Below are 64,897 nucleotides of genomic sequence, written 5' to 3'. Positions count from 1 at the left end.
AAATATAATAATAACAGAATCAGACCATAATCTTGGTCTTCATACCTTAACACTTTCCTAATTGTGTTTTTAGGGCTATAAAAAATATTTAATTTACAATTAAAGTCTTGGTCTAGTAGCACTCAAGCATTTGGCTCATTAATTGGTGCATGATCCCCGAATAGAGTTCGAATCTCCTTTTTTCCAATTATAAAAAAGTCATTATCACACTGGCTAATGGAGGTGTAATTGTCACCATCTTAGACTTAGACAAATTTCTTCATCTCCTGCTTTTCCCTTTTCCCCGTTCTTATTATCCAATATATCTAAAACTGAATCCTGAAACAGTGTCTTCCCTTTACCCCTTTGTTTATTCACATGGTTAACCAAGATATTGAACCTGAAAACTTGCTTATGGAAAGGTTTGAGGACTGCAATAAGATAGCACTTTTTGCCTTCAGTCAATCACTTTGCGAGCCAAATGAGTTTAGTCTCTCATGACTATCTTTTGATAGGAATGAGCAATTGGATGAACTGGCCTATCATAATTAAGAATTAAATGAACCAAATATGTTTAGAACTGATTAAATATAAAAGAGGATTGAACCGATCAAATATTAAATTGATTTAGTTGATTCGATTTTAAATGAAAAGAATTAAAATTTTATCCATTTTTTTTTTGTAAATTGTAATATTAAAATTTATAAATTTCATCTATAATTATAAAATATACAAATATCTAAACATAAAAAAAGAAAAAACATAACATTTATCCTTTTACTTATATAATTATTTCCTTCTACATAAATCATCAAACTTAAGGGCAAGTAGCACTAAAACTTTCCTTGTGATTTAGTTTTAGGAGTTTAGGATACATGATCCGCACTGTCAATGGCTTTTTGTGCAGTCTTCTTTACAAGTGCACAGGTTTCTGATGCCCAAACCAAGTCAATGTGCTATGAAAAATCTATTACAAATAAGTAAGAGACTTGGAATAGCATACGGGTAGCTGAGGTTAATAAAATCACTTTTCGAAAAGAACATAACATTCAAGATTCAACATACCAAAGATAAAAAAATTAACATCCACAAAATAAAACCGTCTAATGCAAGACAACCAACCATCGCACATCAACTTGAATCTCATCCACATAGGCTATCTAACAATTGAAAGAATATAAAAGATATAATTATTTATATTATTTGGTCTTTTTAGTCGATTCAATTCAAAAGATTTAAAATAGAGAATCGATCAAATAAACTAATTAGACCAAACTTTTTGAACCAATGAACGTAATGGATCAATTGGATCAAACCATTTGATCTCAATTGTATTCAATTCGATTGAGTCATTGGTCTGGTTTAATTTTGCTCAAACTTATCTTTCGATGGGGAGTAAATATGGGTCAAATTTAATTATAAAAATGCTATGTGAGTTAAAATTATAAAATTTTAAGCCTAATTGATTAACTTATCTTCCTTTGTGAGGTCCATAAGAAGAAAACTGACTTGTCTAACAAGGTAAAGTCACATCAATTTCCACGAATCAATTAGTAAATTTTTAAGAATATACTAATATTATTAACTCAGTCTAATAATTTTTATAATCACTTTTGACGAAGACTAGGCTTGCTTTTAAGTTTAAATTCCACTATTTTCTTCTTTAATCACTAACCTATAGTCATCTATGTAGGTCTTGCCGGCACCTGAGTTCATGACAATTTTACAACCAGGAAGTCCTCGTCACCTACCACCAATAGATTAGAACATTTAAAGCAAAATGTAAGTCTTTGGAATAGATAAATCTTGGTCCATTTATCCATGCCGAAAGGAATACCCTTGGACAACCAGCACCAAGTAAAGGAATGGCCCTTCTTTGCTTTTAATTTTCGTCCACCATTGTTTTCCTCTTCAATCACCTACAAAGCCTAATTATAAGGCTAATTATCTCCCATATTTTATAAGAGTTGATGAGCAACTTGATTATTTGCAAATGTAAAACTATTCTCAATTGTTATAGGAAGAAGATAGAATTAGGATTAACACTTTATAGAATTAGGGCTCGAAAGTGGTGTTTACTTGGCTAACTAAGATGGGTCGGCGTTCATGGAAATGGTAGCAAACCTTCAACGAAATTGACAGCTATCTCAAGGAAGTGGGACAGTTTGAATTTATTCATACTTAGAGGGAAGGAAACATGTTGAGAAATTCTTTAACAAAGTTTGGTGTTGATAGGGAGAATATGTTTCTTGCACGGTGGTGTCTTTTTTTCATTTTCTTCCTAATTTTTAATGACGTATTTGGATTATGTGGATGAGGTGCTAATTTTCCAGTATATAAACATTTTATATATGGCTTGCAATAGATACTATTTTATGATGGAGCAAAAAAAAAAAACATTTTTTATTGAATGAAATTGAGATAATGGGAAAGGATTGGGCTAACCACGGTGGGATACCATCTATCCCTTTTATCTCTTGCTTAATTACTCCTATTTAGCCATAAGAAAATTGACATAATGGAAAAGGATTGATTGGAGAATAGTAGATAAGCTACTGATCAATATGATTATGTAATTTGTAAATGAATTCAATGAGATGATAAGCATTAATATCCACAAAAAATATTAAGCATAATATCTAAAAAAATCCTTAAAGTATTCAAAAAAATTCAAATAATCGTTTATTCTTTTATTACGTTTAATCAAATTGTTATATTTTTATTTTGAATCAAATAAACTCTTATCACTAATGGTTATAAATCCTATATATAAGATCGACTTCCTTTTTTTCTTCTTAATATTTAAACTCATAAAGTCTTAGACCGTGTGGAAATAGGTGTGATTGTCTTAATCATGATTTTTTGTTCTTGATGAGATTATATTTATAAGTAAAATTAAAATTATAATCAAACAATCATCACTAAAAATTAAATAATTATTACACCTAATACTATAAGAAACCAATGTATCAACAAACAAACAAATTGATTAAAAAGAAATCTAATTTGTCTTTCTATGTGAGTACACTAGAAATTAAAAAGAAAAAAGAAAACTGACTTATCAAACACTTTGTGATCACACCAATTTCCACGAACCAACTGGTACTTATATTATTAACTCCATCTGCTAGTTTTAATTTATAGTATATAATTTTTATCCTTTTTCCACGCTACAAATTCCTGCAAAAGGAACCTTTTGACGAAGACTGGGCATTCTAGGCTTGCTTTTAGGTTTAAATTCCACTATTTTCTTCTTCAATCAATTGGCTGTAGTTATCTATGGAGACCTTGCTGGGACCTGAGTTCATGACAATTTTATAACCAGGAAGTCCTAATCACCTACCACCAAATGGATTAGAACCTATAAATTAAAAACAAAAAACTATAAATAGATTAGAATATATAAATCTTGGTCCCTTTTCCATGCCGAAAGGATTGCCTTTCGACAACCTGCACTAAGTAAAGGTATGGACCTTTTTTGGTTTTAATTTTCCCCCACCATTATTTTCGTCTTCAATCACATACAAAGCCTAATTATAAGGCTAATTATTTCCCATATTTTATAAAAGCTGACGAGCAACTTAATTATATGCAGATGTAAAAATATTCTCAATTGTTAAGAGGAAGAAGATAGAATTAGGATTAACATTTTATAGTAAATGAAATTGAGATAATGGAAAAGGATTGGGCTAGACACGGTGGGATACCATCTATCTCTTCTATCTCTTGTTTAATTACTCCTATTTAGCCATAAGAAATGGAAATAATGAAAATTATTTTACGCTCCACATCAATACCATGTCTGCATTATGTGAACATAAAATAACTAGTGACATTTTGACTAATGAAAATTAGTCCACCATTAATTATAAAGATTTGTTTGATCTAAAATGAAAACACAAGGGTTTAGTTGAACTCAATAAAAGAATAAAAATTTATTTAAATTTTTTTAACAAATTTAGGAGCTTTTTTGAAAATTAAGTTAAAATATTAATAGTAACAAGCACTTAATTTGCATTTTCAAAAAGAACCAAGAACTTAATTTGCTATAGAAAGCTTAGTCCAAAATAAATGTATACAGTTTCTACTAAGGCAAATCACTGCAAAAGAAAGAAATACATGTAAAGTAACAAATACACAGGAGCAATGTGTGAGAAAATCAAACAAGATCAAAAGAAAATCATTACACTAATACGTAGAAAATCATATAGGCCTAGGCTTGAGTATTTGCAAACAGAGATTGACACCATTTGTACAGGGATCAAACTAAAAGGAACTATGAACCCTTCTATTGGCATCTTACAAATAGCGAAATAAGCCACACCTTCAGACAGTTACACACATTTCAGTTGTAGTCCCGGAGGCCTGAAAAATCACCTTCAGTTGTAGTCCCAGCTACACCTGAAAATAATACAACCATATCAAAGCTAAATCAATTTTTTTTTCAAAAGAAAAAGAGAAAGTAAATGTGATAAAAAGTTTTTACCTTCCTGAACTTATTGAAAGACTGGTACCTCTCAGGTTCGAATTCTCCTCTCCAACCTTGCCTTCTGTAAAACAAATCTAACGTACAGCCAGTCTTTCATGTTGTCCAAGAAACGGAAGTAGGAGTGCCTCCAGGAACGCTTGAACAATAAGGCACCACAAATACCCCAAAAACCCACGATAAAACCAAGTCCCATCCCAGCATAAAACCATTTTCTGAATTCATCAAAATCATCCTGACCTCTTCTTGGTTGACCTTGAGGTGTTTCCGCTGATCCTGAGCAATTTGGTGTAACTGGAGGTCCACAAAGTCCGTGATTATGGGAAAATGTTGAAGGATCAAAGAGTTGTATCTGAGTTCCTGTTGGAATTTTTCCCGATAAATAATTATAGGATAAGTCCAAGGTAGACAAAAATGTTAACTCAGACAAGCTTGATGGGATGCCTCCAGAAAAATTGTTTCTTGACAAATCAAGAGCTTGTAATTGTCTCAATTGCCCAATCTTCCCAGGGATTTTGCCACTCAAAAAATTTCTTGATAAATTCAATGCAACCAATTGTCGGAGACTAGTTAGTTCTTTAGGAATCTCTCCTGTTAATCTATTATTTGAAAGATCAATGGCTAATAATAGTCCAAGAATTTTTGCATACTTTTGCTTCTTTCCTTTCCATGTAAACAGTGCCTCATCAACATAGTTGACATCAATAAAAACTGAATTAGGATCCAATTTTCTTGAAATGGAATGCTCAATTGTTCTGCTTAAGTTCATGTCTTGAGCCATAGAAGTGAATTTATTGAGACATCGTGGTAGGGTACCAGATAATTTGTTTACAGAGAGATCCAAGATTTGAATATTATTCAAGCCACAAATTTGATGAGGTATCGTTCCATTAAATTTATTGGTTTGGAGGCTTAGAAAAATCAATGATGAGAAACTTTCCCCCATCCACTCAGGTATATTTCCTGATAATTTGTTATCACTGAAGTCCAAAAATTTCAAGCCCCAACAATTCCCTAAGGATGAAGGAAATGGTCCTGAGAAGCTATTGCTGCGTAAACTGAGCATTTGAAGACTAATAAGTGATCCAATCGATCTTGGAATTGAGCCTGACAAATTGTTCTCAGCCAAATTCAAAGCTTTAAGTGAGTCCTGCCATCTTGCCAAGCAATCGGGAACCACTCCAGAAAATAGGTTATTTGAGAGATCAAGCAAGTTCAATACTCTAGCAGGAATGTGGCAAATTGAATTGATTGAACCAGAAAATTTATTTTTGGAAAGGTTCAAGGTAACCAACAAATTTGTCATTTGTGGCAATGGACCTGTTAAATTATTAGAGCTTAAGTCAAGAAAAAGGATAGCAATCCTGTTATTCGGCAAAGTACCGCTGATCTGGTTGAAAGACAGATTTACGCTGCGCGTGCCAAATGAAAATACGTTCCAAAACCAACTTGGAATGGAATCCGAAATCTCTGCAGCAGAAATATCAATTTCAATACATGCATTTTGAGACCGAAGCCATTGCGGGAAAAAAGGCCCTAACTTGAAAGAGCGAAGGAATATAAGACTCAGTTGAAAAGGAGGAATCCAATCGGACTTGAATTTCAAAGTCAAAGAAGAATCAGATAAGTCCAACTTCCGTAAGTTGCTGAGATTTGAGAAATGTGCTTCCGAAATTACAACTTTATCAAAAGAATTCCCGGATAGCTCTAGAGTCGTGAGGTTGGACATTTGTCCGATTCCTTGGCTTATGGTTCCATTCAAACGGTTGTATCCAAGGCCTAGTTCTTTCAAGGATGATAACTTTGTGATTTCATTAGGCACTGACCCCGTAAATTGATTCTCAGTTAAATCCAAATTCTCTAGAAAGTGTATTGTGCATAAAGATGTACTTTGAAGAAATCCAAATACATCTCCACCGAGGTTGTTGGATTGCAAGTCTAATGAATGCAAAGTACAGATATTCCATATAAATAATGGAATTCCACCTTGAAGCAGATTGCGGCTTAGAGTAAGTTCTCTAATAGCAACCAAGTTCTCAAAAGTTTCAGGAATTGAACCTGTCAACTGATTTGATGAGAGATCAAGAGCGTCCAATCTCGAAAGGTTTCCTAGCTGAGAGGGAATTGGTCCAGTAAATTGAGATTCAGAGAGATCCAGATGGACCAATTTTGTAAGAGAACCAATGAATTCGGGAATGCGGCTTAGAGTAAGTGCTCTCATGGCAACCAAGTTCCCAAAAGTTTCAGGAATCGAACCTATAAACTGATTCGATGAGAGATCAAGACTGACCAATTTCGAAAGGTTTCCTAACTGAAAAGGTATTGGTCCAGTAAGCTGAGATTCAGAGAGATTGAGAATGGTCAATTTTGTAAGAGAACCAATGAACTCGGGAATTGAACTTCCCAACTGATTTGATGAGAGATCAAGAGTGACCAATCTCGAAAGGTTTCCTAGCTTAGAAGGAATTGGTCCAATAAAACGAGAATTAGAGAGAGCAAGATAGGTCAATTCTGTAAGAGAACCAATGAATTCGGGAATGCGACACCAAAAATAATTGAAACTGAGATCTAAGTGATTCAAATAACGCAATTTAAGCAATGAAGGACTAATTGTACCTTTTACAGACCCAATGAGGTAAGACAGATCGAGCTTTATGACATGGCCGGTATTGTTGCAGCACTCAACACCAATCCATGTACAGCAATCTCTTTCGTCATTCTCACTTCCCCACGAAGAGATACCGAAATCCATGACCGATTCAGCTGCAAGGCTTTGCTTAAAGTCGAGCAGTGCTTGCCTCTCACTCTCTTTGCATTGAACTAAAACGTCAGCTTTTGTGGATTTCTGAAGGAGGAAGACAAGTGCCAGAAATAAAACTAGGAGGAGATGAATGGAGTACTTATCACCTGACATTATAATCGTCCTGCCTGCCTTACAACGATTATGTCTTGTGTTTGAGTGCTGAGAGTTTAGACAACCCCCTCTTTATCACAAATTGTTAAGTGTTTTGTTGTGGAAAGCAATATGTTGTGGAAACCACGGTCTTCATACCTTTAACACTTTCCTAATCGTGTTTTTAGGGCCATAAAAAATATTTAATTTACAACATTGAAGGTCTTGGTCTAGTAATAATTATTAAGTACTGTAATAAAAACGAGTAAAGTCATTATCACACTGGCTAACGGAGGTGTCATTGTCACCATCATAGACTTGGACAATTTTCTTCATTTCCTGCTTTTCCCTTTTCCCCATTCATATTATCCAATATATCTAAGAAACAGTGTTTCCCCTTTGCTCCTGAGATTGGTCTTGGTGTAAGTGGCAGGATATTGGACTATGCGGTTCTAACGAAATTTCATTTCCTTTTGGCCAAGGAAAATTCATTTAGGGACTCTGTTTTTACTGCTTTTCTTTCCTTTTTTTCAAGTTCAAACTTGCAATGTTAGCAATAGGGGATGGATAGTTTGCTTTTCAGTCATTTTTTTTCTTTTCATTTTCTCTTTTTTACATTTTAAAAGAAATCAAAATTACTTTTCGAACAAAAATATATGTGATGTCTATTTTAATATAATAATGTGATCGCATCAGTATAAAAACAAACCACAACATACATGTCTGAAATGTCGAATTAATTTTTCTAAATTTGTAATCGCAGCAACATACAAAAATTAATACCTTGTTTTTATTACGTAATAAGCACAGCAATCCATGTCAAATTTTAAATTAATTATGTTAAGATAGTTTAAACAAGAATCATGTTCAACTTTGTCTGACTTCAAATGGTAAAAGAGATAAATCAATTATTGTTAGACAGTCATTAATCCATAAGTTAATTATTTTGTTGTGGTGGAAAGCAGTATGTAAGATAGACTTTCTTTTTGTTCTTAATATTTAAACTCATAATTTTGTTTTGTAGTACTATAAAGTAAATAATTGTTACACCTAATTATGGTCTAAGGACCAATGAATCAACTATCAAATTGATTAAATATTGGATCAAATGGGCAAATTAATTGTGCCTCCCGTTTTGCTTTTAATTTGTCTCAACCTTTTTCATCTTCAATCAATCACTTTACAAGGCGAATGTGTTTAATCTCTCGTGACTATGTTACAAATTTAACAGTAAAAAGGTTGTATGACTTGTCTAACACGATGTGATCACATCATCAATCTCTTTGCACCTTATAACGTTAGCAGTTGTGTGTTTCTCTAGAAGAAAAATTAAAATGCCTATGGATACTGCTTAAGTTTGAATGTTAGGGGATGCTTGTTTTCATTAAATATCTAAGAGGAGACTTTGAAATTGACTGGAGAATAGTAGATGATCAGCTACTGATCAATACGATCTGCTAGACTAGTTGTGCCTTTGTTAAGTAAATGAATTAAATGATACCATATGCATCAACATTTACAGAAAGCATGACAAACTATCTTCAGCAGTAGTTCCAACCACACCTGAGAACAAAAAAATAATATAGAATTCTATTATTTTACGGAAGCATAATTTGCTACATGTGTAAAGTCATGCTAAAGGAAAGTTAATGTCATAAGCATTTTTCCTTCTTCAACTTATTGAAAGAGGGGTACCTTTTAGGTTTGAATTCTCCTCTCCAGCCTTGCTTTCTGCAGAACAAATGTAGCGTAGAGCTCATCTTTCACCTTGTCCAAGATACGACAATACGAATGCCTCCGCGAACGCTTCAACAAGAAAGCACCACAAAATCCCCAAAAACCCACCACAAATCCAAGTCCCATGCCAGCACAAAACCATTTCATAAATTCGTCAAAATCATCTTCATCACTTTCCAGTTATAGTATTATAGGCCCAAGTCCTAACAAAACTCTACCTCTGGTTGTCTAATACAACTAGAAAAGTTAACAAGAGATTTAAATAAAATAAATGTTTTATTCTTAATTAGAACATGACTATTCCAAAGTCTTAATACAAGTAAATTAAATAAAAAAAATTTTATTATAAGGAAAATATTAAAATTATAATATAACTATAATTCCTATGTAAGACTCCTAACTAAATAAGGAAAATATTAAAATTATGAATATGCCCATTTATGACTTTTGGGATTTTGTTTTGATTTCTGACACTCAGCCTGCTCTAAGATATTGTTTGCTAGACGTTCTATGTCAGCCCCCTCCTCTTGAGAAAAACTCGACCTCGAGTTAACTTGTATATTTGGAAACAACGGTTCATTTGATGAATGAAATGGGTAAATATCCACCACGTTGAATGTTTTGGAAATTCCAATTGTGTCTGGTAAATCCACAACATATGCATTGTCATTGATCTTCTTCAAAATTTGGTATGGTCCATACTTCTTAGGCTGTAACTTGCTATAAGTCCTTACTAGAAACCTTTCCTTTTGCAAAACACCATCACCTAATCTCCCATTTCAAAAATCTATTTTTTGCGGTGTAGATCTGCAGCTTTCTTGTACATTAGCATGCTCTAATTTCTGTTTCACCTCTGCTTGAACATCTTGCAACTGATTAGCCATATTTTTCATAGCTACATTAAATCCAGGAACTTTAGGCCACTCAACCAAGTCAAGAGCATGTTATGGTGACTTTGTGTACACAATAGAAAATGGAGATTTTTCTATGGCACTATGAACGGCACTATTATAAGCAAACTTTGCTTGTGCCAATGCGAAGTCCCATTGCTTCAGTCTATCACCACAAATACTGCGAATCAGATTGCCAAGGGTTTTGTTCACCGATTTAGTTTGGCCATCAGTTTGTGGATGTGCTGTGCTATTGTAATTCAAGGATGAATCAAATATATTCCACAAAGTCCTCCAAAAATGACCAAGAAACTTGCTGTCTCTATCTGAAGTGATAGTTTTAGGCACACCATGTAGACAAACAACCTTCTTGAAAAACAATTTGGCTATTCCACTTGCATCTGAAGTCTTCTTGTAAGGGATAAAGTGGGCTATTTTAGAAAACCTATCCATAATAACAAAAACAAAATCCATGCCCCTTTGCGTTCGAGGCAAACCAAGCACAAAATCCATAAATAAATCCTGCCAAATATTTTTTGAAATAGGTAAAGGCATATACAAACCAGTATTTTGGGACTATCCCTTTGCGATTTGGCTTATGTAACATCGCTGCACAAATCTTGTTACATCCCTTCTCAGATGTGGACAATAATGTCTTTCTCCAACAACAGTAATCATATTATCACAACTTAAATGACCAGCAAGACCTCCATTATGCAAGTCTCTAATCAACTTTTCTCTCAATGAAGATCTAGGAATACAAAGCTAGTTGCCTCGCATTAAAAAACCATCATGAACGTAAAAGTCCCCAATAGGTTGATTTGTGATACACTTTTCCCATGTATCATGAAAATACTCATCTATATGATATAATTCCTTGACTGTATCAAAACCCACAACTTCTTGTCTCATTGTCACTAGCAGATCTGCATGTCTATTCAATGCATCTGCTACTTTATTCTGTACTCCAGCCTTGTGCTTTAGCTTGAAAGGAAACTTCTGAAAAAATTGAAACCACTTGGCATGTATGTCTTTACTAATCCGTTTTTGATTATTCAAGTACTTCAATGCCTCATGATCTGAGTATAAAACAAATTCTAGTCCAACCAAGTAATGCTCCCAATTTTTCAAAGCATGCACAATAGAACAAAATTCTTTGTAATACGTGGTCCACTTGCGCCTTGCATCACTGAGCTTCTCACTGAAATAAGCTACTAGTTTCTTTTTTTTGTGAAAGAATAACTCCTATTCCCACACCACTAGCATCACATTAAACTTCAAATAATGTATCAAAATCTAGTAATGCTAAAACAGGAGCGGTACATAACTTTTCCTTTAGCATAGCAAAACTAGTTGCAACTTTTTCTTCTCACTGGAACTTCCCCTTTTTTAGGCATTCTGTAATAGGTGCTACAATACTATTGAAATTTCTAATAAAACACCTATAGAATGTTGCCAACCCATGAAAACTTCTAACTTTTGTTATTGTTTTTAAGGTAGGCCATTCTCTAATAGCTTGAATCTTCTCTTCATCAACTTGAATTCCATCTACACTAACTACATAGCCAAAGAACAATAACTTATTTATGATAAAGTTGTATTTCTTCAAGTTCACATATAACTTATTTTTCTGTAAGATCGTTAATACTTCGCGTAAGTGCAAAAGGTGCTCTTATTCTGATCTACTATAAATTAGGATATCATCAAAATAACCCACCATGAATTTTCCAATAAAAGGTTTCAGTACCTGATTCATTTATCGCATAAAGGTACTAGGCACGTTGGTCAACCTGAATGGCATCACGAGCCACTCATACAACCCTTTCTTTGTCTTAAAAGTTGTTTTCCACTCATCCCCAAGTCCAATTCGAATTTGGTGGTATCCACTACAAAGATCAATTTTTGTGAACACCTTAACCCCATGTAACCTATCAAGTATGTCATTTAGCCTAAGAATTGGGAACTTGTATCCAATAGTAATTTTGTTGATGGAGAATCTGATAGCCTTTAGACCGCGTGGACTCTTCTTCGATCTCATCAAGCATCATCTAGTCCTTTTTGTGTTTTTACGGCTTTTCTTTCTTTTTTTTCAAGTTCAAACTTGCAATTTTAGCAATAGTGAATGGATAGTTTGCTTTCCAGTCAATTTTTTTTCTTTTGATTTCCTCTTTTTTACATTATAAAAGAAATCAAAATTACTTTTCTACCTCAAATAATATAAGGTCTTAATCAAGATCTTTTTTTTTTCTAGATGAGATTATTTTTATGAGTGAAAATTAAAGTTTTAATCAAACAATCATCAATAAAAATTAAATAATTATTACATCTAATACAATAAGAAACCAATGAATCAACTAACAAATTGATTACCCATTATAAATAGGGACCATATTGCCCAGACATGATAGGACTCTTTTTTGGTCTTTGAGATGAAGTTTCAGGGGCACACATTAGTTTTCTTAGGGTGGAATCAACATCATAATTATCTAAAAAGTAAGAAAATAGTAAAAAGAGAAGAATAAATAAAATAAAATACAAATTAATCCCATTTCTTTTCTCAATTTCCATAAACACTCACATTTATTATTGTCAGACAGCTAAGAAATTATTTTCGTTTTAATTACTTTATATCCTAATAACAGCAATAAGCCCCTAAAGTCTACACCTACTAATAGACCTTGTTGGGTGTTGAGTCCTTCAATAATACCTTTTAGTTTTTGGGTCCTTGTTCCATGCCCAAAGGAAATTACCTGACGATTACCTCTAATTAAGGAATGTGACTATTTTGCGTTTAATTGGTATGCTCCATCATTGCCTCTTCAATCAATTACTTTGCAAGCCGAATGAGGCTAATCTATCATGACTATGAAAGAGGAGTAATTTTGTCAAATTTAAGGTAAAATTTATATTATTTTAACTCTAATTTGTCTTTTTATGCCGGGTACATCAAAAATCTAACACGATGCTCGCACTGATTTTCACCGCCACCAACAACCCTTGCATTCCTTAGAGAATGAAATTCTTAATCTCATAGAGACTTACAAGAGTAATATTGTAAGCACCTTTAACTAGGTAATAACCACATTAATTATCAAGAGAACCAAACTCAATGATAAACAGATTGATGCAAACAGGGATGGTTTGTCTAAAGGTCTCTCTGCCTTTTTGTAAAAGCCATATTTAAACTCATAATGGTGTTTTCTAGTGCTGTAATCTAACAAAGGAAGTCTTGGACAAGTGTTTTTGTTGTCTTTTTATATATAATAAATTGTTATCCTTTGAGCAAAAATAGAAAAGAAATTGTTATTCTTTTTCTTATCTTATTAAATTAACCTTTTAACAATGACTAGATTTACTTTTTAATTTTAATAATTTAATTTGATTCCCCCACGATTTTCTTCTTCAATCTCGTATGAAGCACGAAAAAAGGTGTGATCACACCAATTTCCACAAGTCCATTGGTAAGTCTTTAAGATTAACTCCATCTCCTGGTTTTTTCTTTTCCTAAACAAATAAAGGAACTAATGAAAAGAGAAAGAAACCATAATAAGGCTAATGAATAGCAAAGTCTTTTCTTGTCTCTAAGCATTTTCCTATACAGCAAGGCTTTCCTTAAAGTCAAGCAGCGCTTGCCTCTCACTCTCTTTCATACTTTACTAATCGTGTTTTTAGTGCTAAAAAAATATTTAATTTACCATTAAAGTCTTCATCTACCGATATTTACCTTTAGACGACCAGCACGAAGGCATGGGCTTTTCTTGCTATGAATTTTTTTTCTCCACCACTACTTTCTTCTTCGACCACTTACAAAGCTAAATTAGGAGGGTAGTCTTCTATGTAGGGCGTTCTGGGATTTGATTATTCTTTTTTATATTAATATAATTTATAAAAAACTGACTTGTCTAACACGGTTTGATCACACCAGTTTCCACGAGTAACAAGGCTACTGAATGGCAAAGTCTTTTATTATATCTTGAAAAAGAGAAACTTATATTATTAACTCCATGGGAATAGTGAAAAAGAGAAACCATAATAAGGCTACTGAATGGCAAAGTCTTTTATTATATCTTGAGTAATTTCCTATATATACAACAAGGCTGACTTAAAGTCTTGGTATTGATTTGTTTGTTTAGCAGCATCGAATTTGATTTTTATTTCTAGTTCTAAATGGAAATTCATTAGATCTTGAATAGGAATATAGCATGCTGGAAGGAATAGTCTTCATCTGCCTTCTCGATCCTTAATGAAAATGTTAAAGTACATCTTTAAAAAATTTAGTGAATTAGAACATTTTAACTTAATTTACCGTCTCTTCTTATGTTATCCTGTACTACTACCATCTTGCAAGATAGTTTTTGTAATTCATTTTTTTAATAAAATTTCCATTTACCTTAAAAAAATGTATTAATGTCAGAAAAATTGTAAAGATCATGTCACTACACAGAGCAGGACCCCAAATGGCATAAACTTCCCTGGACGAAAAATTTCCTAAAACCTAATTTAATTTATCAGTTTCTCTTTACATGTTATCAAGCCAATGAATTTACAATTATGAACTCGAGAATCCATCTTAAAATATGAAGCCACCGCCATCTTAATTTGGCTAAATCTTAAAAATATTACATATGAAATAAAAAAAGGAAAAAATTGAAATAACCTGGCCAAAAATCAAGTCTTTATCTTGGAAATATAATTTGTCTTATTATGATAACATCGGCAGGTATATCCAGAAATATATTCTTATACATCTTAAGGGAACATGCACCATACATCTTAAGGGAACATGCACCGTCTTTTCTTGGTCTTTACCTGTAAACCACGGTCTTCATACTTTAACACTTTACTAATCGTGTTTTGTAATACCCCAACCCAAAATTAAGCGTTTGTTGAAATGTTTTCAGGCAGTCTTCGGTTTGAAAATTAAGTTTCAAAAGAGCTGTGTGTATGGGATGGGAATTCAACAGAGCTTGGTAAACCAATGGGCGGATTTGGTTAACTGTAAAGTTGGCAGCCTTCCATCTTCTTATCTTGGGTTGCTTTTGGGGCCTGCATCTCATTCAACTAGCTTATGACAGCCTGTCATTCAAAGATTTGAAAGCAAGTTATCTACTTGGAAAGCTAAGACTTTTGTCTATGGAAGGTAGGCTAAGTCTTTTAAGATCAGTCTTAACTTGCCTATACTTTTTATGTCGCTCTTCCAAATGCCAAAAAAGTCAACTGCGGGATTGAAAAAATTCAAAGAAGATTTTTATGGGGCGGTCCAATCTGGTGCGTCGACTCCATCATGTTAGTTGGAATTCGATCTGCAATTACCGTGATTTAGGAGGTCTTGGTTTGGCTGACATTGAGGAAAAAAACAAGAGTGGCTATGGTATTATGGAAATGAATTGAAAGGTTTTTGGAGGTGTATTATGGATGAAAAAGGAGAAATTTTTTTTTAGTCCTTAAAAATAACGTGTTTTTGTAAATAACCCTCAAGATAATTTTAACTATTTTTAGCCACCAGAATAGATTTTGGGACAAAAATGCCCTTAATAAGCCATCTTCGTTTGCGTGCACTCTCAAACAGGCAGAAAATTGGAAAAGATAAATATGCAAAGAATTTTGTGAACATCTAATTTTGTGCAAAACATCCATTTTTTTTGTTTACGAAGGCTGTGCAAAACAAAATAATATTACATGAGATGGTTTTCAGATATTTGGGACATGGCATTCAGATAATAGGAGAAGAGTAATATTAAATCGAACGAGAAACTGGTCGTGATGAATGGAAAGCTTGGCTAATGATGTGAAACCAGAAATCCTTGATACGGTGGTGAATTGAAAGGAGAAATATGTGAATCCAAAGCAGAAAATGGTCCTGGTATAGCAGGCCATATGTGAGATGGTTATGGCAAGGTAGGGTTTAAAGTTTGTGAAACGTCATGTTGGGAATGTGTGACATGGTTGTGACACGCCAGCGTTCAGAGTTGGTGAGATACCATAGAGGAAATCTGTGATACGCCAGAGTTAAGAGTTGGTGGCATGCCATGGTGGGAATCTGTGACACGTCAGCATTTAGAGTTGGTGAGACGCCATGGAAGGAATCTGTGACACGCCAAAGTTCAGAGTTGGTGACACGACATGGAAGGAATCTGTGACACGCCAGCGTTCAAAGTTTGTGAGATGCCATAGAGAGAATTTGTGACATGCCAGAGTTCAGAGTTGGTGACACGCCATTGAGGGAAACTATAACAAGCCAGAGTTCAGAGTTGGTGACACCCATGTTTAGAGTGTGTGACAAGGCATTGCTTGAACAACTGACACGCCATGGTTTAGAGTGTGTGACACAACATTGCTTGAAAAGCTGACACGCCATGGTTTAGAGTGTGTGACAAGGCATTGCTTGAACAACTGACAAGTCATGGTTTGAAATAGAGAGAGGGAACAGAAAAGCGGGCAATTAACATGGTAATCGTTTGGACTTCCACTAAATTAATTTCCCTTAGTGAAACGAATAAAAAAGAATATTATAAGGCCATTTTTCATTTTAAACAGTTATTTTTCAGAATTTCTAATATCTGTGTGATTCATTTCTCATTCCTGCCGGTACTGGAGTGTTCAAGAAGGCTCTTTGCAAGCGTAACAACACCACAGCACCAGCAACAATGTTAACTTTAAGTGAAGAGGTCAGTGAGTCTCAAATTAAACATTCTTGTGTTCGTTAATTTTTTGCTTTTTTACTGGGTTTGCTTGATATGTTCGTGTTTTTTGTTTTGTTTTGTAAATGTTTAGACTGTGTTCTTGCTGGTTTAATGGTTTTTGGGGTTAAGTCGTAGTGGTGTTAGGGGGTTTTGGTGTTTACCGTGTCACGTCATTGTTATTATAGTTAGTTATTGGCGTGTCAACGTTAGCGTGTGATAACATTTGACTTGATATGCATGGCGTGTCACAACATTTGACTTGTTATGCATGACGTGTCACAAGATTTTACTTGTTATGCATGACGTGTCACAATATTTTACTTGTTATGCATGGCATGTCACAACATTTTGCTTGTTATTCATGGTGTTTCACAACATTTATTCCTTATTTATGTCTTCAGTATACTTGTTACACATTACAGCTTAACTCATTGGTGCATTTGTGCCATGTTTTGCAGATCCAGCGTAGACAGTACGAGGATCTTGACAGTTTGCTGATCGTGCCGAAGGAGAAATGGGCGTTCAACGTCGTAATTAACACCCATTGTAAATTATGTAAAAACGCTTCTTCGATCTCTGAGATGAAGTTTCATGGGCACACATTAGTTTTCTTAGGGGTGGATTGAATATTATAATTATGTAAAAAGTAAGAAATCGCAAAAGAGAAGAAAAAAATAAAATAATATACAAATTAATCACATTCTTTTCTCATTTTCCAGAAACGTACACATCTGTTATTATGAGACAACTGAGAAATTATTCGCATTTTAATTAGTTTTATATATAATGAATCATTATCCATTTATGATCCTATTAAATTAATCTTTAATGACAACCAGACCTGCTTTTTTATTTTTATATATAATTAATTTGATTCCCCCATTGTTTTCGTCTTCAATCTGGTATGATGCACGAAAAAGTTAATTATATCTATGTAGACTTTGTTGGGTCCTTCAATTCTTGAAAAAAAAAATTTCTAATATATCCGATCCTGACTAATTAAGAATATGGGTCTGTTTTGCATTCAATTTAATTCTTCTTGGAATGAGTTTAATCTCTCGTGACTATCATAGTTTGAAATGGTTGAAATTGCATGAACAAAAATGACAATGATAGGGAGTAATTTTGGGTCAAATTTAACGGTAAAAATGTTATATGAGTTAAAACTATAAAATCTTAAAATTAATTAACCTATTCGTCTTTCTTTGTGAGGTCCATCAGAAAGAAGAAAACTGATTTGTGTAATACGGTGTGGTCACACCAATTTCCACGAGTCTATTGGTGAGTCTTTAAGAATACACTTTATTCTTTTTCTAAATCAATAATATAACTTATATTATTAATTCCATCTTCTAATTTTTCCTTTTCGGGAGTAAATTCCTAAACAAATAAAGGAAATAGTGGCAAGAGATACCAAAATAAGGCTACTGAATGGCAAAGTCTTTTCTTGTCTCTGAGTAATTTCCTTTACAGCATGGGCTTTGCTTAAAGTTGAGCAGCGCTTGCCTCTCACTCTCTTTACACCGTCTTTTCTTAGAATGTTTTTTTCTTGATCCTAACCTGTAAACCACGGTCTTCATACTTGAACACTTTACTAATCGTGTTTTTAGTGCGAATCAAAATATATTTAATTTACCATTAAAGCCTTCATCTACCAATAATTTACCTTTTGACGACCAGCACTGACTAAGGAATGGGCATTTTTTGCTATGAATTTTTTTTTTCTCCACTACTATTTTCTTCTTCAATCACTTACAAAGCCAAATTATGAGGTTAATCTTCTGTGTAGGGCGTTTTGAGATTTGTTTACTCTTTTTTATATTGATATAACTTATACAAACAATGTAAACAATTTACAATTATTACATGAGAAAATAAAAATGAAGTATTCAATCATTAGAGTATGATCTTCTGCTCAATGAGTGAGACATGAATTTCCTTTTCTTAAATTTAAAAAAAAATCAAAGTAGGATTAATATTTGTTTTGAAAATAGAGGAGTGAATACTGAAGTTGCAGTAAATGGAGAGATTGTATTCAGTATAGAATTTACTGAATTTGCTCTTTTTTTTATTAGCATATAGTTGTTCTTATTTTCGCTGGTTCGTCATCTTTTGCGTTTGTGATAAGTTTAACTTGATTTTAACAAGGAATAAAATTTTGATACTATGATCAATTTGTTGCATTTTGAAAGACAAAATAGAGGAAGGGAACCCAGTCTCCACTCCATCAGTTCAACAAATTAAGCTAAAGCTACCCCTTGATTGCTTTTCAAACCCTTGACTGGAGAATAATAGATGAGCTACTCATCAATATATATAATCGGATAGATTAATTAAGTAGGCCTCTGTTAAGTTAAAAAAAAAAAGAAATTGTAATGTAAATGAATTAAATGGGACCATAAGCACCAACATCCAAAAAAATGTTAGTAGTAATAGGCACTTAATTTGCTGGAGCAAGCTTAGTCCATAATAGATGCATACATTGTCAAATAAGGCAAATCAATCCAGAAAGACAGAAGTATCAACAATAACTAAGCAGCAATATGAGAGAAAATACTTCAATTTCATGAACAGCAACTCCTCAATCAAACAAGGTGAATAAGAGAAAGCCATAAGTCTAGGCTTGATTAATCGCTAACAGAGGTTGACAATATTTGTACAGAGATCAAACTGAAAGGAATCTTACAAATAGCGAAATAAGTACACCCCTCAAACCGTTACACACTTTTCTTCAAAAATTTATTGATTTACTTTTGTTCCTCACAACCATGAGGAACTAGCTTCAGCTGTAGTTCCAACCATACCTGAGAACAAAAGAATAATATAGAATTTTATTATTTTATGGGAGCATAATTTGCTACCTGTGTAAAGTCATGCTAATTATGAGATTAAAGAATAAAAAAAAAGAAAGAGAAAATAAATGTCATAAGCATTTTACCTTCTTGAACTTATTGAAAGAGTTGTACCTTTTAGGTCTGAATTCTCCTCTCCAACCTTGCTTTCTGCAGAGCATATGTAACATAGAGCCAATCTTTCACCTTGTCCAAGAAACGGAAATAGGAATGCCTCCACGAACTCTTCAACAAGAAAGCACCACAAAATCCCCAAAAACCCACTACAAATCCAAGTCCCATGCCAGCATAAAACCATTTCATGGATTCATCAGAATCATCGTGACCTCTTTCCAGTTGACCTCGAGGTGTTTCCATTGAGCAATTTGGTGTAACTGGAGGACCGCAAAGTCCGTTGTTGTGGGAAAATGTTGAAGGATCAAAGAGTTGTAGTTGAGATCCTGCTGGAATTTTCCCTGACAAATAATTATAGGGCAAGTCCAAGCTACCCGAAAATGTTAACTCAGACAAGCTTGATGGGATGCTACCTGAAAATTTGTTTCTTGACAGATCAAGCGATTGCAATTGTCTTAATTGCCCAATCTTTTGAGGGATTTTGCCAGTTAAAAGGTTCCTTGATAAGTTCAATGCAACCAACTCTTGAAGACTAGTTATTTCTTCAGGAATCTCTCCTATTAATTTATTACTGGAGAGATCGATGACTAATAAAAGTCCAAGAATTTTTGCATACATCTGCTTTGTTCCTTTCCATACAAGCAACGCCTCGTCAATATAGTTGAGCACAATGGACCTGCCCAAATATATTCCACCTTGTTTAAGACGATGTACATTAAGGACATGCTCAATGGTTTGATCTAACTTCACCTTTTGGACCATAAAAGTGAAATTATTGAGACATCGTGGTATGGTACCTGAGATTTTATTTACAGAGAGGTCCAAGATTCGAATATATTTCAATCTACAAAGTTGATTGGGGATCTTCTGGTTGAATTGATTGTTTTGAAGGCTAAGAAAAACCAGCGATGATAAACTTTGACCAATCCAAAAGGAAATTGTTCCTGATAATCTATTATTACTTAGATCCAAAAATTTGAGCTTTACACAATTCTGTAAAGATGAAGGTAAATTTCCCGAGAATCTATTACCATGTAAATTGAGCATTTCAAGAAAAGCCAAGGATCCCAAAGAGCTTGGAATTGGGCCTGAGAAATTGTTTTCAGCCAAATTCAAAGCTATTAAATTTGGGAATTGTGCAAAACAGTCAGGAACCACCCCAGAATATTGATTATTTGAGAGATCTACCAATTTCAAATCTTCGGTATAGGAAAAACTGCACATTGAAGAGATTGAACCGAAAAACTTGTTTTTGGAGAGGATTAAGGACTGTAAACCATATGAGAAACCAACTGGAGGAAGTGGCAAACTGTCGTATGTTCTTTGATTAGAGGTATTTGGCAAAGTGTCATGGATCTGGTTAAAAGAGAGGTTTAAGTATTCTACTCTGCCAAGTAAGTCCCAAAACCAAATGGGAAGGGAATCCGATATTTTAGCATCAGAGATATCAAGGACAAAGACTTCAGCTTGAGTCTGAAGCCATTCTGGGAAACGAGGCCCTAACTTGCAAGAGCTAAGGAGTATAACATTCAAACTAAAAGGAGGGATCCAGTCAGAGTTGAATTTTAAGGTCAGCGAACTGTAGGATAAGTCTAACTCCCTTAATTTGGTGAGATTTGAGCAATGAGCTTCGGAGATCACAATATTATCAAAAGAATTCCCAGCAAGCCGTAAAACACTAAGTTCGGACTGTTGTCCAATGCTTTCGCTTATGGTTCCATTTAAAAGGTTGTACCCAAGATCTATTTCAATTAAGGATGACAGATTTGCCATTTCATTCAGCACAGAACTCGTCAGTTGATTCTCAGCTAATCTCAACTGCTGGATCGAGTCACTTTTGCATAAAGATGTATTCTGAATAAATCCGAAGGCACTGAGATGGTTGGACTCCATTTCTAAAGTAACCAAACTACACATACTCCAAAAAGATCTATATATCCCACCTTCAAGCTGATTGTGGCTCAGAGAAAGATCCGTCATGTGAACCATATTTCCAAAAGATTCTGGAATTGGACCTTTCAAGTGGTTCCTTGAGAGATCAAGGAACTCAAGGTTGCTACTAACATTAAACAACCATGGGTATATTGCAGAAGAAGTGAGATTGTTACCAGACAGATTCAGGCCGGTGAGAGCTGTAGAAGAGTTGACGAGGGAAAGAGATGAAGAAGAGGCACTTGGAAGATCACAATCGTTCATGGCCAAAAATTCAAGGGAAGGAAGTTGATTAACCACTTGCAACCAATCACTAGCCTTACTTTGGTTAGTGAAACTGAGGACAAGGAACTTTAAAGAAGTAAGATGGGAAAGCCACTCAAGGTTTCCAGCACTAAATAACTTTGGAAATTTGTTGCGAAAGATCATATTGTAGTAGTAGTAGTTTTGATCGAAAATGCCACCACCCAGATAAAGAGTCTCCAACTTGGAAAGGTTTCCAAGCTGAGAAGGAATTGGTCCTCCAAAATTAGCATGAGAGAGATCGAGGTATCTCAGATTTTTGAGAGAACCAATGAACTCGGGGATGCGACTTCCATTAAAATCATTTTGACTGAGATCTAAATAACTCAAATGTTGCAGTTTAAGCAATGAAGGACTAATTGTACCTGCTACAAGACAGTAAAGGCGATTAAGATTGAGCAGTTCCACGTAGCCTTTTTTCCAACCACCCTACTAATTTAATCTCTTATCAAGGACTAGACTTGCTTTTTCCACCCTACTAGTAAAAAGGTTATTTGAGTTAAAATTTATTTAATTTTTAAATCTAATTTGTCTTTCTATGTGAGTACACTAGAAATTAAAAAGAAAAAAGAAAACTGACTTATCAAACACGGTGTGATCACACCAATTTCCACGAACCAACTGGTACTTATATTATTAACTCCATCTGCTAGTTTTAATTTATAGTATATAATTTTTATCCTTTTTCCACGCTACAAATTCTTGCAAAAGGAACCTTTTGACGAAGACTGGGCAGTCTAGGCTTGCTTTTAGGTTTAAATTCCACTATTTTCTTCTTCAATCAATTGGCTGTCGTCATCTATGGAGACCTTGCTGGGACCTGAGTTCATGACAATTTTATAACCAGGAAGTCCTAATCACCTACCACCAAATGGATTAGAACCTATAAATTAAAAACAAAAAACTATAAATTGATTAGAATATATAAATCCTGGTCCCTTTTCCATGCCGAAAGGATTGCCTTTCGACAACCTGCACTAAGTAAAGGTATGGACCTTTTTTGGTTTTAATTTTCCCCCACCATTATTTTCGTCTTCAATCACATACAAAGCCTAATTATAAGGCTAATTATTTCCCATATTTTATAAAAGTTGACGAGCAACTTAATTATATGCAAATGTAAAAATATTCTCAAATGTTAGAGGAAGAAGATAGAATTAGGATTAACATTTTATAGTGAATGAAATAGAGATAATGGAAAAGGATTGGGCTAACCACGGTGGGATACCATCTATCTCTTCTATCTCTTGTTTAATTACTCCTATTTAGCCATAAGAAATGGAAATAATGGAAAGGGATTGATTGGAAAAACAGTAGATCAGCTACTGATCAATATGATCGGATAGATTATGTAATTTGTAAATGAATTGAATGAGACCATAAACATCAACATCCACAAAAAGATATTAAGAATAATATCTAAAAGAATTCTTAAAGTATCCAAAAAAATTCAAATAATCTTTTATTCTTTTATTACATTCAATCAAGTTTTTATATTTTTGTTTTGAGCAAAATAAATCTTAATACTTTTATTTTGAACCAAATAAACCCTTATAACTAATAGTTGAAATAATCAATATGTTACTTGTCATTTTATGCCATTTGACATTAGCGCAGTATGCTGATATGTTAATATGACATGTAAATGATGTCATAATGGATGATCATATGGTTATGTGGTATTTTTACGCTCCATATGAATACCATGTCAGCATTATATGAACATAAAGTAACTAGTGGTATTTTGACAAATGAAAATTAATCTACCATTAATTATAAGGGTTTATTTGATCTAAAATGAAAACACAGGGGTTTAGTTGAACTCAATAAAATAATAAAAATTTATTTGAATCTTTGTAATAAATTTAGGAGCTTTTTTGAAAATTAAGTTAAAATATTAATAGTAACAAGCACTTAATTTGTATTTTCAAAAGGAACCACGAACTTAATTTGCTATAGAAAGCTTAGTCCAAAATAAATGTATACAATGCCTACTAAGGCAAATCACTGCAAAAAGAAAGAAATACATGTAAAGTAACAAATACACAGTAGCAATATGTGAGAAAATCAAACAAGGTCAAAAGAAAACCATTGCACTAATACGTAGAAAATCATATAGGCCTAGGCTTGAGTATTTGCAAACAGAGATTGACACCATTTGTACAGGGATCAAACTAAAAGGAATTATGAACCCTTCTTTTGGCATCTTACAAATAGCGAAATAAGCACAACCATCAGACCGTTACACACATTTCTTCAAAAATTTATTGATTCACTTTTGTTCCTCAGAGGCATGAGAAATCACCTTCAGTTGTAGTCCCAGCTACACCTGAAAATAATACAACCATATAAAAGCTAAATCAATTTTTTTAAAAAAATAATAATAATCCCTAAACCCTAAACCCTAAAGTCATGCTAAATCAATTTTTTTTTTAAAAAAAAAAAAGAGAAAGTAAATGTGATAAAAAGTTTTTACCTTCTTGAACTTATTGAAAGACTGGTACCTCTCAGGTTCGAATTCTCCTCTCCAACCTTGCCTTCTGTAAAACAAATCTAACGTACAGCCAGTCTTTCATGTCGTCCAAGAAACGGAAGTAGGCGTGCCTCCAGGAACGCTTGAACAATAAAGCACCACAAATACCCCAAAAACCCACGATAAAACCAAGTCCCATCCCAGCATAAAACCATTTTCTGAATTCATCAAAATCATCCTGACCTCTTCTTGGTTGACCTTGAGGTGTTTCCGCTGATCCTGAGCAATTTGGTGTAACTGGAGGACCACAAAGTGCGTGATTATGGGAAAATGTTGAAGGATCAAAGAGTTGTATCTGAGTTCCTGTTGGAATTTTTCCCGATAAATAATTATAGGATAAGTCCAAGGTAGACAAAAATGTTATCTCAGACAAGCTTGATGGGATGCTTCCAGAAAAATTGTTTCTTGACAAATCAAGTGATTGTAATTGTCTTAATTGCCCGATCTTCCAGGGGATTTTGCCACTCAAAAAATTTCTTGATAAATTCAATGCAACCAATTGTCGGAGACTAGTTAGCTCTTCAGGAATCTCTCCTGTTAATCTATTATTCGAAAGATCAATGGCTAATAATAGTCCAAGAATTCTTGCATACTTTTGCTTCTTTCCTTTCCATGTAAACAGTGCCTCGTCAACATAGTTGACATCAATGGAAAATGCATTCGGATCCATTTTTCTTGAAATGCGATGCTCAATTGTTCTGCTTAAGTTCACGTCTTGAGCCATAGAAGTGAATTTATTGAGACATCGTGGTAGGGTACCAGATAATTTGTTTACAGAGAGATCCAAGATTTGAATATTATTCAAGCCACAAATTTGATGAGGTATTGTTCCATTAAATTGATTGTTTTGGAGGCTTAGAAAAATCAATATTGAGAAACTTTCCCCGATCCACTCAGGTATATTTCCTGATAATTTGTTATCACTGAAGTCCAAAAATTCCAACATAAAACAATTCCCTAAAGATGAAGGAAATGGTCCTGAGAAGCTATTGCCGCGTAAACTGAGCATTCGAAGAATTCTAAGAGATCCAATCGATCTTGGAATTGAGCCTGACAAATTGTTCTCAGCCAAATTCAAAGCTTTAAGTGAGAGCCGCCATCTTGCCAAGCAATCGGGAATTACTCCAGAAAATAAGTTATTTGAGAGATCAAGCAACTTCAATAATTTAGCAGGAATGTTGCAAATTGATTTGATTGAACCAGAAAATTTATTTTTGGAAAGGTTCAAGGTAGACAACCAATTTGTCATTTGTGGCAATGGGCCTGTTAAATTATTGGAGCTTAAGTCAAGAAAAAGGATAACAATCCTGTTACTGGGCAAAGTACCGCTGAGCTGGTTGAAAGACAAATTCACGCTACACGTGGGAAATGAAAATACGTTCCAAAACCAACTTGGAATGGAATCCGAAATCTCTGCAGCAGAAATATCAATTTCAAAACATGCATTTTGAGACCGAAGCCATTGCGGGAAAAGAGGCCCCAGCTTGCAAGAGCGAAGGAATATAAGTCTCAGTTGAAAAGGAGGAATCCAATCGGACTTGAATTTTAAAGTCAAACAAGTATCAGATAAGTCCAACTCCCGTAAGTTTCTGAGATTTGAGAAATGTGCTTCCGAGATTACAACTTTATCAAAAGAATTCCCGGCTAGCTTTAGAGTCGTGAGGTTGGACATTTGTCCCATACCTTGGCTTATGGTTTCATTTAAACGGTTGTATCCAAGGCCTAGTACTTGCAAGGATGATAGTTTTGTGATTTCATTAGGCACTGACCCCGTAAATTGATTCTCAGTTAAATCCAAATTCTCTAGAGAGTGTGTTGTGCATAAAGATGTACTTTGAAGAAATCCAAATACATCTCCACCGAGATTGTTGGATTGCAAGTCTAATGAATGCAAACTACAGATATTCCATAAAAGTAATGGAATCCCACCTTGAAGCAGATTGCGGCTTAGAGTAAGTTCTCTAATAGCAACCAAGTTCCCAAAAGTTTCAGGAATTGAACCTGTCAACTGATTTGATGAGAGATCAAGAGTGACCAATCTCGAAAGGTTTCCTAGCTGAGAAGGAATTGGTCCAGTCAACTGAGATTCAGAGAGATCGAGATAGGTCAATTTTGTAAGAGAACCAATGAACTCAGGAATTGAACTTCCCAACGGATTTGATGAAAGATCAAGAGTGACCAATCTCAAAAGGTTTCCTAACTGAGAAGGAATTGGTCCAATAATATGAGAATTAGAGAGAGCAAGATAGGTCAATTCTGTAAGAGAACCAATGAATTCAGGAATACGACACGAAAAATTAAAGAAACTGAGATCTAAGTGATTCAAATAACGCAGTTTAAGCAATGAAGGACTAATTGTACCTTCTACAAACCCAACGACGCCAGACAGATCGAGCTTTACGACGTGGCCGGTACTGTTGCTGCACTCAACACCAATCCATGTACAACAATCTCTTTTGTCATTCTCACTTCCCCACGAAGAGATACCCAAATCGAGCAGCGCTTGCCTCTCACTCTCTTTGTACTGAACTAAAACGTCAGCTTTCGCGGGTTTCTGAAGAAAAAGGACAAGTGCCAGAAATGGAACTAGGAGGAGATGAATGGAGTAGTTATCACCTGACATTATAATCGTCCTGCTGCCTTACAACGATTATGTCTTGTGTTTGAGTGCTGAGAGTTTAGACAATCCCCTCCTTAAAAAGAGGTGTTGCATCACAAATTGTTAATTAGTTTGTTGTGGAAAGCAATATGTCAGGCATAAGGTTAATTTTTTCTTGGTCCTAACCTGTAAACCACGGTCTCCGTACCTTTAACACTTTCGTAATCGTGATTTTAGGGCTATAAAATATATTTAATTTACAATTAAAGTCTTGGTCTAGTAATAATTGTTAAGTATACAAAACGAGTTGAGTCATTATCACACTGGCTAATGGAGGTGTCATTGTCACCATCTCAGACTTAGAAAATTTTCTTCATTTCCTGCTTTTCCCTTTTCCCCATTCATATTATCCAATATTTCTGAAACTGAATCCTGAAACAGTGGTTTCCTCTCGCAAGAGCACAGTTTAATGAACAATAGACACCATTTTTCGCTAATTTAAAACTATAATGATTAATTTGTTTGTATGTTCAGATGATCACTAAAACGACACGGCCTGCAAAAACTATAACTTGTTTCATTACAAAACAAACACAAATATGCATGTCCAATCTCTAATTAATTATTCTAAGATAGTTTAAGAAAGAATCATGTTCAACTTTGGCAGGCTCAAATTAGTTAACGAGATGAATCAAAACAAGACACAGAATACCAAAGTCTTTCTCTTGTCTTTGACCAATAAAATCTGTAAGTCAAATCATTCAATCCTACACTGCAAAATTTTAACACCTACGAGGCTTTTAGTTCTTAATTAATTTGATTTTCCTCTATTTTCTTCTGCAAATCACGTAGATTACTTTAGTTGGTCCTTTATTTTTTTTTGGAAGCCAAGTGATATATCATTTCATCAAATATGTTTACAAAAACTAGCATTATATATCATTTCATGAGAAACAAAAAAAGATTCGGATATATCATCTAGTGGAATCCATTAGAAAACAGCTTCCTAGAGACAGACACAAAACTAGATAAAACTGTGCTATCGTCCTATAAGCACCAGTTTCCATTGTCTATATTGTCTATACATCCACAACAAAGATCAAGAAGAGCAGGGTGCACATAACAGGTTGCCCAAAACCATAAGATTAGACTCTCAGATCACAAACAGGAACCAAAGCCACCTCGCAGAGTCTCTCTCGAAAGCATTGTCCAGATTACTAGAGACAGAGAAGGAGTCCTTTTCCAGAACCGAGCCAACACAGCACTGCAAAGCTGGAAGTAGTGCCACCGGCCTGCTCAGGAAAGGAGCAGCCAACTTGCGTAAACCTACAGGACAAAACCCTTCTCCTATTGCCGGTTACGTAAATCTATATGGTGAGCATGTATTCAATTCATGTTTTCAACCCAATGATTTTACACTTAAGAACTCGAGAATCCATCTTAAAAATATAAAGCCACCGCCATCTTTGGCTAAATCTTAAGAAATATTACATATGAAATAAAAAAATGGGACAAAAAAATTGAGATAACCTGGCCGAAAATCAAGTCTTATATTTTGGAAATATAATTTGTCTTATATCCGCAAGTATATCAAGATATATATTATCTTAAGGGAACATGCAATTGACTGATGTTTGGTGTCATATGGGAACACAATCTTGGATAATAATAAATATAATAAAAAAAATTTTATTTTTTTTGTCCAGATTATTCGCAATTTTTTTTTGTTCTTATTTTTGTTTTATATTATTTGATTAGCATAGTTTTGTCTACAACCAATTTTTTAATTCATTCCTATTATTAGGATTAAGTGCAAAATGTACTTGAACAGAGTCATCGTTTATGTTATGAAAATGTAGAGATGAATAGTATGTTTTGACATGTGATATAAATTAGTAAGTGACCTTTTAATGAAAGATAATTAGTTAATCATTAATTATAATAAAAGCAAAATGTAATAAAAATAAATATTTATTTGATTTTTTTTAAATAATTCAACAGTTTTTTTTAGGTACTATACCTATACTTTTCGCTTCTCAATGAAGAAAAGTAATTTAAGAAGAATCCAATTGCCAACTTATAATGCCTAAATTGATTTTTTTTTTTTTTTTTTTGTTATGTATATCTGTCTCTTAGGCAAATTAACAGCTTGTCCTAATTTATTAGCAAGAGTGAAGACTTGAATGTTAGAATATACTTTATGGTAAATAGTGAAACATGAACATTCATTTGTCACAATACACAAGAAAAATAATTAATTAATCAGTAACGGTTACGTCTCTTGATTTGATTGTTTATTTGTAGGCCAATGAACATGAAAGTGTGTAAGAGGTAACTTGTTTGGCGTGGCTTCCATTAATTTCATTCAAGGAGAAGCCATGGCAGAAATGGTAGAGACAGAAGAGAGGAAATGCGCAATGAGTTGGGGCGGATATGTGGAAGAGCTGAAGAAGGCAAGCCGCATAGCAGCGCCGATGGTGGCGGTGACAGTCCTGCAATACCTTCTGCAAGTTGTATCAGTGATAATGGTTGGACATCTCGGTCAGCTGTCTCTCGCTAGCGTTGCCATTGCTACATCCATCACCAATGTCACTGGCTTTAGCCTTCTTGTAAGTATACTCTTCCTTCCTCCCTCTCTTTTCGTTCTGACAATATATATCTCGAACATCGAGAAAAAAGAAAATAAGCAAACTCCATTGATGGGCCTCAAACTTTCACATCTGAACTTTTGATTGTTGTAATTTTAGTCTAAACAGAAAACAGACGGATAGTAATAAACAGAGGAAGTGATATCCAAAATGTTTTGAATGTTAATTCCCTCAATCCTCATCACTCTGATCAATAACTAACGACAAGAATTACATGCCTAGTAGTCAGGAATGGCTGGTGGATTGGAAACTCTATGTAGGCAAGCTTATGGATCGCGGCAATACAAAAAACTTGGAGTGTATACTTACAGTGCCGTCATCTCCCTCATCCTTGTTTGCCCCCCAATTTGCATACTATGGATATTCATGGACAAACTGTTTCCTCTTGTTGGCCAAGATACACTAATCTCCCACAAAGCACGCCAATATTCACTTTGGTTGATCCCAGCACTGTTTGCAAGCGCGATCCTTAAGCCATTGACACGATATTTGCAGACACAGAGTTTGATTCTTCCGATGCTCCTAACTGCATTTTTCATATTGTGTTTCCATGTGCCTGTATGTTGGACTCTTGTGTTTAAATTGGATTTAGGAGATCTTGGAGCAGCGATAGCCTTTAGTTTATCAACTTGGTTGAATGTGATATTGCTTGGGATTTATGTCAAGTACTCGTCCAGTTGTGAGAAAACTCGTTCACCATTGTCCAAGGATGCTTTCCTTGGTGTTTCTGAGTTCTTTCGCCTTGGTGTTCCTGCAGCGATAATGGTTTGGTAAGTGTTCTGTTCTTCGCAAACTAGTTTTTAATATAGAAAGATTATCAAAACCCATGGTTCCTTTTATTATGTTTTGTCTCTCACAAATGTTTTCCTTTGCCATATATTAATTAAGCCTTAAATGGTGGTCGATGGAGCTGCTAACTCTGCTATCAGGCCTTTTACCAAATCCAAAGCTAGAGACATCGGTACTATCGATATGGTAAAGCTTCCATTTTGGTATCTTTGTATTGACAAATTGGTCATTACTTTGTATACCAATGATTCTGATTTCTTGTAGTCTTTTTGGTCAGCTTAACTCTATCGACATTGCACTTCACTATACCATATGGTTTTGGAGCTGCTACAAGGTATTCATTAAATCTTGTCTCATTGACAAACATTAATCCAAGTTGATGTGTCCCTAAAATCAAGGTTGTGTTGATTAATTCACAGCACAAGAGTTTCCAATGAACTAGGAGCTGGGAACCCTGAACTAGCTCGGATGGCGGTCAAGGTTGGAATGTCCATGGCAACCACAGAGGCAGTCATTGTGAGCACAGCTCTCTTCTTCAGTCGACACATCATAGGATATGCTTACTGCAAAGAGAAGCCAGTGGTGCACGAGGTTGCGGTCATGGCTCCTTTGCTTTGCATCTCACTGGTTACAGATAGCATGCAAGTTGTTCTTTCTGGTTAGTAAGTTCTTATCAGTCTCTTCCATTACTAATCTTAGAAAACAAAAAACCAAGATTATCTTTTGTTGGAAGATTTTCATGACAGAAGAAAGGTAAGATTAATCAATTAATTCGATAAGATGATCTATTAAGAAGTAATGATAAAGCCTAGTGGACTGATATTAATCTCTTATTAAATCGTCCCCCAGGAGTTGCTAAGGGATGTGGATGGCAACACATAGGGGCCTATGTAAATCTCGGTGCATTTTATCTAATTGGATTGCCAGTGGGAATCATGCTTGGTTTTGTAGCAAATTTAAAGGGAAGAGGCCTTTGGATTGGAATAGTAGCTGGTTCAATTGTGCAAACAATCCTTCTTTCTCTTTTTGCTATCTTCACAAATTGGAAAAAACAGGTTGGTTCTCATGTTTTTCTCTCGCTCTCTTTTTTTTTTAAATTATCTATTATGGTTGGACTAGCTTTAAGTGATAAATGTTCCTACATGTGGGTGTTGTTACAGGTAGCCAAGGCCAAAGAGAGGATAGGGAGATCTTCTATGGGGAATTAGTCATCTTTCCCCTTTACCAAAACAACACCTACCAAAGTAATTAAGAGTTAAAAGTCTAATTAGAAGAGATAATGGTATGAGAAAAGTGACAATTAAACATAATCCAAAATCACTCACAAAAAAATTAATTCTCCATGCTGCTGGGAGTCTCGAGCTGATAAGGCCACAGGCTTGCTCTGGCATTCCGACTATCAGATTAATAAATTCACTTTTCAAAAAAAAAAATTATGATCAGTCAACTCATTTACTCTCCATGGTTGAGTTTGTGAAGCAAATTTAGAGGAACAAGCTTTCAAACTTCAAAGAACACTTTTGAAGTACTAATATTCAGTTTGTGTATGTATATATATGCATGTTAAATTTAAATATAGCTATTCAAAGTGCCATTTTTAGTTTTTTTTTTCCTTGTTTTAATAAAAAAATGTTATTATAAATCGTGTTAATTACATAATTGGCACTTAAATTACTGCAAAATGTTCAATATAAATTCAAAAGGTAATAAGTATATAAGAGATTCAAAGTACTTCGCCATTAATTAAAATCAAAAGGTAATAAGAATTTTTCAGTTTCAAAATTAGATACATTTATTCTTAATGAAATTCAGTTATTTTTTCTTAATTAACTAGCATTAATTTCCATTTTGTCAAGAACCTAACTTTTTTTAGCCCGAAAAATTGAGGAGAATTAATTGAGGGATTGGCAAATTCCCTCAACATCTCACGTTTATGGAAAAAATATATGAAATTTTATTATGTAAATTTGAATTTAATATTTTTATTTAAATTAGTATTTTACACCAATACAACTAATATGAAATAAAATATCATAAAATTCAATTTTAATCTAAAAAAAAAGAAAAAATTATCATGCAATGAAATGAACTTAACAGTTTCAAATATTAAAAATACTTGAATTCGACTTAACTTGTTAGGTATGCTAAAAGAATCCATGTTTGATGATTCTACTTCATCTCAATCCAATAGGGGTAATTTTTTAAAAAAAATTTGAAAATCGAGGTAGAAACTAGATTTTAGAGCTAAAATAGTCGAGTTGGATCAAGGATGGATATAAGTAGCTCCTCCTCTCCCCTATCATTACCATCTCTACAAGGTTACTTGATTTATTCAAACTCAATTTTTCATTAAATCAAATATGATTAATTACATTTGTCAGTTTTGACTCGTTAATTTCATGACTTTATTCTACAAAAGACACCTCATTTAAAGATGATATGAACTTTTAAATACTCTATCTCATTTTAGTAAACAGTCAATGTAAGATGATTTCTCGTGAACCATGACATCCTCCTCGATATGAGATTAATGGTTTCTAGATGCGACTGTGACATTATGGATATAATTTTTTTCCAATTAGTACCTTGTTAATAACTTCAGTTCCCACATAGAGTTAAGCTATTAATTTTATTCAATAAAGTTATCAAGAATATTAATTAAAAAAAATCATAATGTGTTTAATGTCACAATTCTAACTAGAAGATATTGATCTTACGTCGAGGGGATGTCGGTCTTAGGAGGAGTGATGAATTCCAAATCAAATGTATATTAAAGTAAGATTACATTTAAGAGTTTATACTATCTATAAATTGTGAAATGCATTTTATAAGGATTAAATTGTAAATTCACTAAGTTGAAATAGTCAATGATATTTTAAAAGTTAGTGTAAACCGTGATAATCCTAGAAGTTGGTTGTGTACTAAAATGGTAAGTGGAGTTTTCTCGTAATTTTATTGTAACTGCCACCGTGGAGCTCTTGTATTCCTTAAGCGCCTATACCCAAGAATATCCACCTGACAAACCAATCAACGCTGTCCACGCACTCCCTTTCCCTTCTCTCATCATCCAAACGTCCCCCTTTTATTAACTATAATCCAAACAATCTCCATCTCCCCGCAAAAGGTAACAGAAACATTTCCAAATCCCTCGCTCTCCCCATGGCCGCTGCTGCGCTTACTTTCTCTCCAATTACTGCTGCTGCTGCCGCCTCTTCTTCTTTGGTTTCCGATCGTAGTATCTGCATTAGATTACCGGAATTTCGAGGTCTCAAGATTAAACCGAGGGCAGCATCGGCGACACAGGCATCCAGATCGGTGAGTCGGGACCCGCGTCGACTCGGTCGAGGTGGACGTGTTGTTTGTGAGGCCCAGGAGACCGCTGTTGATGGTCAGTTTCGTTGCTTCATTTCATTCGGCTAAATTAATTTGTTTTCTGTTTTTAATTTTGTTCTTGTATTTTTAGTTTGATTGTTTGGTGGGAAAGTGAAGGAAAGCGGAAGCAAAGAGAAAGGATTATTTGGTGTAAAGGAAAAAAAATGAGATTTATGCAAAAAGTGATACCTTTCTTACCTGAGACTCTCACAAAGGCTTAGAATTTTATTGCTTTGTAAAGCAATAAACGAGCTGAGCGCAACTTTAAACTCGGTTCGTTTTCTAGGTAAATTCACTGGTTGTGTTTGTTAAAGGTGGCAAATTTGTATAAGGTTTAGGGAGGGAAGTAACTCTTACCCATCCTATAAATCCCTAATTCCCCTCTTCAAGATTTGAAATCGAGAATCGGTTGAAAGTCTCAAGTTCTAACCATTGAGGTGTCTTCTTAGCTGTGTTTTGGTTGAGTTTTAGAGGAATTGATTGGCTCGCATTTTGTTTAACAGTGTCGATGGTTCATCTTTTAGCAACAAGCATGGGGGAGCTTGAAACTCTTTTCTATTTTCTTTTTGGCTTGTTCACAAATGAACGAGGAAAGGAACAACAGAGAATTCATATTATTGTCTATCTTCAAACTTAATGATTAATGGACATTCTTGTTTTCGTGGATTCTATCTTGATTGATGTGGCCTTGTCATTGTATTGAGAACTATTGTTTCATGAAATATTTATATCTTTTTGCTTCTTCTTGAAACCTGCAGTGCCATCTGTCAAGGATGATACATGGCAGTCTCTTGTACTCGATTGCAAATTGCCTGTTCTAGTTGAATTTTGGGCTCCATGGTGTGGGCCTTGCCGTATGATCTTCCCCATAATTGAGGAACTGTCAAAGCAATATGCTGGGAAGCTCAAATGTTTCAAAGTTAACACTGATGAGAGCCCTTCCATTGCAACTCGATATGGGATTCGAAGTATTCCAACTGTAATGATCTTCAAGGGTGGGGAGAAGAAAGATGCAGTTATCGGTGCTGTTCCCAAATCCACCTTGACAACCTGTATTGAGAAATTCTTATAGGGTGTTAAGAAAATGTCAGTTTTTTCTGGAAGTCAAGCTCTTTCTAACGATTTCTTCTTTTGTCAACTTCCAGTGGCTCATGTTAAGATACTCTGCGTCTGAAATAAACTCATCTGCCCCTGTATAGTTATCAGAAGAAGCTGTATTTTCTCTCTTTAAGTTAATGTTAATTAGTTATATGCTTATTGTTTGAATGATTATTTTTGTAGTTTGTTCTCATGTTTTCCAAATTACCGGTTTATCTTGAAGTTTACCAAGTAGGAATGGGCCTCTGGGCTACTATCAACATGGATAATTTTTTAGTGATCAGGGAAGCAAAGTATCTGCTTGCAAGTGGACCTCTTGATTTGCTCATTTCCCTTGTCCACTTGTGTAGGGAGCAACAGCCCTGAGATTAGAGGTGCCAATATTGATTGGCTTGGCTCAGCCCAGCCCAAACTCTTATAGATTGAAAAAATATGAATTGGGTAGGGTCAATTTTTTTTATATGAATCATCAAAATTTTAACTCAGTTCACGGATAGTGTTGGGTCAACTAACATTTTTTTTTTAAATTCATTTTTACAATTTTAGTTAACAAATTCTTTATTAAAAAAAGTGTTTCATGATTAAATTTATAAATTGAATAATAAAAATATATTATAAATAAATAAATTATATAAATAAAATTTCAATTATTAACACAAACTACAATCTCATATATATAAGTATATAACTAAATAAATAAAAACTTTAAAACTCATTTATATCCTCCTCAATCCTTATCTTCAAGCAAAACATTTGAATTTTGTTTGTATAGCAATGATGTCTTAAGGTCTAAATCATTGTCAATTTATCACCTAATATTCATTGTCATAAGAAAAAGAGATAGATAGTTTGAATGTTAAATAAAATTATTAATTTGACAAGTAAAAATTAAAGACAGTGAAATATATAAAATAAGTAATATCATTGATAATTAAATTATTAATTTTATATAATTAAATATAAAAATTATTAATTTTTTTCTTCTGACTTGTAAGGTTGGCTCGCCCCAATTCAAGACCGCTCACTAATTAGATGAGCTAACCCATTTAGATTCAGTTCTAATATGGGTTTGAAGTTTTCAAACCCAATTCACTCCACTTTCAATAAAAAATGAACCGGTTCAATGGATCAAGTCCATTTTGACAAATCTACTTGAGATGTTCTGGTTGAGACTTGATGCTGGCTTTAAGTTTCAACCAGTGGCTGAAATGCTGATTCTCCTTTAAGAAAAGGTTTTTTTTTTTAAAAGAAAAAACATAAGAATAGAGGCAAATCTTGTCCAAATAATCTTGACTTTAGAGAGAATGATAAGGCGTTTGGTACTATGATTAATTAACAACTAACGGCCAATCGGCAATTGTTCAAATTGTCATGTATGAGCAGATCCTCTCGTTATCAAGATCAACCATGTGGAGTAAAGGCCAGGATGGTGGTAACAGATTTTAGGCGTAGGAATTATAGGACCAGACACTTATTAGTTTCTTTTTCCCTACTCCTCGTCTTCTGGGTTTATGTGCAGAACATGAAGCACATGTGCAGAACATGAGATGTTCAGGAATTTGTTTAATATTTATACCACTTGATTGCTTTGCCCAATTCATACACTTGGATGTTCTCATTAGACATCTCTTCTAGGGATTAATCCTACTTGATAGGCCCTGGATTTATATGGAGAATCCTGAAGCTCTCCCCAAAATAGTACTAGTGATTACCTATAAGCACTGTCTATTCTATTATAGTTACCATCAGAGTGTTGATTCTTCTTGAAGACAAATTGTAAACATCTCAAACTACTAATAACCATGTCTGGTTAATGGTGTAAGTCTGACATCCTGATTACTATATAACCTTTAATTTCCTGTTTGAATTTCCCAACAATATTTTATCTTTTATGTATGTATATAGGTACGTATGATAAGTAAGTTATATCAAAGCTTGATCACATAACCCTCTATCAAGTTTATTAGCAGCTTGATGTTTTTGTATCAAATCAAGATTCATTAAGAAGACACAGAGAAGATGATCAGGACAATTGTAGATTTCACATAGAAGATTCATTAGAATGGAAAAGAAGAGGGGGCTGGTGGGGTTGGAAGGGAAAAGAGGTGGTGGAGGGGGAAGAAAATAGGTAGGAAAATTTAAATGGAAAAAGAACACAAGATGCTTATAGCTTTTAGAAGCCTGTTTATGAACACATTGGGTCTTATAAGCCCAATTTATATAGAATTAGCAAGCACTTCGAATTACTGGGCTAATCTTTCTCTAATTTATTAAACTAATTTTCTTATCATTTAATTCTTGTAAAACAGCCGTATTTCCATCCATGTTTTCCTCATTTCAGCTTGGGGTTTGGGTTTGACACGGCGGTGGTGACAGGGCTGTACTGCTTTAAGATAATCATCCCACGTTCTTATCCTTTGAATTAGGGAGACGTGGACATCAAATCCCAAATTTCTCTACAATCGAAATCCCTATGTTTGAATTCTCTCGCCTACTTGAACTTATCAAAAATCAAAACAATAAGATCATTGAAAATAAATGAATTTGTAGAATCTTCTTGACACTTCACTGTTGTGTTATAGACTACACTAAATTATATGACAATACCAACTTTTTGTTTTGAAGATTTACCACCTCTTGCTTTTTCTTTATTACTCATCTTATTTATATCCATTCCATTTGCTTGAAAGTAATGTTATAGTGGCTCTTGTTTGTAAATTTATCATTTTGATAAAATATAAAGATTAATTGTATAATTTAACTTAAAAGAATTTGAAATATATATAATTAAAGCCAAGTCCACATGGTGTTGATTCCTTGATTGAATAAATATCCTAAATATATATGCTATAGTTTTAGTTCTCTGAGGCTGCAGACATCTCCATTATTATTGAAGTTTATAGCTACTTTATTATTAGTTTCGTGTTCCAGGCCTCCACAGCAAGTAGTCAACATCAAAACAAACCAGGGAAACAGCTAAGAAAGAAAGAAAAAGAAAAATGAAACCATTTAAGTGATAATACTTGCTCTAGAAAAGTCTATGTTTAAATTAATGGTTGATCCCTAAACTATTAGGCTGCATGTTAGGCCTTTAAAAACTTAATAATTCAATTTCAACCTTGCGCATATTTGGATCAAGTTAAGTTGGTTTGATATTTTGACAATAAAGGCATGAATTAACTTTTTCGACCAAACAATATTTAATGGAGAAAGTCATAATATAAAATTAGACTAATTAATCACAATATATAGTAAGAATTAAATATGGTAGTTGAACGTTTTAGGAAGTACTTGATATCATTAAAAAGGTTTTATCTGTTTTTTTAATGAATATACTTTAATGTATAATAAAAAAATTAAGTATTCAAATATTTAATTTAATAATAAATATATATATTTTTTAAAACAAGTGCTATTCCCCAATGACAAAGTGTGGCTTGAAATGCATCTAGAATATATGAAAAGAAAACGAAAAAGAAAAAAAAATCTAATAAAGTTATTGCCACGTGTAACTCACATGGCTGTCTATTCATGTAGTTTTCTTGTAACTCAAAGATTGATTTAGTTGTTGGATATGATCGTCCAGTCAGCAAAAATCAGAAAAAAATAATCTAAAGAAAAAATAATTATTATTCCAACAAATAAAAATTTTTATTGTTAACCTTAAGGTCAAATTAAGCTATTTTATTTTATGTTGTCACATTCTTCTGGATAGTCACTAGCTTCTAGTTCATGACCCAAAGCTTTGATTTTGTTTTGATTTTTTCTTCATTGCTGTAATTAGTCAAGTGAAAATTGCAGAATTTTTCTAGTAGAATGAATGCATAAAAAATCCAAGGTATGATCTCACTTCAATTAAATATCGAATTAAGAGTCAAATCTCACTATAAATGGTGTGTCAGTATAACTTCAAGGATAATTCTCACTCATATTCTTTTCCAATTGGAATAATATATTTGCTTGTGAAATTTGGGGAAAAAAATCGAAAATGTCACTAGCTAGATATTATAATAAGTAGAAAAACAAAATTGTAATTAAGTCATATACATTTATATACATTAATTATGACTTTGAATTTTTATCCAGTTTGGTAAAGAAATATTTGTTGAGTGGGTATTAGGTGAGTGCCAACTAATAATTATGTTTAATCACTCGAGTTTAACTAAAATGAATGGGAGAAATTTGGAATTTGTATATTGACTTTAGGTAGGTATCATTGTTACGGGTCTATACATTTAATTCAAAAGATATAATTATTAGATGAAAAAAAGATTCTTATATATAATTGCAAGACCTATATCTCGTATTTATAGATGTGGGCTACATTACATTTTAAGATGTGGGTTACATGACATTTTATCCAACCACCTAATTATGCAATACTCTCATTGTATTGATTCTTTCACTTATGGAAGAGAGAAACATACTTTGATGTAGATCTATTTTGATCTTAATATCTCTCATGGGAGTCTTATATTAATAAAAGCTTAGATAAGCTTTAATACAACTTATAACAGGTTCACATTTTTAATTTGAAAGATATACACATTAAGTTTAGGAAACTTCTTATAAGCCTAAAACCCATCTTATATGTTATTGACGTGAATACACGACAGCATATATCTAAAACCCATATTATCTATTACTAACGTGAATATGTGATAACAATACGCCTCTAAAACTTATCTTATCTATTACTAATGTGGATATATGATAGTAATTCACCTTTAAAAACTTATCTTATTTGTTATTGACATGGATATGTGATAACAATACACCTCTAAAATCCATCTTATTTGTTATTGATGCGGATATGTGACAACATATACTTAAAACCTATTTTATCTGTTATTGACATAGATATATAACAACAATATGTTCTTCAAACTTATCTTGTCTGTTACGAACGTGAATATGTGACAGTAACGCTCCTAAAATCCATCTTATCTGTTACTGACGTGGATATATGATAACAATATACTTAAAACTCATTTTATCTGTTACTTACGTGAATACGCGACAACATGTTTATTTTATTAAATATTTATACATTTTTGGACTTAGTAATATTTGGTAAAAAATCATATAATGATTGTTTATTTTTTTTAAATAAAATTAGAATCTAAAAATGGAAAATGGCAAGGAGGTGCCTGAAAAGTAAAAAAATAAATAAATAAAGAAAAAAAAAAAAGAAGAAGCAAATTCCACACAAAAACAAAGGAGGACGCGGCAGCTGTTTCATTTTTACCCACTGAAAATCCAACCCGAAACCAAAAAACATAACAACACGTGTGCCCAATTTTGCCTCTATAAATACAAACACGTCTTTTCTTCTTTGTCTTCTCCTTCCCCTTCATATCACCCTCATCAAAAAGCTAAACACAGAAACAATCCAATCTCTTTGGTTTTTTATTGTCTCTTGAAACAATCCTGGTTTTTGATTAAGACCCATTTTTCACTTTGGTCTGTTTCAGCTTCTTCTTTACTGGTAAGTTCTATCTCCATCTCTCTCCCAAGTTCTCATGCTTTCTTTCTTCTTTGGCTTTTTGTGGGTGTCTGGTTAGATCCTGTTTTGGGTGTTTTTGAAGGGGTGAAATTTTTTGTCCTTGGCTTGATTTTACATCTGGTTTGTTAAATGTGGAGATATATAATGATAGAGGAGGTTTTTTTTTTTTTATTTAATTTGGGTTTCGGGTTCTTGAATTAATTGCGTAATTTAAAGATTATTTTTTTCTGGAAAGGGAATTGATTGAAAACAAGGATGTGATTTGGTAAAATCTAGCTTAGATTATTGATGCTTGTTATATTAGTTTCATGGTTATTAGCTCAAGAATATTAAGTTGACTTTCAAAAATAAAATATGTAAACTTTTTTCAAGATTTTTTTAAAAAATTTTGATTTAAGATTTTCTGTAGAAAGATTGTAATTGGAGCGATAGTATTTTGATGAGCATAATTAATTGTGATTACAGCTTCATTTTCAATTTTTTTTGAGTCTCGAAATTGTAACAAAAGCCAATTCTTATTGCATAATGTATCTGTTTTACATTGGTTCCTTTTCTTTTGGTTGCATACAAACTCTTGTTTTTTTTTTTTGTCATATTTGACAGAATCAATTCTATATATGAAGTTGTCCATTTGATTTCATATATTTAGTTGATTCTTCAACTCTGGTAATAATCCTTAATTTAACGAGAATTGTTTCCTTTGTGTATAGAATTCTGCCAATCTTAGAATAAAATGTTATGTTCTGTGATTTGGTGACTATTTCTTGTAATTTGATAGCTCTTCCTTATATTTGCTTCTTCTAGTATGGGAAAAGAATTAGAGGGAACAGGTATTCTGCCTTTTCAATAGAGAGTTGTGTTTGATTTAGTTGAAGAGCAAATAGTTTTTCGATAATTTATTAAATTGGGGGAAATTAGCTTTCTCATCTTTCTCTAATAAGATATGAGGAAAAGATAAAGTTGTCTGCCATCTGAAGTTCCTAATCGGGAATCAAGAAATTGTTTAGTAGATCAGCTAATAAAAGCAGTTGGCTTTTTTTCCTCTTAAGCTAAAAATATTTAAAATTAACCATGGTTATCTGGATCTTCAACTTAAATATTTAAGATCTAAAGATTTAACGGATGGAGAAAATCAGAGTAATTTTCAGTTCTTAAAAGTCCCGTTCCTTGTTCCATTTGTGATCCTTAGACGTGTGTGGGTGTCTCAAATAACAATTGCATTCAACAACCTTTTGGTGCTCTGGCTTGAGGGGGAGAGAGAGGCAGCACCAGCTCATAGGGCCCATCTTAATTTATGCTGCTGGTATTCTAGGCATCATTCTCTACCTTCCTTTATTGTGGTTACATGAAGGTGGAGGGCTCTTTATTATTATTTTATTTTTTGCATCTTATTGATGATTGGTGGGTGAGGAACCCCTACCTTCTGCTCAGTAGTTTATCTATTTGAAGCCAATCTGGCAGGATCATATCTCTATATCCTGTTTTATGATTAGTTTGCTTAGAACACTGTTCTTATCTGTTTTGCTGGATGCTTTAGAAGTTCTCTTTTATTTAGGAGCACCCTGATAATCTTTGCTTTTAGACATTTTTCTGTAAATAATTGTGCTTGTTAGAGATAGTTTCTGCAATCTACTGAACATTTTGCTTTCATATTTGATGTATGGAAGTGATATAATCAAACCTCTTTCTCTTGTCTGTGTCTGTATTTCAAATTATCCTCTTTGTGATTGTTTTACCTGTGTATACTCACATCTAAACTGTTTACATCTTAACAGAATGGCTATGGAACCAAACTTCTTTGAGCAAGAGGCGAACTTTGAGTCTGATGGAGATATTTTACTCAAGCAGAAATGGAAGCAAATATCAGCACCTACAAAAGATTCAGAGAAGGATGCTGGTGGCTTTGATTGCAATATTTGCTTTGACTCAGCACAAGATCCTGTAGTCACCCTCTGTGGTCATTTGTACTGCTGGCCATGCATTTACAAATGGCTTCAAGTCCAAACTTCTTCCCTTGATGCTGACCAGCAACACCAGAACTGCCCTGTGTGCAAGGCAAACATCTCGTCCAACTCATTGGTTCCACTCTATGGCCGTGGTACATCTTCAGACTCTGAAGCCAAGAATCCTCACTCCGATCTGGTCATTCCCCAAAGACCACCTCCTTCTGGATTGAACTCTATAATCAGCTCCTCGCATCAAAGTCAGCCACTTCGTGAAAATTTTTTCCATTCTCAGTCTCAGTCATTTCATCACCAGCAATACTTCCCTCATGGAGGTTATGCAACCTTGGCATCATCTAACCTCGGTGGTATTGCGATGACAAATTTTTTCAATCCAATGATTGGGATGTTTGGGGAGATGGTCTACGCTAGGTTATTTGGGAGCTCAGACACAGGCTTGGTTGCTTATCCTTACCAAGCTTCTTACCCTTTCTTTGGGAATAACAACAATATTAGGATGAGAAGGCAGGAAATGCAGTTTGACAAGTCCCTTAGTCGAGTATCTATCTTTCTTTTCTGTTGTCTTATTCTTTGTCTTCTCTTGTTTTAAAAGAATTAGCTTTGAGCTTGTATAGTTGTAAAAAGATAAGTCTGATGAACAAAACCAAACAGAGTTATTGTTAGAAAATTTGCAGGGAACTCACTTGTGAGCTTTCTCCCTGAGATCTTTGTATGTATATGGTAGTATCATTTTTCAAGAATTGGGAATGAACATGCTTCCTATGATTTTATCATACTTCTGCGTGTGCTTTGTCAAATTCGTTTCAATAACTAGACGCAGGTGTAGCTAATTACGTTATTTGATGGTTGTTGCATACATGGAAGGTAACAAGTTAGTTTACTCTACTGTTGCAGAAGTTTAAGCCTCAGGTTTGGACACCACCATTTGCATCCTCCATATAGAATAGGAAAGCTCCCTTAGTGGAGTTTGGAACATTCACTTTTTGTGAAATTCTCAAGCAAATCAAGTATCATTAAGTCTTTTATAGGAGACGAACTCCCCTGGCCACAGGTTTAGTGTCACTACTCACTTGGAATATGCAGTCTGTATGCCACTTGGAAGTTTCCACCATTATACCATATTCCCCTATTTGATTAGCTCCGTTCTTTAATTTGTTTTCGCACATGGAATGGAATGGAATATGGCAAAGAGGTTCGCGATTGGATTTGTCACATAGGGAACAAAGTGAAAAAGGGGAACAATTCAACTTGAAAGAATGACTTTTATTCAAAATTGAGACCTCTAGATTTTCCACCTAAAATTTCGTCACTAAAGCACTCAAGCCAAGCCCTTGATTATAAAAACTTTAATGGATGAAGGGTTTCTTTCTTTCAATCTTTATTTATTTGGGGTGGTTGTGTTCCCCCTCTCAATGGGAACCAAAGGTTCAACTTGGACACTACTTCAAAAGTATCTATTCATATAGTGTACTAAAAAAGAAAGAAAACCCAGCATAATTGGTGCCATTGTCAAACTTATTTAGGGTAATAAAAGGGGAACACAGTTCAAGTTTGACTGGTTTAATCTCTGTTAACTTCAAAGACGTATTCTTTTCCTTTGATATCTTCTTCTTGAAAGTCGTCTTTCAAACGACCTTTTCCACATGACAATGACGTATACAAGTTAGATGCCAACTCTGATTTTCTTCTAGTCGGTGATGCATACTATTGTCAAATTGGCAGACTCTATTGCCTATCTTTATTTTCCCTTTCCCTTACTTGATGAAGTGATTCACACGAAACGAATAGGAATTTAATACTCATTTCTGTTCCATTGATTTGCCATTGCAAATGACTCATACTTCCTTGCCATTATGAATGACATATATTCTTCGATTTTGTGCTTTCTTTTCAGCAATTGCAGCCAACTTTCTCAAGATTAGACAAAAGAGAGAAAATGGGGGGAAAGTCTCACTCTCTTTCCCACCACGTGCTTATCCAACATGAATCATGTACCTGTTTTATTTCTTGGCATTTTCAGTTATATAAGAGAAACATATCATATCTTATAAAATTTTTATCCAAAACATTTTAAGTAAAAAGAGCATTTGGTTAAAAACCCATAATACAATTCACATCATAGCTATTTTTCCAAATCAAAAAATCAATTTCAAGATTATTACTATATTGATTAATGAAATTTTATTTAAAATTATGAAAAAGTCTATTTTCAAAAACGTTTTAGGCATGAAATCTATTTTGAAAAAAGCCCTTTATCTTATTACATCATAATCTTATCTTATTTTATTTTTTTCAAAATACCAAAAGTCTTTACATTCATGTATTACTCACCTAACTATCAAAAACCCTAAGTTTTTTTTTTCAGGTTTACATGCTGTCCAAAAATCAATAGAATAAATATAAAAGTATATGTAATGATATGCTTTGCACATTCTGCTGCTTCCACCAAAAGGAATAGAAAGCTCTTAATCATAACATATTATTTATTCAAATCAACCTTATTGTATTCTTCTCACATTTGCGTCAGTTGTGGGCCTTTCATATTATATATGTAATCATATTATAATTTTCAACTTTGATTATATATTAACTATTAGTATATATTATATAGTTTCCACCTTCGTCATGGTTTATGAGCGGAGAAAAGTATGTAAACTATATTTAAAGAACAACTAGAGAACATAGTCCAGAACTCAAATAGCAGCCATTGACTCAACAGATAGATGCAACCAACCAGTCAGTCAACATAATCAGGGGAGTATCTTATTTCTACCTAAAAACCATAGATGCAACTAATAAAATTTTCTCAAGAACCAAACAATATCATATGGTCCTTAACAATTTTTTTTATTGCTTTATACGTAATTTATTACTGACTATATGATCATCTCGTATAAATTTAGAGTCACACTCTAATCTTTAACATTTTGAATGAAGTCTTAAACATTCTTCCTCTACCGTATTCCGCTAATGTAACATACAATAAATATATATTACGTAATAATTGTATCTATCTTACAAGACTTATTTAATTTTGATAACAAAGTTAATATACGATCATATTTTAAAATAAAAGTGATTACATATTGTGTGATCAAGATTATCCAATCATAAATATTAATATAGTAAAATATATTATGCTACAACTAGGTCTAGTGGGATTGATTTTCCAATCATAAACAATAATACCAAATGAAACCGTCATAAATTCCAAACAGTTCATTAATCTTGACATAAGAACTAAGTTTATCACCGACAGACAGCCTTTAAAAAAAAATAAAGCAGTCCTAAGACAAAAGCATATCATCATTAACCATCACATGCACTTGTTCTCCTTTTGTCTCGTAAGATTTGTCACCCCTCAACGTACAATCCTTCCGTACTTTACAGGACGTGCAAAACCGCGTTATTTTTCATATAGTTTCTTCCTTTTTTTCTACCCCATTTTTAACCAATTCTTTTGAAGATAATGCAATTGAGAAAAAAATTAATTAATTAAATTTTAGATCACCGACAAACATCGTTTGGAGTCTATAAAATGGAGGTTCTTGCTTCAAGGAATCATGTGTGTCAAAGTTTGTTGTTCATTTGTTTGGAGAGAAGAAGAAGAATGGGGCCTGTCATCATTCCTTCTGTTTTGCTTTGGCACTTGTTTTTCTTTGGCAGTACAATTCTTGAAGGAGTCAATGCTCAAGTTAATGGTTGGGTTAATGCTCATGCAACTTTCTATGGGGCTGACCAAAGCCCCTTCTCTCTTGGTAAGCCACACTTTCTCTTTAGTGTGCCCGCCTAATTATTAAAGTGTTTCGAATCATGCACACATTTGATTTGGTTGCATGATCATGCATGCCATGAGCCTATATGGTTTCTTCAACTTTGGTCTTTACAATTTATTTTATTCGATATTGATATGTTATTATAGGAGGAGCTTGTGGATATGATAACACCTTCCATGCTGGATTTGGAGCTAACACAGCCGCGTTGAGCGCTGCACTTTTTAGAGAGGGTGAGGCTTGTGGTGCTTGCTACCAACTAAGGTGCGATTATAGGGCTGACCCCAAGTGGTGCCTCCGGCGTGCTAGTGTGACCATAACCGCCACCAACTTTTGCCCTTCCAACAACAATGGTGGGTGGTGCAATCCCCCTCACCATCATTTTGACATGTCGATGCCTGCCTTCCTTCGCATTGCCTGGCAAGGCAACGAAGGCATTGTTCCGGTTCTTTATAGGAGGTAATTTTCAGTTTGTTTGACGAGTAGGAATTAATAGTTATTAAGTCAGGTGATTAATAATCTCAAAAGTTTAAGTTGATAAGAAAATGTCTGATATATTATATTAAAATTCTAACAGTCTTTCACATGCAAATTAGATGAATGATTTATGAGTTTACACGTGAATGATTTATGAATGATTGATACTATATTAAACTAGGTAGTCCGTTTTTAAAAAAAGTTAAGTAGATTAGAAGAACTCAACTTTATATTTTATTGTAACAATTGATTTTATTATGATGATAGGTGATTTCCTAACTATGAATATATATGTTACTAAAATATAAGAGACATTGCCAACAGTTATGTAAAATACCAATCATTTCATGCAAATCTTACAAATTTCATACTTTAATCAAGTGGTTAATTTGATTATCATACATAAAATGGGTGGTTTTGGATTCAATAGGGAAGTATATATTCTTTACATGACAAGTTTTTGTTCTTTGTTTTTGAAGGGTTCCATGCAGGAGGAGAGGTGGAGTCCGGTTCACCTTGAAAGGGCAATCAAGTTTCAACCTGGTGATGATCTCAAACGTTGGTGGCAGCGGCAATGTGAAGGCGGCATGGATAAGGGGCTCGAGAACAAGAACATGGCTACCTATGCATAGGAACTGGGGTGTCAATTGGCAAAGCAGCGTTGATCTCAGGAACCAAAGACTGTCTTTTAAGCTGACTCTGGTCGATGGCAAAACGTTGGAGTTTCTCAATGTTGTTCCTTCTACGTGGAAGTTTGGACAAACATTTGCTTCGCCACGACAGTTCTACTAGCTGCCTAAAGAAATGCCCTAGAAACCATTACTTTTTACATTGATGGTTTTAGGGTAAAAATCATAATGACATAAAACATGTCATTGAAGCTTGCCTTTATCTTATAGTACTTTAAACAAGCAGGCATGGCTCCAAAAGTTGGGAGCAATATGCTTCATTTGTAATGTTTTTTCTCCATACTTTTGTCAATTATTGGGGGGACAGATTGTATTTTTTATTACCAAACATTCTAAATAAAAAAGATTAGCAAAGGGCTGTTAAAAATAGTCCTTTAACTTCTTTATAAGCTCTCCAATCTTTGCTATATTCAACTCAATTCAAAACTTTTAGCTTGAAATTCAACTCAAAACATCAACCAGATCCCATTACTCAGAATCAAAATCTTTAGCCTCTTCTTCACCATAAAAAGGCCACTGGATAGCACTAGCAACTAGTGGTTAAGACAAAATATGTTATACCTTGAAAGAATCGTGTATTTTAAATTTCTATCAATAAAGAGTTGTCAATAAAATTCTAATTAAAAATCAATTATGTTGAGATAAAAACGAACTTACCAATTGAATTTCTTATCTGTCCATGTATATGCTAGACTAGTAATTCTACACTTTCAGCTATGTTAATAATGAAAAACCCCTTTCACCAAAATTTGATGAGTCTTACACCTCAAGATTTGATTGCATGCATTTTAATATTTGACTTAATGACAAGTATATGCATTTTTTACTCAATAAATCAAGTCTAAATCTTCTTCTCGAAATTCAAATATCTGGAAAACGACTTTAACATCGAGTAACACATTAACTAAGGTTCTACCGGATACCAATTGCTCAAAAAGACAAAAAGAAAAAAAAAAAACCTTCCTAACCATAACTCTTTTAGATGTTTTAGGACAAATGAGATCTTTGAATTTTTATTTTAACACTGTTATGCTAGTGATTTATAGTTAAACATGCAGGCATGGCACCCGGAAGTGGGAGCAATACTAGCATCCTTTTGGCAATAAAGACATATATACAAATATAAATTGATTGAAAGGTTTATAATTAGCAAGTAAACTTGAATATCAAGGGCCATAGACTGAAATTTGATTCAAAGTTTTGAAGCAATGTGCAATTCAATATTCCTCAAGCATATAAGTACAAATTTCCAAGATATTAAAACTGACTTATCAGTAAAGATATCAAGAATATATATTGTTGGTCTTACCAAAGGAAAAGTTAAATTTTCCTTGTGCGTTCTTTTATGTAGTGTTTTGACTTTAATGAAGCATTCACACCCATAACAACAGAATCAAGCGAAAAAGCAATTATATTTTGTGCCAACACCAATGAATAATAAGAATATCCATAGCAAACATATCATAGGATTTTTTTCATAATAAAAAAAGCAATGAATAAAACAAGTCCAGAGGGTACACTGTATAATAGCTAAAGATCTCAGCCACCTGGCTGCCCTCCCTATTTAAAAAAAAAATGCAATTTGAACCTGTTCAAGCCAGTTCATAGAGCGAGGCAGTCCCAAAGATGCAGCTAACCAAAAGGTATAAAGGGTGTCCTATAAAAAAAGAAAAGGAGAGCAACTGAAATCAGTTTCAATTATAAGGTTCCTATGATAGTTTTGCTGTAATGTAAGTAAATTTCCAATTAAGGCTATATATGTTATACCAACACCAATTACAGAATAAGAATATCTTCTGTAGCATACTTCACAAGAATTTTTTTAGTTAAAGTATTATAAGCATCAGAAAGGGGAATTACTAGGACTTACGGCGTTGGAACATATGGTTGACATTTGAATTCAAGTTGACAAGTCTTGGAGCACCTTGGGATCGTTGATAATTTCTCGTCAACGAGGAAAGTTTCCAACAAGGAATCATAGGCAGAGATTGTCATTGTCTTCAACACTCTAGCATTAGTTAAAATGTATTCTATCAATTGCAGCTCATGTTCAGACTCTTCAAATGCTCTCAAACAAACTGTTTCGAGGCTTGACAGAAAACATATGGGAACATGCTTTGGCAGTGTCACGGTGTTTTCATATCTAGAGCCAAACGAACTCTGGAAGCAGACAAAATATACTAACGATTAGTATCATGATAATTAGTTAAGCAACCATTAACCAGTTAGTATATATATATACTGACCTGAGTACCCTCACTGAGAGTGAGTTCAAGAAATTGAAGAATATGAGAATTTTCAAGGAAGAGCAATAGCAAATTCCAGTTCTTTAAACCAACATTTAGCTCCAATCGAACCAGATTAACGAACAACGGATTACAGTCCCGGTACTGACAGAGGAGACATATATATGACAATAAGCATAAACTATACCCAATTAACTAACATTGTTATAACAAGTCTTACCAGTTCATTGGGCCAGTTAAGCACTGTAAAAGAAAGAGACTTGACACCGGAAAACACTCTTAAGAGCTTGTTTGCGTTTTCGGGTGAATGAACAAGCATAACTGGTCTAAACATCCAATAATTCCTCCGTAGGATAACATCTTTAAGGTTCAAACGCTCGAGAGCTGGAGCATTAATCTCGAATGAGTGGTCTCTAAGTCCTGAATCGTACTCTATGGACAAAGTCTTCAATGTAGATATCGAAATATTCATATGGATCCCATCATTACTGTAAATTCTTTTTATAAGCAATTCCTCAAGAACTACGCAACCAGAGAAAAGATTGGCAACAGAAGGATCATCCGTGTACTTAACCGACGAAAGATGCAGGGTCTTGAGATTTGGAAAGGAAACTCCGGAAGGAACATCTACCAACACTCCATCACCCAGTTTCAAAACCTTTAGCGTCTTGATCCGATTGAAGAAGTCTCTTGGTCAATGGAAAGTGTCTGTTTCGAAGGAGTAGATATCCAATTCTTGCACATCTCGCTCTGTTGCAGTGCAAATACATGTGTGAGCGCACGAGGCATAATCTGGATTGCATTGGATGCGGAGTTTTTCAAGAGAAACTGCTTTGTTAAACCGTAAAACATTCCTCACAAACTCAATGAACAATTCCTGAATGTCGCTGCTGTCAAAATCGAAATCGGGGAGATCGATAATAGGAACCAAAGTCCAAAGAGGACGCCATCTTTTTGACAGAATGGAGGTGGCCACGGCCTCTTCCATTGAAACAAATGATAATATGCGAACAATGATATCATCTGGCAGAACACTGATTCTGTCAGATGATCTCTGGCGTTTCCTAGTTGTGCAGGTTTGATCAGGGGAGTCGGCCATCAATGGCAAATGGTGGATATGAAAGAGAAAGATGTTTGCTAGGGTATTTCTGCAATTAGACTAACAATTCAGAATATAAACCCTAAATCTGATCATTACTCCTTGTAGTCTCACGATCATCATCACCCTAGTAAACCTTATCAAGTTCAATTCAATTTTAGATATATTTAAGTTATAGATATATGGTATTTTTATAATTAATTATTAAATTATTATTATGCATATTAAAAGTAGGAGTAGCTTAAATTGCAATATAAAAAATTTTATAATTCATAATTTTTATCAATATAAATAATTAAACGTTTATCGAAAACCAATTTAATGATATATTTTTATCCTTATCTTTTCTTTATGTATGATGCTTATCTATCAATCTATCTAATATATATATATAATTTGTAAATATATAAGATTTCTTATCCAAAACAAAAATATCAAATTTGAGTTGAAAAGATATCTCATATATATACCCAAAATCCACTTGGTTCTATATCAAATATTATATAAGTAAAGTATGAATTTTTTTTGATATTAGGAAATAAAATAAAAATTAATTATATTATTGTAGGCCAAGATATACCTAGATTATCTACAAGGGCGGAGCTAGTCAATTTTTTTTGAGGGGGCCAAAAGCTAAGAAAAATAAAAGTTAAAATTTTTTAAAACTAATATATTGAACTTAATCAGTAATAATCAAAATATTTATAATGGATAATAATTTTATATAACATGTAAATCAAAAGAAATAAAAAGAAAAAAATTTATAATAGTGCTCTAGGAAAGTTTTGTTCGACGATAGCAATATCTTTCTTAATATAAATAGCTAAATTATCTGTAAGAAACTTATCATCCATTTTGTTTCAGAATCTTGTCTTTTTCAATATAAAATACTAAAAAAATTAATGTAGTCAACATCCAATATTCTTATTTTATTATACTTAAGCTTATAATACTAAATATTAAACTACAATCCATAAAATATAAATAGTTAAATACGATATGTAGAATTAATAATTTCTTCTTATACTTAAGATAATTTCCTTTCAACTAAATATAAAATGTAAAGCATATTATAAATATATACTCCACAGAATTTTTTCTTATGTAATAAGGATTAATAAAAAATAATATATTGGTGAAATTTTAAACAATAACCAATAATGTAATGCTAGAACTTATATTTGAGAATTACATATACAATAATTTTTTAATTTTTAAAAATTAAAATAATTAAAAATAAAATACACATAACAGAAAAAAATATGACAAGTAGAAGATCGAACCTACATAACAAAAAAAAAGGGTTGATGATTCATAGAAATTTAGAAAAGAAAATCTATAAAAACTTAAAAATTGACAAAAATAAATAATAATAACAATAATAATAATAATATAGATAGAAAAAATTAAATAAAAACTTTATCTCTTTATAATTTCACAATATAAGGATAGAAAAGAAAAGAGAAAAAGATGGGTGAAAAACTTAAAAAATTTTAAAAAATTTAAAATTTTGAATAAAATTGAATGAGGCTTGTAAAGTGATTTTATTATTTTTAATTATATTAATTATTTAATATAAAATTATTTTAAAAAATCATTAAAAAATATATAATATATAAAAAATTTTAAAATTTATGGTGGCCCCCCCATTACAAAGGGATGCTCTGCCCCTGATTATCTACAAGTAAAAAATAAATAATCTTAGTGGACAGAGAATTAAAAATATGAAGACTTGTAGGTAAATCCCTATTATGAATTTTTTTTTGAAAGTAGTAAAGTATGAATTTTAAAACTAGGTATATTATCAATCCGTTTAATTTAATGAAAAGGCCATTCATTGTGAAAATTGTGAGTTTGTCACAAGATTTTGCTATGACCAATATTATACCTGAAAAACAGAAAAGGTATAATAAGAGATCAATTGGTTTATCATTGAATTTATTGAAACTTCAACTTAATTAAAACTTAATTATTCAATTTTTATTTAAATTTGATTAAAAATTAATTTTTAATTCTTGATTTTAATTATTAATATTTATAAATAATTTGAATTTAAAATAAAAAATTAATTAAAATTAATATTTATATATTAATAATGAAAATGAAATTAATATTAATTCATAAAAAAATAAATTGGAATTTAAAATCATATTTAAAATAATTAATAAGTTTTAATAATTATTTATTAATTATAAATAATAAAATAAATTAAAATTTAATATAAAATTAAAATTTAATATTAAAAATTATTATTTATAATCGAGGTCCAAATTGTGAATATTATCTAATTATTATTTGAATTTGTGATAGATAATAATTTTATTATTTAAAATTTATTGAAAATCATATTTTATATAATTGGATAGAATATTATAAGATATCGGATTATAAAATACTTATTATTATTGTAATTTATCACGTGAAGAGGTCTGAGTTATTTTTTTTTTCTCAAAAATATAGAATAAGTTGGAAAAACATTCACAACATTTATTGATAACGTTTGGGCTCAAAAGCTCACATTAATTTGCTGGCCCATTGTATTCCATGAACTTCATTTGTCGAATCAATTTCGGCACCGAAGTGCCTTCCCAAACCTGTATAGAGCTTAGAACCCTTTGCTTCAATGGCAGCAGGAACCTTCTTCACAATCTTAAACAACACCAACATCAAAGCTTTAACAGCGAATGTAATCCTGGCAAAAACAAGAACATACTGTTTCACACCAAATACAATAAAAAGTAACCACCTTTATGCAAGAATCAATGCTGTAGGAGACCCAAGTTGCAGTGTAGCTCCGGTTCTTCAACAGTGGGTTAAAGAAGGAAGAAATGCCAATGAATTTCTTCTGCAGCGTATCATACGTGACCTACGTGCCCGTAGGCGTTATAGTCATGCCTTGGCGGTAAAGGGAGTTTATTGATTTGAGTCACTGAATGAGGTTTTTCTGGTGCATAGATTACGTTTTGTTGGTTAGAATATGGAGAATGATTGCTAAACTAATGAAAAGGGAGGAAAAGAAAGTTTGGGTATTTTGTTTTTTTCTGTTTGGTCATTGAAAAATATTGAATCGAGGTCAATTAAGCTTATTTTTAGTCGTTGTGAATAGTTAGGGAAATGTAAGGAAAAGAAAATGCTTTGTTTTTGTTTTTTAATGGACAAGTGATTAAGGTTAGTGAGGTTTCGTTAAGTTGGCGTTTTAAGACAGAGTAGATTAAAACTCATGATTGTAGTGCTGGCATTTTCTGTGGAAACCTTATTTGGTAGGAATTGATCTGAACATTTACTAAGGGCTACAACTTGCTTTGGACTGCAATGGAGAAGTTGAATTGGAATTTATTGAAGCTGTTCTTAAGCTGTAAGCAGCAATTAAAGAAGAAGAAAGAACGAAATAACCGATCACACTATCTAAATCCTCAAACTAATCAGTGACTCCAACTCTGATTTAAATCAACTTCAATACTTGTAGGTTGCTAGTTTTTATAATCCCTCTAGGTTTGGAAGTGGGGACTACCATCCTAATAAGGAAAGTACTGAAAGTTAAAACATCTGCACCAAGATTTACAAAAAAGCTAGTTAGATCTTTAGCTGTAGATGTGCAAATATATTTATATTTATAAGCTGCAAATGCCTTTTTTTTTTGTTCTTGCAACTATTCATTTCCATGCATGGATGCAGTAAAGTAGAATATCCTCTGTCCTATTACCAAATTGTCTGCCAATATGAACGAGTTTCAACTTTGCATGTTTCTTGTATGCTTATGTTGGATTCTTGGCAGAGCAGGTTTCCAAATGGATGAGTAACAGTGGCCTTGAATTTTCATCAAGTGACTGTGCCGTGCAGTTGGATATAATTGGTAGAGTTCATGGGCTAACGTCTGCAAATGCTTTCTTTAGTAACATGAGAGACCAAGAAAAAACAGTCAAGACTTATGGTGCTCTTTTAAATTGCTATGATCGAGAAGGCCTTCTTGATGAGTCCCTTTGCCTTGTGAAGAAGATGAGTGAGATGGGTTTCCTTTCCTCTCCTCTCAACTATAATAAACTTACGCTCCTCTACACAAACACGGGTCAGCTTGAAAAAGTGTCTGATGTATTGTTAGAGATGAAAAGGAATGGTGTCTCCCCTGACAAGTTCAGCTATAGCATTTGCATCAATTCTTATGCGGCAAGAGCTGATATTAACAGCATGGAGAATGTTCTACAAGAAATGGAAAGCCGATGGCACATTCAAATGGATTCAGTTACTTATTCAACAGTGGCAAACCACTACATAAAAGCAGGTCTTAGAGAAAAGGCACTTTATTTTCTAAAGGAATGGGAGATGAATGTAGGTAAAGATGCATTAGATTACAATCATTTGATTTCATTCTATGCTACGTTGCGAAAAACAGATGAAATGAAAAGGTTGTGGGACCTTCAAAGGCCCAAATGTAGGAAGCATATCAACAGAGAGTACATAACAATGATGGGTTCAGTGGTGAAGCTTGGTGAGCTCGAAGAACTGAAAAATTGCTTGAGGAGTGGGAGTTGTCTTGTAAGACTTATAATTTCCGACTGCCAAATGTTCTTCTTATTGGATATTGTCAGAAAGGTTTAATTGAAAAGGCTGACGCAAAGCTACAGGATATAATCAAGAGAAGGAAGACTGCAACTCCAAACAGTTGGTCCATTATTTCGGCAGGATATGTGCATAAGAACAATATGGGGAAGGCTTTTGAGTGCTTTAAGGAAGCTCTAGCTGTTCAGGCACAAAATAGAGACCGGAGGCCAAAAGAAAGTTTGATTTCTAGCATATTGAGTTGGCTAGGTGAGAATGGAGAAGTTGGAGACGCAGAAGATTTTGTGAAATTATCGATGAGTAGGTTTCCACCGAATAGACAAACGTATCATGCCCTCTTGAAGGTATACATCAGAAATGGCTAAGAAGTAGAGGGTCTTCTGGAGTGCATGAAGGATTACAAAGTAGATGAAGATGAGGAAACAATGAAGATCCTTAGCCTCTGAAAGCAAAACTCTTAAATGGTTTTTAATTGGCAGCATCCACCATACTGGCACATTAAGCCACCTTTAGTCACTGGTGGAGTTGCAATTAGAAGCAGTTGAAGTATTGGTTGTGGATGGTACAGAATCTTTTAGCTCTCAATCTGACTAAATGATGATCTATGACTTGAACTTGCTATATTGAAAGTTTTGGAAATATCCTTTTGCCCTTCCGCAGGGGGCAAGTTTTGGCTTATTTGTTCATGCCAACAGGATGGGGGTGAGGGGAGGGAAGACAGATTAGCACATGCATAGGATCAAATATTCTGTATTTTCTGGTTGAATGATCCTGTGTCATTGTGAAGGCAATATACCCAAATATATTCCAAGGATCTAGTAATAACTATTAGGTTATACATTAGGAAATGATCTGAGTAATTTACAACTATTAGGTTATAAAGATTAGATGTCACTCATACATGTTTTGAACATTCAATCGAATCAATATAAGTAAGAAGTTATATAAAAAATAAATTAAAATATGATCATATTTTAAATTTAAATCAGCATAATATTTATTAACATAAAAGAGCAGCTTTTATATATATCTTATCAATTCAGACATTCATTATTATTTATAAAAATATAATATACTTACGCTCAAAAATTAATTTTAAACAATGTCCTAAACAGTTTTCATACAAAATACTTAAAAATATTATTATTAAAAGTTTTATATTTAATTTATTAATGTGGAATTTTTCACTTAAATTGAAACTTGAAATAAGATTGTTTTTCTTTCACAAGAAATAAAAGTGAGAGAAAAGAAAAAATAAATGTTAAAAGAATCTTAAGTAGCAGGTAAATAAGTTGAGTTGGACTTGTGCTTCGAGAAAGAACAAGCATTCCGTATAAATACTATCCCCCTCTCCCTAAAAGAAAGAAAGAATTATAAGAAGCTGAAACCCCCATAAAAAAGAAGCAGAGAATAGCACTGGTGACGAAGAAACAGAAGGGAAAATCTAGGTACAACTTTCTGATAATCTAATCATTGAGATAATGGTTACACTTCCATACAAATCTATAATAAGTTTTCTATGTCTTTCCAAATCCTAGAGCGCTTTATTTACAAGCCCTAACTTTGTTAGGATGCACCTCAATCATGTCAAAGAGAGCAAATCCAATGAGATGCAGCGACTTATTCTTTCTTCTACTTAATCTCTTCGATCAATAATCTGAGAAGCACATAAGAAATCATCGTCCAAGCTTGATTTTTCCCTAATACATTTAGAGAAGAAGCAGAAACATTATCTTGAACTTTTAGGCTCTTACAACGGCTTGTTGTGGATAGTTTTGCTAAGGAAGACTCTTATCTTATGAAATCTAAGTGTAAGGGACTTTAAGGAATTACCCTTCTCTTGCGTTTTGGATCAAGGTATGAGGGACACCTTGGATTCGGCTATGTTCACTCTTTTGATGATTACAAACTCGTAAAATTTATTTATGTTATAAATAGGAAAGATTTATCAGAAGTTCCTGTTGAAATATATTCACTGAAATCTAATACTTGGAAAAGAATCCATAACTTCCCTCTTTCTATAATCTTTTTTAGATATACAATTTTGGCGACTCTTGTTGATGGGGTCCTTTATTGGAATGTTATATATTTTTGTTCGGGTATTATTCGATGTTGGACTCTTGGATTTGATCTCACATCTGATAAGTTTGAGGCCTTGCCACCTCCTAGTGATGCAAAAGAGAGACGTGATTTTACATTGTTGGTGATTGGAGGATGCTTAGGTTTGGCTCAAAATCTTACAGGGGGTAGCATAGAGATGTGGAAATCGGAGAAGGATAACACAAAACAAAGTTGGATAAAGTCCATGACAATTATGAATCTGAAAATATTGCCATATCCACATAGTTTGGTGCCAATATGCATTATGAAAAAGGGTGAAGTCCTCATTGCTTATAGCGAATATGTGCGTGTCTTTGTAATGGTTGGAAAGCCAAGAAAATATCAATTGTATGATTCGGACAAAGGCACATTTAGAAGACTAAAAGTTGGTGGTAAAAGGCATCGAGTAGTAACACATATGGAGAGTTTGATTTCACCAAATTCTGACGGCTTGTAATGGCATGAGAGTAGGCAATTGATGAAGTTCAAGATTGCAGTACTTGAAGATGAAGGTGTTTACTGACATAAGCAATGGATCCCTGTACAAGACTTGCTTCAAGATTTTCGGGAAAGCTTTTGGGGTTAAATTATTAATTGGTTTCTTTATAGTTTTTTTTCTATTGCCCAAATGTAGGAAAAACTTCTTTTCATTTTCTTATATTAGATATTGTCTGATACATTAGTAATAAATCGATGAAGACGGTTTTATATCATATTGTACAAGTAATGATTTAATTTTATTGCAGCAAGTTTGGTTTCTTTTAATATCCTTTTTTATATGCATCCGGTGTTTTGATTTCTTATAGTTTGTTTACACCCAGGTATCCCTTCTTTAATATCATGGGATACACTACAAATGACAAAGGTGATATATTTTTTAAATATTTATTGATAAAACTAGATTTTCGACCCTCCTAATAAGCAGAAGGAGAGGGCGATACATCTTTGTTAACTAAAGTGCACTTATTCCATACTTGCGCACCCCTTGATAAGATCACCGATGTATCATTATTTCTGAATAGAGGATTTTGAAGAGTTTTCTTGATTAATGCATAATGGCAAAATTGACCAAGTCCTATAAGCTCAATGCAACAATTATCTGTAACAATTCCCGTTTTGAATATACTTGCGAAAACTTCAGTGACACAATGCAACGTCATCTTAGTTTCACAATTATTTGCCTTGACGGGATCAACTTCATAAGCCATGACCGCTCCACTTGCCATGATAGTCAAAACTCCAAAAACAACATAAACATTGAAACTTGCCATTACGACTCAAGAAGTAATTGTTGTCTCTCGTTTTGGTTGGCAGAATACTTTGGTACTGCTGCAAGAATTAGTTTGCCTGGAAAATGTATATTTATAGGATAACCACGAGGGAGGAGTGAGTAAGATGCATTCAAAAGAGTTTTAATGAGATTTCAGGTTCAATAGCATTAAGTTTTTCAGTTTATGAATTAATTTGCTGAAACTTAAACTACAAGGGTTTCTTTATTTGTGACATTAATGCAGCAAATATAAAAGTAGTATAGTTAGCATTCCATGTTATTATTACAATTTTTCATTAAAACAAAAGGTTATAGTTAATATACTAATTAATTAGTTATTAACCTATACTTTTTTGGGCACATACAATCTTGGATGATATAATAAGAGATGATCATCTTTCGTCTTATAAATCATATTCTTTTTTCAATCTTCGAGCTCAAGATTAACTTTTTATCAATATTCGAGCTTGAGATTTTCAAGTACAATTTCAAAATGAGGCTGAAAGCTAATATCGTCTAGGGTGGGTTTCACTTGGTAAAGAGGGGATTTTGGCAGGTTTTGAATAAGGTGGTTATGTTTGGGTCAAATTCAATTTAATCCTGTTAAATTTTAGCTGGCATATGTAGAATATTAGTCAAATTCAATTAACGAGTTAACTGAAAAGATGCAGAATTCTCAGTACAATTATTAAAAGGTGACAAGGTTTAAGACATTTATCATAATCTTTGTCCAATTCTAATTCCTTAGCAAACCAGCTGCGGTAAGCAGAATGCATTATGCTCTAGTTTGAGGATGGAGCTTTAGAGTCCTTTTAGAGTGGCTGTGGTAGCTTTGTTATTATATAGTTGTTGTTGGTCTTTCTTAGGATTAACAATGAACACATTAAATTAAGAAACAAAAAATGAGAGTTATATATGGAGAATCAGCAAATAGTCGAAGAAAGGATAATGTAATAAAATAAGATTATAAATCTCATCTACACATTCTATAAGAAACGAATATAATCGGAATTATTAAGAAACAAATATAGTTGAGAGTTTCTACCCATTAGTACCTGATCAGGTGAAATACTTATAAATGCTATTGAAGCTTAAATGTCCTTAAGATTTTTAGAACGTCTTTTCTCCTTTTACCCTATAAATGAACATTTTCTAGGCCAATAAGTTCTTGCAGCAGTACAAAAGTATTCTGCCAACTATCAAAACAATAGAAGTTAGTATTCCTTGAGTGTAATGGCAAGTTTCAATGTTTACATTGCTTTTGGTGTTTGGTGATTATGACAAGTGGAGCGGTCATGGCTCGTGATGTTGATCCGATCAAAGCAAACAATTGTGAAACTAAGATGACAACACATTGTGTTATCGAGGTTTTTACCAGTATATTCAAGACTGGAATCGTTTCTGATAATTGTTGTCACCAACTTATAGGACTCGGTCAATTTTGTCATAATGCATTGGTGAAAAAAACTCTTCAAAATCCTCTATTTAAAAATAATGATACATCAGTGATTTTATCAAAGGCAGCGCAAGTATGGAATAAGTGTACTTTAGTTGGCGAGGATGTTTCGCCCACTCCTTCTCCTTGAGAGGGTTAATAATTTATTTTATCAATAAAAGTTCTAAAGAAATAATGTAATTTCGTTGTCGTTCTTTTTAGGATGAAGGCGAATCAATTTCATTATAATCTTCAGTTTGTTCGCTTATGCCATGATAATGAAAAGTAAATTTTTTTTTTTTCTGAATATAGTTTTGGGTCATGATGATGTTCATAAAAACAAAAAAAGTATTTAAAAGATATACATACATATCTTAGCACTTTTATTCAAATCTTGATATAAAATAATATTTGTAGAGGATCCACTTTACTTAGGATCATTTTTGTAAATTTTGAAATTAAATTAAATTTGGACTATTTTTTATAGGTAACTAAATATTTTAATACTACGGAGAAACTTTTCGTTTTCCACGGCATTTTTCGTAGGGAAAAATCAAATTTCCATACATATCATAGTATTTTTATTCAAATCTTGATAAAAATAATATTTGTAGACACCCCATTTTTGTCAGGGGTCATTTTTATAGATTTTGAAATTAAATTATAGTAAGGCCGTTTTTAATAATTAATCCAATTTTAACGCTAAAAAAAACAGCTTTTCCCAACCAAAAATTCCCAAGAAAATGTTCATAAAAAATTTCTTCATTGAAATTATAGTAAGGAATGCTGATGGTTGAAAATTTGAAAAATTTCATCAATAAAACTTTGAAATTTCCAAAGAAAAATTTCATTAAGAAAGGCGAAAAATGGTCGGACTAGCAATAAATCCGTCGAAAGTTATTGAATTTACGTATGGAATTTTTTTGGTGATGAAGTGATTAATTAACTAAGGAATTACATCAATTTTACCATCGATAAAATTAAGAAAAATCATAATAAATAACCTCTTCCTTGTCTCGACTCACAATTCAAATCCACATTTCATAACAAAATTTAGCATTGAAAAATGAAATTGAAATTTAATTTGAAATTCAAATTAAAATACATAAGTATCGATTCAAGTCTAATACAAGGACACCAGCGTCGCATTGATGTGAGAATGGCCACTGTAGCAATAACGCCAAAGAAACACCCTATTCAAAACTGTACCCGACACAAACCCCTTTGTGACATAATTGCCCCGATAAAAAGAAATCAGTATATATGAACCACTTCTGAAACAACCCCAAAAACATGAAAGGCACCATATAAAGCACTGTAAGCACACAGTAACACCTCAACGCAGCCCGAGAGCACAATAAAAAGAAGCTGCAATACAAAGTCATTATAGTTTTGCATTTTGCTATTGTTTGTTCAAACATTTTGTTATGTAACATTAATGTTTTCGCTCTTTGAAGATTTCTCATTCCAAATCCTGAAAACCCAACAAATGCATTGGAATCAAAAGTTTAGGATCATAATTTCTTTAATACCATGGGATACACTACAAATGACAAAGGTAATATTTTTTTAATATTTATTGATAAAACTAGATTTTTGACCTTTTTAATTAGGAGAAGATGAGGGTGAAACATTTTTGTTAACTAAATTGCACTTCTTTCATACTTGTGCACCCCTTGATAATTCAAATAAACCCCTAATCTATTCAAGAAAATTTTAAAAAGTTTTTATTTTTTCTTACATTTAAATAAGTCGTTATACTTGTATTTTGGATCTAATAAATCTTTATGACTAATAATTGACTAATTTTCATTAGTCACAATATCACTTGTCACTTTATATTAACATAACACCGACATGATATTGATATAAAGCGTGAAAAACACTACATGATCATGTTATCATGTCAAATTAGCATCTTATGCCATCATCAATTATGATATGTCAACATACCACATCATCATCAATTATGATATGTTAACATGCCCTGTCAACGTCATACAGTAAAAAATAAAAAATGACATTTTAATTAAATTAATCATTAATCATAAGAGCTTATTTAGATCAAAATAAAAATACAAGAGCTTTATTGAACGCAATAAAAATACAAGTGTTTATTTGAATTTTCTTGAATAAATTAAGATTTTTTTGAATTTAAGCCATAATAACCAAAATTCCAAAAACAACAAAACATTGAAACTTGCCATTACAACTCAAGAAGTAATTACTATCTCTTGTTTTGGTTGGCAGAATACTTTGGTACTTCTGCAAGAATTAATTTGTCAAAAAATGTTTATTTATAGGACAACCATTGAGACTAAGATGTATTCAAAATAGTTTTAATGAGATTTCAGGTTCAATAGCATTAAGTTCTTCAGTTTATGAACTAGTTTGCTGAATCTTAAACCACAAGTGTTTCTTATTTGTGACATTAATGCAGCAAATATGAAAGTACTATAGTTAGCTTTCCATGTTATTATTACAATTTTTCATTAAAACAAGAGGTTATGATTAGCGTACTAATTAATTAGTTATAATTAGCGTACAATCTTGGATTATATAAAAAGAGATGGTCATGTTTCGTCTTATAAATCTTATTGTTTTTTCAATCTTCGAGCTCAAGATTAACTATTTTTTCAATATTTGAGCTCGAGATTTTCAAGTATAATTTCAAAACGAGGCCGAAAGCTGATTCAATTTGTATAGGGTGGTAAAGAGGGGATTTTGGCGAGTTTTGAATAAGGGGGTTATATTTGGGCCAAATTCAATTTAATTCTGTTTAAGTTTTAGCTTGCATTTGTAGAATATTAGTCAAACTAAATTAACGAGTTAAGTGAAAAAATGTAGAATTCTCAGTACAATTATAAAATAATATTTGTAAACGATCCACTTCATTCAAGATCATTTTTGTAAATTTTGAAATTAAATTAAATTAAGACTTTTTTTATAGGTAACTAAATATTTTAATACTACAAAGAAACTTGTTGATTCCAACGACATTTTCTGTAGGAAAAAATAAATTTCCATACATATCATAGTATTTTTATTCAAATCTTGATATAATATAATATTTGTAGACACCCATTTTTGTCTGGGGCCATTTTTATAAATTTTGAAACTAAACTAAAGTAAGACCATTTTTTAATAATTAATCCAATTTTAAAGCTACAAAAAACAACTTTTTCCAACTAAAAATTCCAAAGAAAAAGTTCATCAAAAATTTCATCTCTGAAAATGTAGTAAGCAATGCCGATGGTTGAAAAATTAATAAATTTCATCAATAAAACTTTGAAATTTCCAATGGAAAATTTTGGTGAGAAAGGTGAAAAATGGTTAAACTAGTATCACATCCGTTGAAAACTATTGAATTTACCTATGGAATTTTGTCAGTGATGAAGTAATTAATTATATATGGAATTTCATCAATTTTTTCATCGACAAAATTAATAAAAATCATAATAAATAATCTCTTTCTCGTCTCGACTCAAAATTCAAATCCACATTTCATAACAAAAGTTAGTATTGAAAAATGAAATTGAAATTTAATTTGAAATTCAAATTAAAATACATAAGTATCGATTCAAGTCTAATAGAAGGACACCAGACATCACATTGGTGTGAGAATGTCCTCTTGAGCAATAATACCAAAAAAACACCGTAATCAAAATTGTACACGATAGAACCCTTTTTGTGACATAATTGCCCCTATCAAAAAAATCAATATATATGAAACACTTCTAAGACAACCCCAAAAACATGAAAGGCACCATATGAAGCATTACAAGCACATAGTAACACCTCAACACAGCCAAAAAGCACAAGAAAAGGAAGCTCCAATACAAAGGCATTACAATTTTAGCATTTTGTTATTATTTATTAAAACATTTTGTTATGCAACATTAATGTCTCTGCTCTTTGAAGATTTCTCATTCCAAATCCTAAAAAACCCAACAAATGCATTGGAATCAAAAGTTTAGGATCATGATTTCTTTAATACCACGAGATACACTGCAAATGACAAAAGTAATATTTTTTTAATATTTATTGATAAAACTTGATTTTCGATCTCCTTAATAAGGAGAAAGAGAGGGCGAAACATCTTTGTTAACTAAAGTGCACTTATTCCATACTTGTGCACCCCTTGATAAGATCACTAATGTATCATTATTCTTAAATAGAGGATTTTGAAGAGTTTTCTTGATTAATACATCATGGCAAAATTGACCAAGTCCTATAAGCTCAATGCAACAATTATCCGTAACAATTCCGGTCTTGAATATACTTTGAAAAACTTCAATGACACAATGCAATGTCATCTTAGTTTCACAATTATATGCCTTGATGGGATCAACATTATAAGCCATCACCGCTCCACTTGCCATGATAGTCAAAACTCCAAAAACAACATAAACATTGAAATTTGCCATTACGACTCAAGGAGTAATTGTTGTCCCTCGTTTTGGTTGGCAAAATACTTTGGTACTGCTCCCAAAATTAGTTTGCCTGGAAAATGTTTATTTATAGGATAACCACGAGGGAGGAGAGAGTTAGACGTATTCAACAATGTTTTAATGAGATTTCAGGTTTAATAGCATTAAGTTTTTCAGTTTATGAATTAATTTGCTAAATTTTAAACCATGAGCGTTTCTTTAGTTGTGACATTAAAGCAACAAAGATGAAAGTGTGGTGGTCAGGTTTTCATGTTATTATTACAAAATTTCTATTAAAACGAGAGGTTATCATTAACATAATAATTATTTATTTATTCATCTATGCTGTTTTGGACACATACGATCTTGGATTATAGAGCAAGAAAGGTCATCTTTCATTTTATTAATCTTTTTCCTTTTTCAATCTTCAATCTCAAGATTAA

At 33.0% G+C, this 64,897-nt stretch overlaps 9 protein-coding genes and 1 pseudogene across 9 annotated transcripts; 5 read left to right on the top strand and 5 right to left on the bottom strand.

Annotated features, from left to right (window-relative positions):
* LOC18593931 (LRR receptor-like serine/threonine-protein kinase GSO1) lies at nt 4,029-7,495 on the bottom strand. Its single transcript, XM_018124129.1, has 3 exons — nt 7,082-7,495; nt 4,466-5,935; nt 4,029-4,380 (listed from the first exon to the last, which is right to left on the bottom strand). Exons 1-2 carry the CDS (start codon nt 7,377-7,379, stop codon nt 4,497-4,499), a joined length of 1,737 nt encoding a protein of 578 aa, XP_017979618.1. The 5' UTR covers nt 7,380-7,495; the 3' UTR covers nt 4,029-4,380; nt 4,466-4,496.
* Nucleotides 19,638-23,100, bottom strand: LOC18593929 (LRR receptor-like serine/threonine-protein kinase GSO1). The gene is made up of 2 exons (XM_018124231.1): nt 23,085-23,100; nt 19,638-22,234 (listed from the first exon to the last, which is right to left on the bottom strand). The coding sequence occupies exons 1-2, from the start codon at nt 23,098-23,100 to the stop codon at nt 19,638-19,640; spliced, it is 2,613 nt and encodes an 870-aa protein (XP_017979720.1).
* On the bottom strand, nt 23,970-27,025 carry LOC18593928 (probable leucine-rich repeat receptor-like protein kinase At1g35710). The gene is made up of 2 exons (XM_018124230.1): nt 24,346-27,025; nt 23,970-24,198 (listed from the first exon to the last, which is right to left on the bottom strand). Exon 1 carries the CDS (start codon nt 27,023-27,025, stop codon nt 24,377-24,379), a length of 2,649 nt encoding a protein of 882 aa, XP_017979719.1. The 3' UTR covers nt 23,970-24,198; nt 24,346-24,376.
* On the top strand, nt 29,380-31,675 carry LOC18593927 (protein DETOXIFICATION 2). Its single transcript, XM_018124624.1, has 7 exons — nt 29,380-29,610; nt 29,875-30,419; nt 30,538-30,624; nt 30,716-30,772; nt 30,858-31,096; nt 31,288-31,493; nt 31,599-31,675. Exons 1-7 carry the CDS (start codon nt 29,380-29,382, stop codon nt 31,644-31,646), a joined length of 1,413 nt encoding a protein of 470 aa, XP_017980113.1. The 3' UTR covers nt 31,647-31,675.
* On the top strand, nt 33,440-35,090 carry LOC18593926 (thioredoxin). Its single transcript, XM_007021351.2, has 2 exons — nt 33,440-33,826; nt 34,569-35,090. The coding sequence occupies exons 1-2, from the start codon at nt 33,598-33,600 to the stop codon at nt 34,880-34,882; spliced, it is 543 nt and encodes a 180-aa protein (XP_007021413.2). The 5' UTR covers nt 33,440-33,597; the 3' UTR covers nt 34,883-35,090.
* On the top strand, nt 40,228-43,153 carry LOC18593925 (E3 ubiquitin-protein ligase RMA3). The gene is made up of 2 exons (XM_007021350.2): nt 40,228-40,396; nt 42,190-43,153. The coding sequence occupies exon 2, from the start codon at nt 42,191-42,193 to the stop codon at nt 42,965-42,967; it is 777 nt and encodes a 258-aa protein (XP_007021412.2). The 5' UTR covers nt 40,228-40,396; nt 42,190; the 3' UTR covers nt 42,968-43,153.
* Nucleotides 45,989-47,637, top strand: LOC18593924 (expansin-A12). Its single transcript, XM_018125175.1, has 3 exons — nt 45,989-46,136; nt 46,301-46,610; nt 47,108-47,637. Exons 1-3 carry the CDS (start codon nt 45,989-45,991, stop codon nt 47,418-47,420), a joined length of 771 nt encoding a protein of 256 aa, XP_017980664.1. The 3' UTR covers nt 47,421-47,637.
* On the bottom strand, nt 49,184-50,662 carry LOC18593923 (F-box/FBD/LRR-repeat protein At4g00160). Its single transcript, XM_018124229.1, has 4 exons — nt 50,346-50,662; nt 49,784-50,252; nt 49,564-49,707; nt 49,184-49,477 (listed from the first exon to the last, which is right to left on the bottom strand). The coding sequence occupies exons 1-4, from the start codon at nt 50,660-50,662 to the stop codon at nt 49,184-49,186; spliced, it is 1,224 nt and encodes a 407-aa protein (XP_017979718.1).
* Nucleotides 53,286-55,680, top strand: LOC18593922 (annotated as a pseudogene).
* LOC18593920 lies at nt 58,234-58,590 on the bottom strand. The gene has a single exon (XM_007021345.2). It carries the CDS (start codon nt 58,588-58,590, stop codon nt 58,234-58,236), a length of 357 nt encoding a protein of 118 aa, XP_007021407.1.

The sequence above is a fragment of the Theobroma cacao genome, chromosome 7 (genome assembly GCF_000208745.1).
Source record: "Theobroma cacao cultivar B97-61/B2 chromosome 7, Criollo_cocoa_genome_V2, whole genome shotgun sequence".
In the NCBI taxonomy this organism is placed as follows: Eukaryota; Viridiplantae; Streptophyta; class Magnoliopsida; order Malvales; family Malvaceae; genus Theobroma; species Theobroma cacao.
Note: the sequence above shows the minus strand (reverse complement) of the source record. Positions and strands in the feature narration are given on the sequence as shown.

Excerpts from the sequence above, each read along its gene's own strand:
- LOC18593927 (XM_018124624.1), top strand. The coding sequence starts at position 29,380 with ATGGCAGAAATGGTAGAGACAGAAGAGAGGAAATGCGCAATGAGTTGG. Across the intron at positions 30,420-30,537 it reads CCTGCAGCGATAATGGTTTG|CCTTAAATGGTGGTCGATGG; the intron begins GTAAGTGTTCTG and ends ATATTAATTAAG. Across the intron at positions 30,625-30,715 it reads ACATCGGTACTATCGATATG|CTTAACTCTATCGACATTGC; the intron begins GTAAAGCTTCCA and ends CTTTTTGGTCAG.
- LOC18593926 (XM_007021351.2), top strand. The coding sequence starts at position 33,598 with ATGGCCGCTGCTGCGCTTACTTTCTCTCCAATTACTGCTGCTGCTGCC. Across the intron at positions 33,827-34,568 it reads CCAGGAGACCGCTGTTGATG|TGCCATCTGTCAAGGATGAT; the intron begins GTCAGTTTCGTT and ends TGAAACCTGCAG.
- LOC18593931 (XM_018124129.1), bottom strand. The coding sequence starts at position 7,379 with ATGTCAGGTGATAAGTACTCCATTCATCTCCTCCTAGTTTTATTTCTG. Across the intron at positions 5,936-7,081 it reads CCTCATTGGGTCTGTAAAAG|AGATTTCGGATTCCATTCCA; the intron begins GTACAATTAGTC and ends TTTCTGCTGCAG.
- LOC18593923 (XM_018124229.1), bottom strand. The coding sequence starts at position 50,662 with ATGGCCGACTCCCCTGATCAAACCTGCACAACTAGGAAACGCCAGAGA. Across the intron at positions 49,708-49,783 it reads TTAACTGGCCCAATGAACTG|TACCGGGACTGTAATCCGTT; the intron begins GTAAGACTTGTT and ends CTCCTCTGTCAG. Across the intron at positions 49,478-49,563 it reads CTCTCAGTGAGGGTACTCAG|AGTTCGTTTGGCTCTAGATA; the intron begins GTCAGTATATAT and ends GTCTGCTTCCAG.
- LOC18593920 (XM_007021345.2), bottom strand. The coding sequence starts at position 58,590 with ATGGCAAGTTTCAATGTTTATGTTGTTTTTGGAGTTTTGACTATCATG.
- LOC18593928 (XM_018124230.1), bottom strand. The coding sequence starts at position 27,025 with ATGTCAGGTGATAACTACTCCATTCATCTCCTCCTAGTTCCATTTCTG.
- LOC18593924 (XM_018125175.1), top strand. The coding sequence starts at position 45,989 with ATGGGGCCTGTCATCATTCCTTCTGTTTTGCTTTGGCACTTGTTTTTC. Across the intron at positions 46,137-46,300 it reads CCAAAGCCCCTTCTCTCTTG|GAGGAGCTTGTGGATATGAT; the intron begins GTAAGCCACACT and ends ATGTTATTATAG. Across the intron at positions 46,611-47,107 it reads GTTCCGGTTCTTTATAGGAG|GGTTCCATGCAGGAGGAGAG; the intron begins GTAATTTTCAGT and ends TTGTTTTTGAAG.
- LOC18593925 (XM_007021350.2), top strand. The coding sequence starts at position 42,191 with ATGGCTATGGAACCAAACTTCTTTGAGCAAGAGGCGAACTTTGAGTCT.